The sequence below is a fragment of the Triturus cristatus genome, chromosome 6 (genome assembly GCF_964204655.1).
Source record: "Triturus cristatus chromosome 6, aTriCri1.1, whole genome shotgun sequence".
Classification (NCBI taxonomy): domain Eukaryota; kingdom Metazoa; phylum Chordata; class Amphibia; order Caudata; family Salamandridae; genus Triturus; species Triturus cristatus.
The window spans coordinates 1,646,216,431-1,646,288,519 of NC_140589.1; positions in this window are offsets into that span (position 1 = coordinate 1,646,216,431).

A 72,089-nucleotide genomic window follows, 5' to 3' on the forward strand; every position below is an offset into this window, starting at 1 on the left:
AGTCTGTTGCACAGTCTCGTTCAGGAAAATCATTTGATGTGGTATGAGGCATGCTCAAAATAGTGCCTCAGTTCCCTGAACCTGCTATTCTTTAGTCCCCCAGACTGATTTAATGTCAATAGTGTCTTTCCATTAGCCTAAACCCTGTTCAGACAGTTGTCAATAAAGGATGCAGAGTATATCTGTTTTATGTTAGTGAGCATGCTTTTCTTTGCAGATTTTGGTGCAAGCTTATAATAATATGAGCGTGTATCTGATTATTTTTGTTTGATCTGTTTTTTAAAGATTTTGTTGCTTGTGAACAGGAATATAAAATGATACAGCATCATATAAAACACCGTTCAGAGCCAATAGGTAGATATCAAGTCCAGATAATATATCGACAATATGAAGTCGTGGTTACATAGTGAGCGTCTATATACCCAATAATAACTTTTTTGTACATCCCAACAATTATGATATCCCCTCCCTCCGCCAAGAGTACTGTACAATCACATTATGGTGCCACATGACTTCTATTATGCAACATACAACAAATTATATAATTATGTTTCTTACTGCTTCATTACGTCATATAACATGAATCTGTTTTTGGAGTCAAACATTTTTATGAGAACACCAAACGTGGGAAAAGTATCGGGAAAGGAGGTGGGAAGGATAGCAAGAGCCACAAAGAGGGAGGAAGGGAAACACGGATTTCTAATGTCACACAACAGTATCCAGTCGACCACCCTAAAGGTGGACAGATAGACCACTAAAAGAGGTGACCACCCAGCAAAGGGGACAGGGGTCTCAGTCCACACAGTAATTCGCAACTCGGGACATGGGTCTACCCCAGTCAAACACATTAGTCAGCATGAATGGGAACATCCAGTGAATCATCCGGCACCAGCAATTCCTGTAACGCACACAGCATAGCATTCCATTCAGCAGAGATGGGGAATTTACGTAAACCCAAAGTATCCTCTCGAACCAGGGAAACTGCTTCAGCCTTCACCCAGTTCAGCAGGGAGAGAAGCCAAGCTTTCATCGGTGGGGGTTCCTCCGACTTCGTGGGTGGTGGGGGTTCCTTCAATCACTTGGCCACAACAAAGCCCAGGTCCAGAAAACAGGTGGATGCTTTGTGCTTTTTGTCCCTAGGAAACACGCCAATGATGCTCATCTCCCATGTCCGCGGTATCTCCCGATCCGTGCAGGTGGCTAATGCCTCTTGCACCTTCTCCCAATAAGTCTATAGAGCAGGGCAGGACCAGAGTATATGTAACATATATGCATTCGCCAGCTTGCAGCACGGGCAGCACACATCCTGCCTATGAAAATACCAATTGATAAGCCCTGTGGACAATATAAAATTGGATTAACCTAAAACTGGCATTTCTGGGGACTTGCTTGGGGTTCTCGAGTACCATGGACCATTCCTTCACTGAGTAGGGCCTCCCCGATCCGCCTCCCACTTAACTCGCCACGGCGTTACGTCTACTAGGGTATGTTCCCTAATCGATTCCGTGAGCCACTTCGCCCAGAACGTGCACAAATTGCACTAAGAGATGCGTCGGGGGTTCTTGTATTATGTCTCCCCACCAGCGTCTCACTGGGGTTGTCCAGGAGGCATGGTTCAGAAATTGGCCTGGGGGAACACCATCCTCGTTTGTGATATCGAGGAACGGCCGCAATGTTCCCTCTCCGTATAAGTCTCCTATGGTGGATATACCAGCATCCGCCCAGAAAGTAAGGTCCATACTCTGAACGTGTCCTCGCACGGTCGGCATACCTAAAATACGCACACCAGGCGCATAAGGTATGACATGGTTGGTGAGACGAAGGGCCCAATGTAAACATTTCCACGCTATCCATACCAGCAAAGGAAGAGGTTTATTCGATTAATTACCAGGATGGAATAGGTAAAGGATCTTGTCTAGAGAGTACGGTGGGTCAGGCTCTGCTGAGTCTGATAAGTGTAGTTCCTCTACCCATTTCGCAACCCATTGGATTTGGGACGCCAAGAAATAGTGCTCTAGGTTAAGCAGAGCCAGACCCCCCTTCGAGTGAGGGAGGTATAATTTCATCAGTGCCACCTGGCATCGCAAATTATTCCAGATGAAATCCCAAATGAACAATCTGCTCCAGAGAGCGGAAGAAGGACACGGCTAGGTAGAGCGGTAAATTAGCAAAATAATAAAGAAGGCATGGCATCATGACCATTTTGATTAACTCCACCCTACCTATAACCGAAAGGCTAAGCATCTTCCAAAATTCAATCAGAGACTTAAGTGCTGTAACCGCCTTCATGATGTTACCATCATAAGATCTTGAGTGTCATGGTAGATGCGGATCCACAGGTTTCTGAACGCCACCGGTTGCCATTGCACTACCATCCCGTCCACCCTCCAACCCAGATCATCCATACTAGGGTTAAAGGGGTAGAGACACAATTTTACCCAGTGCACCCCTAGCCAGGCAAGTCCGCAAAAAGATTTCAACAAGGTGGGGAGGATTTGTGGAATTGCCAGAACATTCTGCACGTACAACAAAATGTCATCTGCGTAAAGCGAAATAGCATGTATGCCATCCCCAGAGACGTATCCCCCAATCCGGCACTGAGGTGCATAGTGCCATCGCTAATGGATCAATCACCAGGGCGAAGATCAAGGGGGAGAGAGGACACCCCTTACGAGTCCCTCGTTGTATCAAGATAGGTTCAGAAAAATGATACCCCAACCGCAGCCGAACCGTGGGAGCCCTGTACAGCAGCCTTATAAGGCTTAGAATGTAGGGCCCAAAACCGTATCGATGAAGCACAAAACATGAAGAACCACTCAACCATGTTGAGGGTTTTCTCCAGGTCCAGCACAACACAACCGGCCGTCAGCCAGACCGATGAAGCACAGTGCATTACCCTGAACAGTCGCCATATATTAAGCGATATACTGCGAGCCGGCAGAAACCCATTCTGGTCTTGTGAACCAGTTGGAGATCAGCGGCGCCAGTCTATTTGCCAGGACGCCAGTCAAAATCTTATAGTCCCCGTTTAGGAGCACCAAAGGATGATACACCCCCATGGAAGTGGGGTCCCTACCTGGTTTGGGGCTGGAAGAGGTGTGGCTCAGCGGCCAGGGCAACTGACTCCGGAACCTGGGGCTCACAGTTCGATCCCTGGTGCCGGCGGCAGATCAGCCCAGCACCATGTGACTCTGGGCAATAGCTCATTTAATCTTCCCGACGGCCCCCAGCACCTTGACATCCTTGGGTAATTGTTCGTGCTTTACAAATACTGGACATTTACATTTACATTTACATCAACGCAGCCTCGGTCATCGAGGCAGGGAGGGCCAGAAATTCGAGTGCCTCTGTGTTTACCTTGAGCAACTGGGGGCTCAGAGGGTTTGCATATGCTTTATAAAATTTGTGAGGAAGGGCATCGGGCCGGGGACCTTTCCAGAAGTCAAAGCCCTCATAGAACCCGAACTTCATCAAACGTAAGCGGGGCATCTAATTCCATTCGTTCCTCTAGCGACAGGACTGTAAATAGGAGACCCTCTAAGAACTGCTGAATCGCCTCCTCCATCACCTGTTGACCAGCCTTATACAGCCATTTAAAATGTGCACACAGCTCATCATGTATTTCTAGCTGTGTGAACCAAAGCTCTCCACCCGAAGAAAGGAGAGGCGCAATTAGCCCACCCGACTGCTCTTGTTTAATCAACCAAGCAAGGAGAGGCCCCGAGCAATCTGCTTTAGCGTGCACTGACGCGGAGTGTGCTGCAATATTGAGGCAACTCTGTCGTTCAAGGAGCTCCATGTGTTTCTTTCGCACCTCCACCAGGTCAGCTAATCCCCCAGCATCCCCCACAGCCCTAGATTCCAGCAGCAGCAAGCAACTTTCCACCTCCAGCAGGTCCGAAGCTACCTGTTGTCACAACCCAAAGCCCAGCCCCAAACACTTCCCTCTCAGGGTGACTTTCATGGCCACCCACTCCACTTGCGCAGAGGAGGCAGTCCCCGTATTAAGTGCAGAGTATTCCCGTATTGTCTCACCAATCGTCTCCTGGAACATCGAGTCTTCCAGCATGATCAGTTGTAGCCGCCATGTAGGGACTCCTGGAATCCCGCCCTCCCGGGCCACCACAACACAGTGAGGGTTGTGGTCTGAGTGCGTGCGCAGCAATACTCCGATTTCGAAACAAACGGAAGGAGGCAGGCTCACCCAAAGAACCTATCAAGCCTGATATGAAGGTTGTGAGGTGCCGAAAAAAATGAATATACCTTCTCCCCCAGGTGATGATGTCTCCACATGTCAACCAGACCCCAGCCTTGTACCCAGCTATTCAGCACTGCCGAATGAGCCGTGACGACCGTGGTCTTGAGAGGAGGAAAGGATCTGTTAGCCCCCACAGCTAAGACGCCGTTAAAATCCCCACCCAATGACCAAGGAATCTCACACCACTTTCCCAAGGCAAGAGACAACTGATCGAGGAAATGGCCCAGGTCCGTATTCGGTGCATATACACTTGCCAGCAGTACAAGACGTCCATCCAATTTACCCTTCACCAACACTATTGGCCCTCCTTATCCATAAGAACCTTATCCAAAGCAAAGTGTGTCCCAGGGCATACGCAGATAAGGGTCCCGCAAGCAAACAGGGAATAATCCGTAGCATATATTTTACCTCGCCATCTACGCTGCAATCGGGTAGTCTCAAGTGCATTTAGGTGTTTCTCCTGCAGCAGTGCTATGTGCACATTGTGGTGCTTTAAATAGGAATACACTGCATATCTACAGGAAGGCGTGCGGAGACCATGAACATTCCAGGTAAATGTCACGTGCCCCATGACAGAGCTAAGGGAAGTGCACAGCAGTTAACAGTAGTTCCCTGTTCCGGAACCCAATGTGTAGCAGTCTGATATAGTCAGGAATAGTTTCGTTATCCCCCCTTCTGACTCCTGCAGCAAAAAGGAAATAGGAAATATCAACTAGGGAAGGACAAAACCATCTAAGAACAATCCCCAGAGCATCGGGGAGTCTTCCAAACACAACAGACAGCAACCTAGCCGCCTGTCCTACTGGCCCCGAAAGGTTGGGGTAATCAGGGGGTTGTGCAACCATGCAGGGTACACTCTCAAAGTCCCCGTAAAAACAGCTGACAATGCATTGCCATAGCGCAAATCCTGTATTCAAGCACAGTAACACCCCCAGTACATACCAGCCCAACCCCACCCTGATTTGTGATAACACACAGACCCCAGGAACATAAGAAATTCACCACAGTAAAGCAAACAACAGCACCCAGTGAGGTCATCTCAGTATAGTCAGATTCATACGATACCATCTGCCGCTTGGAGTGTAACGTCCGGCATTCTCATGGAGGAATCCCCCTCCCCAATGAATGATAGGAAGTTTCCACTTTATCTTCTGGCATTGCTGCTTCTGCCATCTTTTCGGTGATGCGGATCACATCCTGCCGCTCCTTACGGATCTGGTCCAGGCTGGGCACTGCTGCTGACTTTAGGAACCGCCATCTGGGCCTCCATTTCTGAATTTGTCTGCCACCAGCTTCCCCAATCCGTGTCGTAGTAGTGCCCGCGGGCCTTGGGCCAGAATACAGACCCAATGTCTCCAGCCAGTCCCAAACATCCCGCGGTGTGTCAAAGAAACTGGACTTCTCATGCAAAATGACACAGAGCCTGGCCGGGAACATCAACGAGTAGGAAAGATTGAACTGCCAGAGCTGGCGCTTCACTGGTAATAAAGACCCCGACTGATGCTGGATTTCATAGTATAGTCCGGAAAGAACAACACCTTGGCATTTTCATAGTAGATATCGTCCAATTTCCTGGACTCCCGGAGAATCGCGTCTCGATCCCTAGAGTGCAGGAGCTTGAAGAAGAGTGGATGCACTCTATCACAGGGGCCGGCTTCCTGCCTGGAATGTGATGTGCCCGTTCTATGGTGAAGAATGGGGAGAATACATCAATAGGCAGGATGGTTTTAAGCCAGGTTTTCAGGAAGGTGAACACATCCTTGCCCTCCGCATCTTCCGGCATCCCAATCAATCGGACATTGTTCCACCATGAGCGGCCCGCTCCATCTTCAATGCAGTCTTCAAGATACCGAAGTCAGACTTCGTGGGTGCTCCGTTGTTTATTTTGGAACTCTGTGGTTGGTTTCAGTTCAGCAATCTCCTGCTCTACGGCAACTACCCGGTCTTTCAAATTCCAATGGTCCGCATGTAGCAAGTTGAGGTTCAGAGCCACCTTGTCCAGTTTAGCTTCAATGGATGTGCCAGAGCGCTCTTTGGCCTGTAGTATAGCATCTAGGTGATCTATCCGCTCCCCCATCGATTGTGGTGGGTCTGCATTACAGGTCCCATCTGCTTGTGTGGAGGCCTTTGTCCCGGCTCCTCTAGTATGCCCCATTGTCTCATGCACACTCCGACAAGTTCGATGTATCACCAAAGTTTTTCACTGGGTCACTTCGCAGAGTCACCCAGCCCAACACCTGTCCGCACCTTCCAAATTCAGTGACAGTCACTCGCTGGTTCCTCACCGCTCGTCCCCTCAATCGGTGCCAGGGGGTTCTTCTGCAGTTGCTCTGCTATCACCAGGGCACCAGGGTCCAACACCGCTCTGCCGTGCAGCAGTATATCACCACTGTTCTTTTGCGCCAAGTATTCTTGACCAAATGTGACACACACATGCTCCCACTGGTATCACACTCCCTCGCAGTGCCACCGCTCCTGAACGTGGCTGTGTCGGCACGATTATCTGAAATAGACCTGCTTATGCCCCTCTACACGCACCTGCCATGCGGGTACAAGCCGCTGACTATACTAGGCAAATAGAATCGGGTCCCTCCGTCTCAAAAGATCAGTGTAGCCTACCTGACCTTCTCACCACTACCTCAACCTCTGGTCGGCCGGGGGCATCATCTCACCATCTCTATGGGGCTCTCACGGAGGATTTGCTTCACAAATGCATCATCCGACTACCTGCATTCATCCCCACATCTCTGTCTGTGATGATCAGGAAGAAGTGTGCCTCCCAGCTAGGCCGCAGCCTAAGTGCGCACTTCTATTTGATCACATCCAGAAGGGCTCCTCACTGCACTTCTTGTCCCGGAGACCAACTCCTTAATGCGTTGCCCCTGTTCCGCCCTACTGTGGGGGCACGGCATGGATAAGTTTCTCAATCCGGAGGGCAAGGCTCCAGTACAGCTGTCTTATCTGGCCGTGGCCCTTACGTCCCTTTCTAATGTTCCAATGAATACCACAGAGGCCTGGGGGTCTCTACGACCAGTCCTTAAAGGGGTACTGTGTGCCTTGGTGCAGTCTCTTCTCCTCACCCTCCCGCAGCTCCTTTCCGTGGGGGCACAGTACGTATTGCTGCCCAGATCCGGAAAAGGGAAGTCCAGTCAACGGCGCACTGTCCGGCCACTCATGGCTGCGATTCACCTGCTCGTACACCAGCGCCTCGCAGTGTCGCAGACAGCCCGACCTTCGGACCCCGCGTCATCTTCCACTGGCTCCTGGGAGTGTCACTAGGGTGGAACTCACTCTTCTGTTGCTCCAGATATCGGCAGTGCAGGAGAATTGTTGCAGATTAAGGGGACATATGACGGAGCGCATCTAAAAGCATCCGCCATGCTGCCCATACTGGCCACGCCCCCCATAAGCGTGGATCTGATGTATTAAATCCAGAAAATAAGCAAATTTTTGTGCAAACGTTTGTGAACTATCTTTCGGTAGTGTTGGGCAATGTTCCCATTGGTGGTATACAAAAACTGTACGTGATGCGCTCATTTTATGCAAATAGTGATGACAATAGTGTTGATAACTAAACATTGCATTAAAATCTGAAGAGTCATCAAACATTTTATTTGTTGAAAATGCTGAAGACAGTTCTAAATCAGACAACATATTAACCGTTTCAAAATCCCAATCGTCAGACTATGTACTGGAGGTAATTATATAATTTAGAGAAATTTTCAATATGTTTGGTGTTTTCAAAAGTTCAGTGGGACCAAATACATCATATGAAACTCTGTCCCAAACTATTCCATCAAGAACAGGAACTGATGTAATGTTCACATAGGACAGGTGTCTGTTCACAATGAGATGACATGTGAAGTTTCAGTACCAAGTTCACTTTTAATATTGCCGAGCGTTCTGAGAGGAGCGTCCATTCACAATCAAGGAAAAGACAGTCACTAAAGCTATCCAGAATAGTAGGAAAATTATTCCAGTTATTATCCAGAGTTGTAGCCATGGTGAGACTAGGTATGTCTTTTTCAGGAAAATTTAGAAATCATGAAGTTGTTTTTTACAGAAAACTGGAGCTGGCGGTGAATCAGGTTCACTTGGATTCAGAGAAAACGTGTCGAAAGTGATGAAGTAGCCAGGTATATTGATGTAGATATCGGTGTTAGGCCGAATTGATATGTGTGTTTCATTTGTGTTTTGATGTTCAATTTCCATAGGAACAAATTCCATTTCATTGTTGGAAACTCCATTACTTCGAATTGTAGACTCTTTGAATGTTATGAGTCTTTCTGTCTGAACTTCCTGTATGGTAGTGAGAGGAGAGCGGCGGCTACCCAGGTGCCCACATGGCCTGCTATTCAAGATCGGCCACATAGTGTGGTTTGTCAGCTCAATTGAGACAAATATCTTCTCTTTTTTCCCAGCAAGAGCCAAAAGAAGTACTGTTCTTGTTCCTTCGACAACCAGGACGGTACAGGATTTCTTGTCCACAATCTTTTCTCTGAGCAGATCCCTGACTTTTGGGATCCAGGCAGGTCTTGCCTTTACTGATTTCACTTCCCCAGTGGCAGTGCATTTACCTTGCATGTTTGTTTGTAGTGCCTGGAATTCATTAAGATCCTGTGAAATAGCCAAACGTTTATTGATGTCAAAAGGTTTTTCATCCGCCACTCTGCTTTCATAATCAAGATCAGGAACCCACATTCTCATCCCAAATAGGACTTTGTAAGGGGTGACACCTCCTAGGGAACTTCTTGGCAAATTATTTAGTGTCCTCTGGACCCCATGTGGGTTTTTGACCCAACTAAACTACCACCGGAACCTAATACACTTGCTTTTAAAGAATTTCCCTCAGGATGGTATGGAGAGGAGTATCACAATGCAACACCCAAACTTCCCATGGCTTCCTTGTAAGCCCTAGAGCTAAATGCGGGCCACAATCAGAATGTAATGTGCCAACTGCCTATGTCCCTATGAACACTCGCAAATGTTTTATAACAGTTTGAGCATCAACCGAGCACTGAGGCCAAACCCACAGGAATCTAAAACATGAATCCACTGCCACCAAGTTATACTTGTAAGCCCCATCAAATTGTAAGGTGTCGCAGTTGTCCAAATAGACACAAGCGAGAGGTCTGTCTGATATCAGCAATAGTGTTAGTGGTGGGCATTCTACGGTGGAACCCTTCTTCCGCTGACAGATGTCGCACTTAAGTACAAATGCTTTTGTCTGCTTCGTTAGACCTGGACATCAATAGCGTTGTTTCTGCAATGAAACAGTTGCAGTAATCCTGCGTGTGCAGAACCGAGACCCTCGTGTGCAGCTAGAATTAAACCTAACCTGCGATCCATGTTTGGTATTACTCTATCCCCCACTCCTGGAATTTGAGCATACAGAATATTTTTCGCATTTAACGTGTAGGAGTACTTGAGTGGAAAGCCTTTTGGCAAGGCTGTGCTGTTTTTGCGTGAAGCAATGACAGCTATTATTGTGCTTCCGTCTATTGTTGTGCTAGAATGAGCGATTGCGCTACGGCAGCAGTTCATACTGCCCCTTTTGCGGCTTCATCAGCCAATTAATTCCCTTCAACGTGAACGCCGTCACGTTGATGACTTAGTATGTGTATCACATGAGCTCTCTGCAAGTCTTTTTTTTACTTTGCCGATTGTTCCCAAAGCATTTTGTGCTTTATTGTGCAACCTTTTGAGTCTTTAAACCCATTCTGAACCCAGTAATGAAGATGTTCATTATAGGATTGGACACAATAAAACGAATTGCACACTATAAGAGTACAGAATTTCGGATCTGTTTGTATTAGTGCCAGTAATAGTGCTTTAAATTCTGCCAGCTGTGTCATGCAATCTCCTAAAGACTGCGTCTTTGTACTGCTAGGATGGAACATGCCATCCTGCATACGTCCTTTTACAATCTCACAAGCTGCACTGAATTGCTGTTTACTTGCTATGGCAGGCTGAGCAGAACCATCAGTGCAAATTATGTATTCATACTAATCTAGAGGCATAATTTTGTTTGGGAGAGGATATTATTTTTCGTACTGCAGGAATGCCTGTGTTTTTAGTGTAGAATCAAATTTGTAGTCAACACCTGGTGCAGTGAGAGAATTAGCCCACTGTATCCATCTTGGATGTAAAGCTTTAGCGTTTGGAACGCTGGCCTTTGGTATAGCCTCTAAGGCAGGAACCAGAGTCATGACAATTATTAATTTCCCCTGAGCCAGTGCTCTTTATCTCACTACAGCAGTCTGTACTGCTGTCAGAATTTTCTCTGTAGAAGCAAAACGCATTCCAGCGTTTGTGTACAAGTGTGATTTGTATGCTATTGACACTGTTTCTCCTTCATTGAAGGTTAGGTAAGTGTATCCCGATTGACCCACGATTACACAGATCACCAAATTTGTTGTATCTACGTGTGAGTAGGTGTTTTGAAGCTATCATGTCAGGTTGTAAGGAACGCAGGATTTCCATGTGTTTCTGTGTCCAATGTCTAATTGAAAAATCAGATCTGATTAAGTTGTAGAAAGGTTTTACTTTTTCTGCGTGATCCAAAATGAATGTTCTGCCACAATTTAGGAATCCCAACATGGATTGTGAGTTTTTCAGAGTTTTTGGAGTTTGGAGCAGTGCACACTTTTCTAAAAAGTTAGCTGCTAGGCTTTTTCCTTTACTCGATAACTCATATCCCAAAAATAGGACATTGAGGTGGACTATTTTTAATTTTTTTAAGTTGAATTTGTAGCTCTCAGAGGCAAACCCCAAGATTATGTAGCTAACCCTGGTCAAATGATCCTTTAAATTATCATCCATCAGATAAATATCATCTACATATGACAATGCCTCCACATTCAAATTTTGAAGTAACTCAGTTACCCTAGCTAAGAAATACCTTTGGGGAAGTCTACAGAATTGATGCCGAGAGCTGAGAATACTGTCAAATATCCGCTTTCCAGCACTATATTTTGGCAGAAAATTCCATTTGAGATATCTAGCGTGGTTTTGTATTTTTTCCGCACAACGTTATTCATCAATGCGGCACTGTGTGCATTCTGTACTGCAAATGTTTTTGTGGATGCTTTCAGATGTCTGTAGTCTAAAACCAGACAATATGAATGATCAGGTTTCATTACGGGAAACAAAGGATTATTCATTGAAGAGGTGCAAGTTTCTATTACACCTTGGTATTCAAGTTGATCAAAGATCTCCCTGACCTGTTTCTTCGATTCTTATTTAGTAGGGTATTGTCTCTGTGGAGTTGGAGTAGTTTTTACTAGGATTACATGTTTGTGATATAATGCTGGGGCAAGTGCTACCGCCAACTCCTGCACGTATGAATGTTTAAAATATATTGAAACGAGGTCGCAAAAAGCTGGTAAAATGACCATTTCTCCCTTTGGGCACTCCATAACAATCTTAGGCGGCCAATCTTTTTCAGCCAAAAGGATGTCAGAGCCATATGTCAGGTTCTCACAAAAGAGACCTTTAATCTTTCTGGGTTTGTCCCCCTCCATTTGAGTGTTACTTCATATAACAGGTGTGGGACACTTACCTTAGCATCAGGTGACTCCACTGTGATATGTTCTTTCAACGCCGCTGTCACCAGAAATTCCATCAGGTTCTGACGAGCTATTGTTACTTCTGCTACACTGTTTAGCATCATCAGAGTCCATTCCCAGTTCAGAAGCTGAATCCTCAGAATTTTGGGCATGTCTAACTTTAAGAACTGATACCTTCTTCTTAATTTTAAATTGAAGTTTCGATTTTTGTTTATCTTCTTTTTTTATATAGTCCTAAATACGCTGTGTTTCTCTGGACTTTGTCCGTTCTTCTTGTCTGTGTTCAGACCGTCCTTCCCTCTAAGAGTTTTTTAATGTACCCTCAAAGGAACGAGAGGAACGTGTATCAGTATCCTGATGCCTGTCAGGGTATTTAATGTTATCACGATTCCTAAGGTTGTACCTCCTTTCGGAGGTCTCCTGTTGAGAAGACCCACCCCTGGATTGTGACATATTCTCTCTATTCTTTTACTTTTTGTCTTTTTATTGTACCATTTCTTCTTGGAAGAATCAGATGCTTGCTTGGTGTTGTCTTTTTCAGGACCACCCTTGAGTTTAAGTTTTGTTGCTCTATCTCCCAAATTATCTCTACCTAATTCAGCATCTGTGTCTTTGATCATTTTAAGTAACTTACGCTCCTGTTGAAAAGGGATCCCTCAGGCATTGGCGTATTGCCACTGCTGCTGCCTCCCCTTTTTTGTTTGCTAATATAATATTTGATACCTGGGCAACATTTCCTAACAATTTCATCCCTAAGTTCAAAGCAGGCTTTGCTCCATACTCATTCTGTATTTGTCTTAATAGATTTGGCATCACATAGCAGCAAAAACTGTACCCCAAGAGGTACAACCTCTAAAAGAGGAAGGAGAAAGAGAGGCTGTAATTGGGTTTGCAACAAGTAGCCTTACACCCACTGAAGTATTGTATTCTGTAATAGAGTATGAGAGAGAGGGAGAGAGAGAGAGAGAGAGAGAGAGAGAGAGAGAGAGAGAGACTTGCTTATGTGTGGGGTATGGAGCATTTCCGGGCTTGTGTGTGGAGTACTGAGTTTGATGTTAGGACAGACCACAAGCTGTTGGTAACTCTGCGTACAACAGAAGGGTTTGTGAGGGCATCTACAAGAATTGCCAGGCTCTCTATGCAGTTACAAGATTAAAAGTATCCAATCAAATATGTGCCGGGTGTGCAGAACAAAGTCACTGATTGTTTAAGCCGTATGTGGTTGCCCATTAGAGAACTGCCAAAAAGTGAGTGGGATGATTGCCAGGTTGCTTCAGTGGATGAGAATGGCATGGACTGCATTGAGAAAGAGGAGTGGAAGGCTGCGTATAAGAAGGATGTTACTAGAGAGGGTGAAACCTCTTAGGAGGTTGGGGGCCAAGAAGAGTGAGCAAACAGGTTTGAAAGACTTTTGGGAGGTAAGGAATGAGTTTGTAGTGGAGCCAGGTTTTGTTGTGAGAGGAAGAAGAATTGTGCCGCTGCAAAATCTCAGAGAGATGGTGTTTTATTTATGTCACAAGGGACATTTCGGAATTGTAAGGATGAAAAGTAGGGTACAGTTCTCTTATTGGTGGCCAGGTGTGGATTTAGAGGTTGAGAGAAGAGTGATGATTGTGAGCAGTTTACATACCATGAGACCACTTCTTAGTGCCCAGAGATGGTGTGGGACATATTGGTGGTTGATTTTGTGGGTCCTGTGCAGGCTATGTTGGGTAAATGCATGTGTATTATTGTCTTCGTTGACTATTGTAGAAAATGGGTGGAGTTGGGCGTGGTGCAGAAGGAGGATGCGGACACAATGGTGACACTTTTGGAAGCAGTATTTTTAAGAGAAGGGTTGCCGAGGAGAATTTTTAGTGATAATGGTGCACAGTTTACAGCTTCTGAGGTTGAATATTTTTTTAAGAAACTAGGTGAAGCATGTCAATACTTTAGTATATCACCCAGAAGGGAATGGAGCAGTGGAGCGATGTTATTGCATAATCAAAGGTACCATCCAAATAGCTTGTGAAAATAGGAAGAGATGGAAGGTGGAGTTGAAGAAAATGTTGTGGATATACAGATTGACAAGTTCCCTTACTGGGTAAAACCCTTTCGTGCTGATGCAGAGTGGGGAGCCATTCAACAAAGGAAGTATGGTGTGGATGGACAGTGCTAGACGTGTTTAGTGGTCACTACAAGTGGTTAAGAGGAACATTGTGAAGTTGCAAGGTGCTTATAAAAAGTTTTATGATGTAAATAAAGCCACTCAAGAAGAAAAGTTGCAGGAAGGAGATTGGGTGAAGGTGAAAAAGATGGGGAGAGTGCCAAAAGGGCAGTGTTTTTCAGAACCATTAGGGTGATAGAATGTTTTAAAAACTCAGCAAGGTTGAGTGACAATTGTGTGTTACAGATGAGTCTCTCAGCCATGTGTAAAGCAGTTGAAAAAAGGAAAAGGAGGAGACCTTGCGGACAAAACCACACAGGATTATTGGTTATGGGGAGATGAGGGGAATATGGAGCAAGGAGATGTGAGAGGTGAATTTGAGACTTTGGATGAAGTGGCAGAGACTCGAGAGAGTGATGAGGTTGGTACAATAAGATTGGGCAGGTTGGGAAGGGTCATCCACACTCCTACCAGGCTCAATGATTATGTGTTAAGCTAATTGAAGTCTGTTTTGGACCATTTGCTGTAACCTGTTTATTGTAGTTCACCGTACTCATTGGGCTTGTGGAATGTAATTGTATATATGATTTGAGGGTAAAGTTATTTTATGTAAATTCAATTTCTGTGGTCAATTGTTTGTTGTATTATTCAGCATATGCACAGCGGGATGCATGGTGTTGCTGCACTCTGGTTTGGAATGTGCAGGGCATCATTGAGGTATGAAGGAATGGAGAGCTTAGGGTTATGGGGGTGTAGTTGAAGGGAAGACTTGGACTTGAAAGGTGCGGTCTCTGTGCTGTCCTACCATAATTCAGAGTTGAGAATAAAGGAAGTTATACACACAGAAGGTTGTGCATTGTTTCACTGCACAATCTTTATTAATAAAGTGTTTGAAAATGTTCATTATATAAAAGTCAAAACTTTTATTTAATTGTTTTTCCTCCCATGTTCTTTCTAATTCCACTTTTAGGTTACGCATGAAATCTATTGTATGAAATATATCTTAAAAGGAGCTTACATAATGTCTACTTGCTTTCCTTGCTTTTCATTGGTTCCTGTGCTGCCACTTACTTTTCCTTCATTTCGGTTGGCTGTAGCATAATGTTTCCTGTTGTTCCTGTGTTGCTCCCCGTGTGCTTTTCTTATCACTTTCCCTAGCCTAAGTACTATTTCCATCCGCTTTTGTTGAACAATTTTTGTAAGGTTTTACATACACAGAACTTGTTCTATTTTGCTTTCTGTTCAGGATTTATGTTTTAACTACAGTTCTCCAGATATGTGATTGCATGGCTTTATACCTGTGCTTCTCGTCTGCCTTCCAGCTGCAGTGTCGTGCCCCTCACTATTTACTTAAGTCTGCCTGCTTTACTCAGAAATGACTGGCAGTCCATCTCATCCCCCAAAACATTAACATCCCTTTAGAGTGCTGTTAATTCTTTATTGTGAATTTACTTAAGTTGTTCCTTTTCTATTCTTTAGCACCTTTTTAATGTGTGTATCACGTCTCGCAAATGCACGCCTTGCCGTGAGCCACTGACATTGCTGTTGCCAGGTTACACTTTATTCCCACAAATATCAACCGTGCCCAAAAATGAGTGCTGACGGTGAAGTGTTCCCAGTCCGAGCAGCATCTTGAGAAACCGAGCTGAGTGGTTCTGGTATGGGGTATCTTCTCAGCACACGTCTTGTCTAATTATTATCTGGGTGTTGTAAGCAGCAAAGACTTTTGGACATTGACTCTTTCTCCACAATACGTCCCAGAGTTCAGTGGCCTTGTTCTGTACGTTTTAAGGGCAACTCTCTGTAGTTGCATTTAGTTGGAATCCACGAACAGCATGTTAAGAATTGTGAGCATGATCTTTTTGATTTAAATTAACTGCGTTACAAACAGAATGTTACAACTTGTTTCTCTTTCTTAATGGTATTGGGCTGCATGCTTGGAGGGACACCAGTCTTTAAGGGTTTAGAATAAATCGCAAACCCATTGCTTTAGGATTACGTGCCTTTACCTAAAGAGAAGAGATTTTTCCAGCTCGGGTAAGAAATATATTGATAAAACACAAGCTCCCTATTCAATTATATCCTTCAACAAAGAGCTTGTTCCCATTTCTGTTTTATGGGTATTTAGACAACAGAAACTAAGCAGGAGTCTTGGTACACCTAATTAGAAGATGGACTTTCATGTTAAAGACCACAGGTTTGATCCTGCAGACCTCTATACTTTTTGACATGTATAATTTTGTCCTTTTTAGTTCTGGCTTTTTGACTATTTATTAGGTAGTATGCACTGGTTATTTTTCCAGCAGTATTTAGGCTATTTTGTTGTGTGTCTGAATAAATCATACTATTTTGCAGAAAGCCAATAGGAAATGAGAATCTGTGGAGCGGATGAATCAATCCAGTTCTGGCTTTCCATTAACTCTATCACAGCCGATTAATTTCTGGTGAAACTAATTAAGAATAATCCTTGTCAAGCTTGTATAAAGGAAGACTGCCAACATGCAGCTTTACTACTTCACATTAACAGACGACTAAGACTACGCTGCCATAGTGCCAATATAGGCAACTCACCCAACATGAAGAACATAGCATGCACATTAATAAATAAAAACACAAGGCAAGTTTGTTGGGAAACATTTTGCTGCAGGTTTAATTCATACAAGAAATATGCCAACGTGGTGGGTTAACTTACATGCGATCCAAGGGCAGGCAGCGGTGACTAACCTAAGATGCCCTGCCTGCCTGATGAGCCAATGCACCATGGCCAAACCGAATCGGTGCTCCCATTTAGTGGGGATTATCCCCCTTAAATACCGTGGACCACCAGTCCATCCCTTTACTCATGCCTTTTTAGATGCGGAGCGTGTCCAGGCAAGCCCCCAGTTACTCAGGGTTATAACCGCCCGAAGGACTAGCGGGGCACCGTTGTTTTCCTCCAGGGACCTGACGTAAAGACTCCTGGGGTTGTTTGGTATATGCACCCCTATTGTGCTCCTGAAGAGGTTACCCCTATGTACCATTCAGCCTCTGGATCACCCTGTAAATCCACCAAGCCCTGGATGTGGCCACTGTCATATCCGGGGGCCCCCACCATGGCAGGCTCCTTAACCTCCTACAACCTGCAGATACCAGTCCTTCCAGCTGGACCAAATCCTTATCAACCTCTGGCAAGTGTGCCCCGTCCCTATTGGGGTACCACATTGTGCTTACGCTAGAAAGGCCATTCCTAATTTACCAAGCCCTTCTTATTTTATTTGATTTTGAATTCGGGTTGAATCAAGCCCTCCTTACCCTTGTGTAGGAAAGTTCAATGGCTTCCCCGGAAGATGGGAACTCTATTCTCCTCTTTTACCACAGTTCCAGGATATGTCCCTCTGGTGCCTTCTGTGCTAGTGGGCCTACTCATTAAGGGTTGACTGAGCCCTGTATTTACCCCACACTGCCCAGGTCCAGACTTCAGGATTCGCTGGTAAGCGTAGAGGTGTGCGCCTTCAAGGCCACAGGTATATTTGCTTAAACAGTTCCAGGATATGTTCCTCTGGTGCCCTCTGTGCTAATAGGGCCTACTGATTAAGGGTTGGCTGAGTCCTGTATTTACCCCACACTGCCCAGATCCAGACTTCAGAATTCGCTGGTAAGTGTAGAAGTGTCCGCCTTCAAGGCCACAGGTATGTTTGTTTAAATAGGTTATTGTAGCCAACACAATACCCTCATCTTTATTTGCTGACCTCCATTGTATCGGAGTACTGCACCGGCCAGGAATAGGACCCCTTGGGTATATAAAACAGCTCTCTTTGTAATCACATTTCTGTGATCTAGACCATAACGCATTGTGTGCAAGTGTGTGCATTTTCTTTTGTGGGTTGACTAAGCCCTTGTTTGACCCGTTACTTGGAGGGTCCCCAATACGAGGGTTCAGAAGGATGACCAAGTACCACACCAGCAAGTGAACATGTAGACATACATCGGAGTTAAGCTGTGTCATGTCCTTTCTAGGACGTCTGGTGCTCCTCTCCCTTCAAAAACACGACAAGGTGGATGAAACACAGGGGCGTGTCAGACCTTACTTCAGGAAAGCAGAAGATCTGGAATCCACGTGAGCAAAGATGTGCCTCTACTCTCCCTTAAGGTAGAGCCAAACAGAATATTATTATTCACTCTAGCATGGACTACTGACCACTGGTACAGAAGACACCAAGGAATGGAACACCAGAGGACGACAATAAGCGGGACAGGTTTCGATGCAGTAAAGCTCCACAACACCTTTCCCCAAGCACTGCATAAACTTTAAATAACAAAGAAGAGGAGAAAGAATAACAGGCATTAATTTTAAATAGACCCAGAGACTCTTGTATAACAAGCTACCCCAAACTAACTCAACAAATACGGTTTTGAATGTGCACTACCACATACTCACAATTATACTAGAAACTTGTGTCTTTGAAGTCCAGGCAAAAGCAACAGAAAACGGTGTTTTAAATTCTCCCCCCAAAAAAAAGAAGTCTCTTCTTATAAAGGAGTTTACGGAAAAATATTGTGTCAGAGTCCTTCTTTAAAGTGAAGAGCATAAGGTCCTTTTGCTTCTGTAATTACAGAGGCATACGACTGCCTCTGTCATAAAAAATAACTTGAGTGCTCAAAGCAAACATCACAAACATGATTGCATCCATAAAACTTGAAACATTAGTTCTACTCTGGGGCTCCGAAAATCAATTATGGAGAAGCAGGTTGTCTCTGTGTTCAGCGCGCCCACGCTCTGAAAGGAAGGAACAGAGAAAGTAGATTCCGAGGGTTTTTTAACCATTCAAGAGAGGCAGGCAGCCTTTGTATTCAGTTCGCCTCTACTCTTCAAAAGGAAGGAACAGCGGAGGAAGTCTCTGGTTTGTTGTAGAAATCAAGCGAGACAAGCAGCCTCGAATTTCAACACGTCCACACGCTAAGGAGGAATTATTCAATTAAGCAGCTCAGAGTGTGTCACACACGATTGAACCGGGGAGAGGCAGGCAGCCTCACCCAGTAGCGCGATTCTACTATGTAAAAGGAAGGATGGTTTAACTGCTCCAGGCTGTCAGAATACACGAGCAGATGAAATACACGAAAAGCGAAAACACTCAACTTTGGCAATATTCAGTGAAATGCATGAGGTAAATCCCCAGAAGTAATCATGAAATAGTCTCAGACAAGACGCTGCTCCAACCATGTTATTCAGGAAGTCCAGGAGGCTATCCAGGTCAGGGGGCGTGGTCCAACACAAATTAATGAGTAAGCCAAGCACTGGAGGATGGGAGAAGCCCTCCTTTTATTTCAAGCCAGTCACATGACAATAAGTTTCAGGTGTAACTATGTGGCAGCACACAAGCAAGGTTACCGGAGTTCTGGAAAGAGTGCATTGTGGGGGTTGTAGTTGGGAGTGGTCTTACCCAAGTCAGTGCGCAAGAAGCTTGTTGTGTAACAGTTCTCCCTCCCAAGGATTTATTAATGGGTCAGGGTTTGAAGGGGTTCAAGGCATGAAACCTATGCACTAACAGAGGCGCATGAACCTGATCAGCTGGTTCCCAAGATCTGTCTTCGGAAGCATATACCACCCAGTCAACCAGGTATTGTAATTTACCTCTGTGTCATCTAGAATCCATGATATGACAAACTTCATATTGTAACTCTCCATCTATACTGACAGGAGGGGGTGGAGGTTCGGGGTTTGAAGGAGGTTTGTATGCTTTACGTACGGAGGTATGAAAAACAGGATGAACTTGTATCTCCAGTGGAAGCTCTAGTTTCAAGACTACAGGGTTGATGACTTTAAATACTTTTTATGGCCCTATATATCTAGGTTGTAGCTTTCTTGGCCCTCCTAATCTGAGATTTTTGGTAGCTAACCAAATCTGATCGCCTACTGCATAGTCAGGGGCAAGATGTCTATGTTTGTCTGCTTATATTTTCATATGGTCTTTAGCTAGCTATATTTCTTGTATGGCTTTGTTCCATGTTTTGGTAAGGTTGATGTGATGTTCTGTGACTGCGGGTATTTCTGATATTGTCAACAGAGGGTGAAGTGGTAAGAATTTGGGATGATACCCATGTGTAAAGAAAAAGGGGCAAATCATAGTTGCCGAATGAGTAGTGTTGTAATAGGCAAATTCTGCCAAAGGGAGGGCCTGCACACAGCTGCTAGTGATTGTGCTCAATAAACAACACAGATACTGTTCTAGTGTTTGGTTACTCCTTTCTGTTTGGCCACCTGTATGAGGATGATAGGTCGAGGAAAGCCGATGATCTATGAGTAAGGATTTGCACATGCCCCTTCAAAACTTGGAAATTAATTGCGTCTCACGATCTGAAATAATCACAGAAGGCAATCCACATAGTCTCACAATCTGTTTGATAAATACCTCTCTCAAATCTTTGGCTGTTGGAAGTTTTTTGAGAGGGATGAAAGGGGCCATTTTGAATAGAAGATCTACTACTACCAATATTGTAGTAAACCCACATGTAGCAGGTAAATCAGTAATGAAATCCATACTAATGAAAAACCAGGGATTATGGGGAATGGGTAGAGGAATAAATAACCCAGAAGGTGCGCAATGAAAGGGTTTTTGTCTTGCACAAGTGGGACATGCTTTAACAAACTCACTTATGTCTTTGACCATTCCTTTCCACCAAAACCACCTCTGACAAGTTTGCTCCGTCTTTTCTCCCCCAGGGTGTCCGGCTAATGCTAAGGTATGACACCATTGCATAATTAATTTACGGATATGTTCCGTAGGGATGAAAAGACGATTATCATGGTAGTAGAGGTCGTTCACTATTTTGTTAAGAGGGTCTGACAACCATTTGGTCTGGTCTAGTGTGGAATAGGTGAGGGACAGTTTTTCAAAGAAAGCTTCAGAATCCTCCTTACTTGTCTCTCCCAAATCAATTATCTTTCTTTCAGGTATAATTGGAAATTGGAGAATCCAAAGTGTTTTTATGGTTTTTCCCCAATCTACTCTAACAAAATAGGGTGTCCTTCCCATAGTCCCTTTAATATGCCCTACCAGAAATGGGGTGACCTCAAAAAAGGGAACAGACAAAATGGGTATGTGATTCCTATGTGTATAATGGTGACTCTCTCTAGTATAGAGTTACTGAGAGAATCAAAAAGAATAAATATATATTTATGCAAAGCCAACCCGCCACTGCGGGTGGGAAGAGAAAAAGAATCCCTTTTTCTTTTAATTGCCCTCACTCACTCGAATAGTGACATGCTTCATCATAGGGCCATCCCGACTCCTACAGGTCGGGTGGGCTCAACCATTTTTCAGGGAGCACTTAGAGATATTTTGTAAGGGGGAGTACCATTAAAGATAAAATTCCTCACCCACTCCTAAAGAAATCTTTAATAATGGAGTGGGAGGAAAGATTAAAATACAAATAAATAGGTATAAAGGATGTGATGGTCCTATGACCCTAAAATCAGCACCAACATGTTTCAGCCCTTCTTAACCGGCCTAAATAAGTCCTGGGCTTTCGTCAGGGTGGGACGTAATGAGGTTACTTCCCCCAAAGACGTGAGTGTGAATGTACCATTTGCCATGTGCACTATAAATTAAAATGGAACAAGCCTAATACTTGCCACCGGTCTGGAGGAGGAATTACCTTTGAAGAAAATGAGAGAAAACTAAATGTGTACTCATTATCATATTCAACGTGATTACCATTGGGTCACCATTTGCACACGGTACCCCCTGTATCCAAAAAGTTGTGATGGTGATTGGGTGCCACCCATGTTTCTATAGTTCATATCAACATCATAATAATGTGGTTACATCACACACATTTTTTGTAAATTCCCATCACACCATATATACTTCAGTGGCTATCACAAGTGCTATGGGTAGTGCATGCATGCATTATTTCATCCACAATATACTTCCATACTTCCCTGTAGTGTGTCTCACCACATTCATTCCCATCTTTACAATTGTTTTAAAAAACTCACCCCAACAACTTGGGGTTATTGATTCTCAAGGGAGCACAGGAGGGAGGCCTTGTAGTCACACATTGTGGGTGACAAAGTAATGGTGGTAATATTAGTTAGAAAGATATATATAGCCAAAGTGCATTGCAACCTCTCGGTCATTATCTCGCCGCTCTAGCAGATGCTCATTTAGATAAATTAACGGCATTTACTTCATCAAAGGTCCTTCCCTGCTGGAACCTATGTTTGCTCGTGCTCCCCGGCTTGTGCGATTTTTTCTCTGCGTAGCCACTCGTTGCGCAACAGGTCACGCCTTCTTAGCGCAGAACTTACTGCAGATTGACTGTTGTTACTGACTCTGCTCGTGTCGTAGCAACATGACTAGAACTCCTGCAGATAATCCTCACATGCGTGCATGGGAATTCTACGTTGTCCAACGTGCCACGTCTACTCTGTCTGATACTCTAGTCTGATTGGTGGTTGCTACAGACTCTTTGTTACCCTGGTTACTGCTCAGCAATCTGTGCCGAGTTGTCAGTTTTCAAGTTAATGTCTGCGCAACTCCGTAAACATGAGAGAGGTACTCACGTATATGCCCCGTAACCCATAGTTTTCCAGGTTATCATGCCTGTAGAATAATATACTTGCCATCGGGATAGCTCACCCAGTACCGTAATACCGATCTTGCTGTAGGTAAATTACTCTCATACAGTATAAGATCAAACAAACACAAACAAAAGGTGAAGGAGTAACAAACAGCCCATGGTTACAGTCTTACCCCAATCTAGACAGGGTGTCTGCCTTTCCCTGTTTTGCTTCAGGGCGATATGTGATAACAAAGTCGTATTCATTGAAAAAGGAGACCAACCTCATCTGTCTAGGGGTAGGAGCTCTAGCAGACTTAAAAAACTGAAGATTCCTGTGGTCTGAATAAATGGTTATGACATGTGGAGATCCCAGTAAATATTGTCTCCATTCTTGAAAAGCCAATTTAATGGCTAGTATCTCTCTTTCCCCGATTGTGTACTTTTTTTCTGCAGGTAAAGGTGTTTTTAAAAAATAAGCTACAGGATGTAAACTCCCTGTCTTAACGTCTCTTTGGGATAACACCCCACCCACTGCATATTGAGAGGCATCAGCCTACAAGTAGTATGGTTGTGTTCCATCAGCATGACGTATAATGGTTGCAGAGGTAAACCTGTACTTTAAAGTCCGGAAAGCAAGTTCCGCTTTATCAGTCCACTCAAATACAACTCTCTTTTTTAATAGTCTAGTGATAGGTGTAATAATATCTGAGAAATGATCGATGAATATTCTATAGAAGTTGGCAAACCCTAGAAAGTACTGGACTTTCTTTACTGTCCTGGGACTTGACCAATTGGTTATGGTAGAAACCTTGGAGGGGTCCATGTGGATCCCATCAGGGGAGATAACAAACCCCAAGTATTCCATGCGTTTAGCATGAAAGTTTCATTTATCAAGTTTGGCAAAAAGATGATTGTCTTGAAGGCGTTGTAGTATCTTCTTAACATGCCCTACATGCTCCTGGTCAGTCTGTGAATATATCAGTATATCATCAATGTAGACTATTACAAAAAGGTCTACATAGTCTCTCAATATTTAGTTCAGAAAGAATTGAAAGGCAGCAGGAGCATTGCATGAGCCTAAAGGCATTTCACAATACTCATAAAGCCCGAATTTGGTGCAGAACGCCGTCTTCCACTCATCTCCCTCTCTTACTCAGATTAAGTGGTAGGCCCCACAGAGATCAAGCTTGGTAAATATCTTAGCTCCTCGTACCTGATCCAGAAGTTTGGCGATGAGAAGAAGAGGGTACTTATTTTTTACCATCACCTTGGGTGATAGTCCTGACAAGCCCATAGACCTCCTTCTCATTTCGGAATGAAAAAATAGGAGAAGACATGGGTGACGTAGAATGTCTTATGAATCCTTTCTGTAACATGTCATGTATATAGTCATATAGATACTTAGTCTTGGGTTCAGTTAAGGCATAAATCCTACTAACTGGCAAGTCAGCTCCGGGGACTAGGTCTATCCTACAGTCAAAGGAACGGTGGGGAGGCAATGCCACCGCTTTTGGTTCATCAAAAACTTCTAGGTATTCAGCATCTTCAGCGGGTAATTCTGAAAGGACGGTAGCTTCAGCTACCGCACAACATACAGGGGACTGCCATTGTATTGCTTCCTGATAACAGTTGTAGTACACAATATTGAGATCTCAAAGTAACTTTTCTTGTGGCCCAATCTAAGTGAGGGTTGTGTCATTGTAACCAGGGAACCCCTTATATGGCTCCAAAGTTAGGTGTATCAATCAAATCAAATTAGATGTTTTCAGAATGTTCTATATCACATAACAAGGTCATATCAGTGGTTTGATAAGCCAGGAATCCAGATGACAGCTCCGTGCCATCGACTGCTCTCACCCTTTTGACTTGGGAATAAATTCTATCCCGAGGGATTTAGCTAAAGTGATGTCCAGAACGTTTAACTGCAACAAATGATGGATGGAATGCTGAATGATTAAAACATTCTCCCCAGTCAAAAGATCTGGGTTAAATCTATAGTTCTTTTGCCCACTATGCCACCCCAGTCTGGACCCAGCCATATACAAATCAGTCTTGACCTTGTGCCTCATGGGAACAGTCCTGACCGAACTGCCAAGCCAGGTTCTCCCTGGACCAGAAACAAGCATCCTGGGACTGGTTTCGGGGTATGTCACCCTTCATCAGCCAGGCTAGCTTGAATTCAGTGGCACAGTGAGCAAGAGACCCACGTCTGGACATACCCGTCCCACTTAGGGTGAAAAATGTACCTGCAACAAATGATGGACGGAATGCTGAATGATTCAAACATTCTCCCCCAGTTAAGAGATCTGGGTTAAATCCATCGTTCTTTTGCCCACTATGCCACTCCAGTTTGGACCCATCCATATAAAAATCAGTCTTGACCCTGTGCCTCATGGGAACATTCCAGACCGAACTGCCAAGCCAGGTCCTCCCTGGACTGGAAACAAGCATCCTGGGACGGTTTCGGGGTATGTCATATTTATCAGCCAGGTTACCTTGAATCCAGTGGCACAGTGAGCAAGGGACCCACATCTGGGCATACCCGTCCCACTTAGGGCGAAAAGTGTAACTGCAACAAATGATGGACAGAATGCTGAATGATTCAAACATCCTCCTCCAGTCAAGAGATCTGGGTTAAATGCATCGTTCTTTTGCCCACTACACCACCAAAGTTTGGACTCAGCCATATACAAATCAGTCTTGACCCTGTGCCTCATGGGAACAGTCCAGACCGAACTGCCAAGCTAGGTCCTCCCTGGACCGGAAACAAGCATCCTGGGACCAGTTTCGGGGTATGTCACCCTTCATCAGCCAGGCTAGCTTGAATCCAGTGGCACAGTGAGCAAGTGACCCACGTCTGGGCATACCTGTCCCACTTAGGGCGAAAAGTGTAACTGCAACAAATGATGGACGGAATGCTGAATGATTCAAACATTCTCCCCGCAGTCAAGAGATCTGGGTTAAATCCATCGTTCTTCTGCTCACTATGCCACCCCAGTTTGGACCCCGCCATATACAAATCAGTCTTGACCCTGTGCCTCCTGGGAACAGTCCAGACGTAACTGCCAAGCACGGTCCTCCCTGGACTGGAAACAAGCATCTTGAGACCGGTTTCGGGGGTATGTCAACCTTCATCAGCCAGGCTAGCTTGAATCCAGTGGCACAGTGAGCAAGGGACCCACGTCTTGGCATACCCGTCCCACTTAGGGCAAAATGTGTAACTGCAACAAATGATGGACGGAATGGTAAATGATTCAAACATTCTCCCCCAGTCTTAAGATCTGGGTTAAATCCATTGTTCTTTTGCTCACTATGCCACCCCAGTTTGGACCCAGCCATATACAAATCAGTTTTGACCCTGTTCCTCATGGTAACAGCCCAGACTGAACTGCCAAGCCAGGTCCTCCCTGGATCGGAAACAATCATCCTGGAACCAGTTTCTGGGTGTGTCACCCCTCATCAGCTAGGCTAGCATGAATACAGTGGCACAGTGAGCAAGGGACCCACGTCCGGGCATACAGGTCCCACTTAGGGCGAAAAGTGTAACTGCAACAAATGATGTACGGGAGGCTGAATGATTCAAACATTCTCCCCCAGCCAAGAGATCTGGGTTAAATCCATCATTCTTTTGCCCAATACGCCACCTCAGTTTGGACCCGGCGATATACAAATCAGTCTTGACCCTGTACCTCATGAGAACAGTCAAGACCGAACTGCCGAGCCAGGTCCTCCCTGGACCGGAAACAAGCATCCTGGGACTGGTTTGGGGGGTATGTCACCCTTCATCAACCACGCTCAGTGGTGGCCGCTCCATTAGGGCGCTGGTGCGCCGCCCCACTGCTTTCTCGCAGTCCGAGAAGCAGAAAATAAAATGGTATTTTAAATACCATTTTATTTACTGCTTCCCACGCTGCGAGAAAGCAGAAGGCAGGGGTATGCCTGGTTGGGGGCGGGTGGGAGGGTATTCCTGGTTGGGGGCAGGTGGGTGGGCGGGCCCGAAAGCAGTCATGCACACTCTACACTCTACATTTTCTCTATGTAGGCTGCATGCAGCCTACATAGAGAAAATGGTGTCCCTACTGGTGCCGGCTTGGCGATGTCCGGGACTCCCCACCAATCACGGACGTCCGGGACTCCCCACCAATCACAACGCCGCCATTGCAGCATTGTGATTGGCTTACAGGAGGGGAGGGAGAATGCCTGTTCCTGTTCAGGAGCAGCGCAGCAGAGGCGGCGCGGGACCGGGACCCGGATCAGGTACGTTTTCATTTTATATTTTAACGTCGGCCCCCCCACCCTGCAGTAATGACCTCCCCCTCCTCCCCAAGTATTGTAAGCTGCGACTGATAGCAGCTGAATAAGAACTGGGAAAGTTAATTTTGAAGGTTGAATGCCAGTCTAAACAAATAAACTAAGCAGAAAATTCCCCTCATATTTTCATCGTATCTGTTTAGTGCAATGGAAATATATTTTGGTAGGATTTACATTTTGTATTGTATGTCTTTATTCTTTGCACACCAGACCGACTGAAAACAGCTCATTAATCTCCGTGGCACATCAATTTTTAAAAAAATGAAACTCTCAGGGAAACGCAAATGTTTCCAAATCTGCTTGCAGTGTCGAACACAATTGGTTTTTAATTTAAAGCTCAAGAAACCCGAGTCCTCTCCAGTTTCACTCAAATTAGCTCTCCTGCGTTGGAGGATGGAGTTGTGCTTCTGAAGGGGTTTTTCTTTCCACTAATACATGTAATCGTATTTGAAACACGCATTTTTATCATTTAAAATGTGTTGAATCTTGTCTTGTGTCTAACACTAATACTGTAGACAAAACCGAAAGAGAGAGCCTACGGATTTGAATAGCAGGCGGAAAACTTGGGTCACATTGGGCCTGGTGGCTAAGAGAAACATTACCCGATAGTGGGGTTCTGGAGTGTCACCTACATTGACTACCTGGAAAGCGGACATGGATTGGTGCATGCTTAGGGAAAAGACAGTGTATGTTGCACAGGGATGCCCCAAAAAGTGGCCCACAATTTGGGACAAATGGAATGTGTACAGAGAGAATATTTGTGTCCCACCTACTGTCCCTCCCCTGGAAGAACCGTTCACACCTTGAGTTCCTAGTTTCCCTGTCCTATCAGTGTGGTTCATCATTGGAATGATGTCTATGTAAGTCTGAGATATTGTCTATCTATCTGTAACAAGAAATGCCGTTTTTCTCTGTTTAATAAAAAAAGTTATAAAAAGAAAACGAAAGAGAGTGCTTCTGAGGGCACGAGATTAGCTCTGAAGTGTCACCCGTGACTACCAATAACATTTTTCCGTCACAGCCGCTGGCTAAAATTTATGACAAGAAGACAGGGTTTGGTCACACGGAACATAATTATTTTTCGCCCTTGAACAACAGAAAGGCAGTCGTTTGTTTATGTCACCTCTGTCTCACTCACAGCATAATAAACATGCAGTGGCACACTCTCTTAGGGCCCGATTCACAGAACTAACTTAAGACAAAATCCTAAACTTACTACCATTTTGGTATTCACAGAATGCACTTACTGCTTTTGGTATTCACAGAATGCACTTACTACTTTTGGTATTCACAGAATAGACTTACGACTACTAACTTTACGTCCGCACTCGGGCCGGAAATTCCGGCCCGGAGGCGGAGCTTCTGGGCCGGAGGCAGAGCTTCCGGCCCAGAGGTGGAGATTTTGGCCATGGCTAAATCTCCGCCACTGGCCGGAATTGCCACCTCCGTGCCGGAAGCTCTGCCTCCGGCCCGGAAGCCCCGCCTCCGGGCCAGAAGCTCCACCTCCGAGGCCCTATCTCTTGTCAAGTACACGCTGTACAATTAATTGGGAGGAAAAAAAACACATGTGTATTGATTTTATATTTAGCTTTCCTGGTGGCATATTAAACCCATTGCATAATGTAGTAAGGCCTATGTTTCTACCACCAATTCAAAGGGGCGTATCTTTAGGGGTGTTTTGAGGTAGAACAACCACCTCCTTGCACCTTCAGGCATTGAGCAGTGGGGCTTTCGTGCTTCATGCCAGGGACTGTCAGCTCAGCACAGCCTTAATTTAGGGAAACAACCCCAGCTAACGAGAGGATAGGAGTCAGCACAGCATAATTAGTTGTACTTCATATTGCAGTATGAAGGTAAATCGCTATTCCTAGAGCCCAGTTGTGCCCCTATTTGTTCCAGCTTTGCTTTTTCTCAGTTTGCTTGTGTGTAAAGTCTCCTCGTTTAAAGTGGGATTATGTGCCATTTCAAATGTGATCTGTGGCATGTCTAAGAGTGAAGATTATGCCCCATTCCCTTTAAATGTCACTCGTGTCAATCCCTTCCGTGGATTTATAGTTCATCACCTCTGCATCACCCAACTAGCGGATAAGCTGCAGATGCTAGTGTAGGGTCCTCTGTGTGGGGAATATGTGCAGATGCGTTGCACTGTAAGCCCACCTGTAACAGTCTCAGGGTGTACCCCTAAACTGTACCTTTGTGAGTTGCATAGATCTCATGGTATAAACCTCTCACTATAGTTGTACAGTCGCTAAACCTCTCTGTAAATGTCAATGATTTATGATTCTCTGGGTTTAAACGTCTTATTGTGCATGCCCAGTACACAGAGATCTCAGGATACTAATATCTCATGGCTCCATACAGGACTTTACGGGTCTGTACTTACCCCTTAGGATTGCAAGTATTATGTTGTAAATGCTGTGTTGCCTCTGTTAGGGCAGCAGAGTGCCCTTGTTACTAAGAGCTTACTATTAGGGTTGAACATATCCAAGGTAGTAAAACTCCATTCTGAATCTCAGTGTGGTGGTAATCTCAGGGTATCACTAGCATACAGTGCCTGCTACTGCTATAGAGCCCTTAAAGTGTTACTAGTGGCACTGACAGAGTTGTAGGGCTTTCTAGTTGGAAACCTTGTGAAGCAAAGTAGTCAGAGGTATAGAGAGAGGGGCAGTGCCTGATATTGCTCAGACACAGAGGGACAGTGTGCTCCACTGCTCCAGGTACTGGCACGTCACAGAAGGGCTGTGCGCTGTGCTGCAAAGAGAGGTCGGTAGATTGTTCTCCTGTAAGAGTACCCAACGGACAGTGTGTCCTGATGCAGGAGGCACAAGGGCAGTGCTCCCTCCCGCCAAGAGAGGCCAGTAGACTATTCTCCTGCAAGAGACTGACGGACAATGTATCAAGCTGCAAACAGATGCCGGTAGACTGTTCTGCAGGAGTAATAGAGGTACAATGTGCCCTGTTTCAAGAGACACTGAGAGCAGTGTGCCCTGCTGCACAAGACACAGAGCACAGTGTCCTCTTCCGGGAGGCACAGAGGGACGTGTGCCCTGTTGCCTGAGACACAGAGACAGGGGGTTGTGTGCCCTGCGGCAGTAAACACATTTTATCATGAGTCTGTGATACAGGAGGCACAATAAGGGAGTGCGCACTGCCACAGCAGGCTTTGAGGAGCGAAACACAGCGTGTATATTGCTCAGAGGTGCATGGCACTGGCAGGGCCTAGCTTCAGAAATATTTCTATCTACATGTTGTTATATGACATCCCTTTATTAGTGTAATAACTGCACTTTCACAATTGCTCCATTAACCTTCTTGCTTCTCAAATTTACTTGAAAATGCACCATTTACCCACTCTTTTTTCCAAATTTTCTCTGGGGGAAGAACCTCTCCGAAAATGTTCGAGCTTGCTCACTGCGCTCACTCGCCACGGTGCACTACGACAGAAGGTTTATGCCCTACGACTTTCAAATTTCTCCAGCCACCACAGGTCAGGCTATCTTGAATCCAGTGACACAGTGAGCAAGGGACCCACATCCGTCCATACCCGTCCCACTTAGGGCGAAAAGTGTAACTGCAACAAAGTTTATGACGTTTGTCTCTCTCTTCAACAGATAAAGGGCCAAGAATACTACCTATTTGCATTGGTTCGCTAGTGTCCTTAACCTCTTTTTAATCTCCCCTAACCATTACAAAAGGAGAGTAGTCTCCCTTACACTTCTCTCCTTTTCTCTCGCTTAAACGGTGATCTAGTTTCACCACCAGGTCGATAAAAGAGGGACAATCCTCAGGACGGTCTAATATTTGTGACAGTATGTCCTTTAACTCGTCCTTCAACCCCCTATAAAACAAGGAAGATCTTTTGTCTTCAGGCCATTGGGTTTCTGTGACTAATTGATTAAAGGAGGTGATGTAGGTAAGCAAATCTTTGGACTCCTCCTTTAATCCTAGCAATTTGTTGTCACTGGCCTGCATATAGGTATGTTGAGCAAATAGACTCTTCATTCTTTCCTTAAACTGAGGAAAATCATATAAAACAGGATCGTCGTTTTCCACAAGAGGTACGGCCCAAAGAGCTGCATTCCCAATTAGATAAGAAATTACAAAAGAGACTTTGGCTGCATTATCTGGGAAAGAGGTGGATCTACAGAGAAATTTTAAATGATATTGATTCATGAAAATGCTATATTTGCTACTATCGCCATTAAATAGCTAAAGGTACAAGAGAAGGTGTTACAACTGTTACACTCAGTAGCAGAGATCCATTCCCCCGTGAGGCTGATGGATAAGAAGAAGGAACATGAAAATGGTCAGGTTGGATGTAGCTCTTTTTATGTCTAGGATGTGTATCTGTTGCTCTGGCTTCAACCTGTCTATGTGTTTTCACGTGTTCTAATTCTAATGCTAAACACTGATTTTCCATTCTAAGAGTTCTGCCTCTAGTGTAACTACTGCAGAGGCTAATTCATCCATAGTGGTTTCATGGGTCTCAGTAGGAAGGGAGCCATCCATCATTGGATCATATGAGGCACCCTTATCCATCTTCGCACGGGGGATTGAAAGAACGTTGGCTTGGCTTTCTGTCAGACCTTACTTCAGGCTTGCAGAAGACCCGAAATCCACAGGAGAGAAGATGTGCCTCTACTCTCCCTTAAGGTAGAGCCAAACAGAGTATTATTATTCACTCTAGTATGGACTACTGCCCCTGGGAGAGAAGAGACCAAGGAATGGACCACCAGAGGACGACAATAAGCGGGACAGGTTTCGATGCAGTAAAGCTCCACAACACCTTTCCCCAAGCACTGTATAATTATTAAATAACAAAGAAGAGGAGAAAGAATAACAGGCATTAATTTTAAATAGACCAAGAGACTCTTATATAACTAGCGACCACAAACTAAGTCAAAAAATAAGGTTTTGAATGTGCACTACCACATACTCACAATTATACTTGAAACTTGTGTTTTTGAAGTCCAGGCAAAAGCAACAGAAAACAGTGTTTTAAATTCAATCAATAAAAGGTCTTTTGATTGATTGATTGATTGTGTTTTAAATTCTCCATAAAAAATAAGTCTCTTCTTATAAAGGAGTTAATGGAAAAATATTGTGTCAGAGTCCTTCTTTAAAGTCAAGTGTATAAGGTTGTTTTGTTTCTGTAATTACAGAGGCATACGTCTGCCTCTGTCATAAAAATTAACTTGAGTGCTCAAAACAAACACCACAAACATAAAACTTGAAACATTGTTTCTCCCTTGGGGCTCCGAAAATCAATAAAGGAGAAGCCGGCCGTCTCTGTGTTCAGCGGGCCCACGCGCTGAAAGGAAGGAACAGAGAAAGACGAGGGTTTTTAACCATTCAAGAGAGGCAGGCAGCCTCTGTATTCAGTGCTCCTCTACTGTTCAAAAGGAAGGTACAGCGGAGGTAGTCTCTGGTTTGTTATAGAAATCAAGAGAGGCAAGCATCCTCGAATTTCAGCACATCCACACGCTAAGAAGGAATTTTTCAATTAAGCAACTCAGAGTGTCTCACGCCCGATTGACCCGGGGAGAGGCAGGCAACCTCACTCGGCAGCATGATTCTACTCTGTGAAAGGAAGGTGGTCAACTTTGGCAATCTTCCAGTGAAATGCACAAGGTACATCCTCAGAAGAAATCATGAAATAGACCCAGACAAGACGCTGCTCCAACCTTGTTCTTAGTTATTCAGGAAGTACACAGGAGGGTATCCAGGTCTGGGGCGTGGTCCAACACAAACTAATTAATAAGCTAAGCACTGGAGGAGGGGAGAACCCCTCCTTTTATCGCAAGCTAGTCACATGACACTAAGTTTCAGGTGTGACTATGTGGCAGCACACAAACAAGATTACTGGGGTTCTGGAAAGAGTGCATTGTGGGGGTTGTAGTTGGAAGTGGTTTTACCAAGTCAGTGCGCAAGAAGCTCGTCGTGTAATAGGGTGAGGCCTGAGGTCCCTCAAGTGTACTCCCGATTTACTGCTACATATCACGTCCTTATTGCCTGCAAAACCCATCAGCCTGGCTGCGATCTGCAGCTGCTGTGTCTCCATGCTGGTGTCCCCACCCTAGCGTATGTGGCCCATAGCCAGACTTTTGCTAAAGGTATACCAGGGTGCAGAAAAGATGCCAAACTGTTTGGCTAGTTAAGGGTAAAACATATGAACAAAGACTGCCTTCACCTTCTTAGCTAAGATTGCAAGATGTGTTCTGGTGATAATCAGCATATCTGCTCCCAACCCAATTTCCCAACACTATTGAAGCCACGGCACACTTGTTGGAATGCACCTGGCCACCTGACTAAAGGGCTGCAGGGTATATTGCATTATTGCCGGAATGCTTTACCCACACTCCTCTTTATAATATTCTGCTTCATGTCATCATTGTCTGCAAGCCCATCACCATCTGACTACAATCCTTAGCTGTTGAGTCACCCTGCTGATGTCCCCACCCTAGCTTGAGTAGCCCATGCCACACTTCTGCTAACGTATACCAGAATGCCGACAAGTGGATGGTGAGAACGGGAGAATCCAATCCCAGTCTTACTGCAGATTCAAAATGGATTATGTGTTAACTTGCTGGGCACCCACCCTGGCATGGATTGCCCAGCACCCGGATTACAGGTATTGCCAGGATGCAGGCGAGGAAATGTGGATAGCTTTAATTCACTTTCTCAGCCAGGGTCCTCCAACAAGTTTCCCCCACACCTTGAGGACCCTGCCCCCTATTGCAGGGCAACCACTCCTACACCAACTGTCTGGACCAGCCATGGGGCTAAGTCTCTTCAATAAGTGAAGCGGTTTGTGGTACCCACTGTTTTTTTCTGGGGCACATTCCCGATAACTTGCCACTAAGTTAATACCTCACCTGATAATTAATACAGCTCTAGTGAACCAATGTTGTGTCATAATTCAGTACCAGTGGGAAATTGCAGTTTGAGCCTCACCAAAACAGTCAGTCCCTTGCTTCGTTTGACCAAATTACAATCTTGCGGTATCTACATACTTTCTAGGATGAAAGGTTGATAAAACTCAACAGGTTTTGATCCTATGACCATGAGGTCGAAACCACCACAGGACCCAGTAGATAAATCGGTCTGGGTTTTCTTTGCCATGACCCCTCCTATGCCCTTTGAACTCACCATTTAACTTGCAAGTGGCCATGTAGCAGTCACCTGGCGGGGCCTGGCCATCTTATTTAACTTTCATATCCTTACAGCATAGCAACAGTTACTGCTGCAGATGCCTTGGTGCGTGAGCAATCAATACTCGCACTAGGTAATTCAGTAATTATTTAACTTAATTCAAACAGTGTATATAAATAAAACTATGAACACGCAATTTGGAATTTCATATGTACTGCAATGTGACACATTTTGGCTTGTCCGTCAAATTAAAATGGTTGATTTATATCAATTTGAGTGATCGTGCCTGACCAGGGAGGTGTGACGAAGCGGAGCAGGCAATCAGAGCGTAACGGCGCCAGATGCCGTGCACCGCAAAGTGGTCCGAAGCGGTCCCTGTGCTGAGCGGAGACGAGCTGGAATTGATCCGAAATTATACCGAGACTGCCTGAGGTAGTAACATCTGGTTGGCTTCGGAGTTGGCAGCCTGGCTGTGCATTTTCTCAGCTCAACAAGAGCAGCCGGAAAGACGTGCTGCATGGTGCGACGCGGTGCAAGGCAAGGCGGTAAGAGCTGCAGAGTCCGCTGGCTGCCACACGGAAAATACAGTTGATTAGCTGCCGGAGAGATGTGTGTACGGCATGGCACAAGGCATGGTAAGGCAGGCAGCAAGGTGGAAGGATTTGTGGGGCCTGCTTGCATGCTTGCCGTGCCACGCCAAAAACATTGAACATTGGGCAATTGGGCATGAGATACCCTCCTACCACCCCGACATACCACAAGTTCACCACAAGTTCACTGGCCGCATTGTGTACACTGCAGGGGGGGGTGCAGCAGCTGTGCAACAAGTGAATACAAGGGAGGGCAGCCACCATTGGCAGGTGGCTTCAGAGGCTTCGGAGGCGGTCCATCTAGGCGTGGGTGCAGCCTGAAGTGACATCAGGACGCCCACTCATGAAGGTGGGTAGGTAGTGAGTGACAAGGGGCAAAAGGAACCCATCAAATCCATTGAGTCCAGCGGGGGCGTTTCTGCAGTAATAAGGACAATAATCTTTCAGCTCCCATTCAAAGGAATAAATGTGTAACTAAAATCAACACACATAATATAATACAATTCGAATTTTGGGGATCACTGCGAATCTCTAGTCCTCAGCAGAAGTCACCAGTGGCTAAGGCTCTGACAAACCTTGATAACCCTGGGGCATACGGATACAAGGGCACATGGTCATAAGGTCCTAAGGTGACAAGGTCATAAGGAATACTAAGGATACACCAAGATATCAAGTTACCAAATTCTAATACCAAATTCCAATCTACAAAAGGGATACAAAAGATCCATAAAGGCACTAAAGGACAGTTACATCACAGTAAATCACGAGGTCAGGACGTGTGCGCGGAGGGCCTACACTTACAAACAACGTAAGTAAGCGTAAAAGAAAATGTTACACATCTCATGGTTCAGTGGGCGAACCGCAGGCAAAGACTAGACCTGACTTACAGCAAGTTGGCACTATCATCGAAATAACTCCTGATACAAATAAGACAAACAATATAACTCCAAAACTGGAAGAAAGTAAAACCCAAAATACTGCCTCTTTCAGCCTAAAATAGACACAAACTTTTGTTTCTTAAAAAATGCGAGTGATACTCTTCTTTCATGCGCTGCAGCTTTACCGGGCCTTCGTTCGTCCCTCCGGCCTATTTGCCAAGCGGATAGTGACAACAAAGAACGAAACGAAAGTCAAAGTAGTTGGGTGGAGAACTCTAGGCCAGCCTGTTCAACAACAATTCTACAGTGCCAAACTATCTCTGTTCCCCAGAGTCCTCAGACCCAGGGAAAATTTAATGTATGAGATACAGGGATAGTTCAAGAGACAAATAAAGAGTATAGGACCAAGGAAGTGCGGGAAGCCTCTAAAGAAGGAGTAGGGGACTGCAACTCTGATGCACTAGACAAATCAAATGCTCCAATGCCCGGATTTATACCCCATATTAAAAACAATGGGGGTAACTACATTACAACAGAGGCATTAGCCATATGTGAGCTAGACAGCACAAAGAAATCCCGCAGTCGGAAATCAAAACAGATGTACCTGCGAAGGAGAGGGAAGGAACAAAAACCATATTGGTATCATCTGCAATCTTAAGGGACAATCTGGGCTTAAAGCATCAAACACCGCTTGCTCTATCACTAATACAAACTAAGTTAGTGATGTCCGATATCTGCAAGACGGAAGATCCCGAAGATCTAGAACAATTCTCATATCTTGACAAGAAGGAGTGGGAGGGTCTCCTGGAAACCTGATGTCTTTAGGACCAGATCAAAAATAGAAACAAAAAGAAAAAATGCAGTATGTGGCGGCATAGTGGTCTTCACTTATCTAGTGATGTACACCAATAACTGTGGGTCAAGTGCAAATACAAGTTCAAATCCACACCACTGACCACCAATGTTAGATCCGGGGGTCTCTAGTTGGCAGAGGTAAGTACCTCTGTCCAAATAGGGACCCTTGCTTCTAGTCAGGGTAAGGGGGATACACACTGTTGATAACCCCTGCTCAACCCCTTGGTAGCTTGGCACGAGCAGACAGGCTTATCCCCAAGGCAATGTGTAAAGTATTTGTACCAAAACTCACAGTAATATAATGAGACACCACAAAAGGACACTACACAAGTTATTTATAAAAATATAAATCACTTTATATAGATTAGGCATATCAAAACGTCATAACAAAATCAGATACAAAATCAATCTTGTCTTAGAAATGTTTCACTGGAAAAAAATTCACTTTAGCAATGTTCTTTTGTCTCAAAATGTGCTAGTAAGCACCAAAAACGCTTGTGGGCCCAATATGGCTGTGAGCCCTGGTTGCTAGCATGTGGAAGTTATTTGAAAAATGCAAATCAGATGCTCCTCGTCAATGACGCTCCTGGCGTAGGGAGTATCACTTTAAAAATGGTGCCCTTAACAACAAAGTGGCCCCTCTGTAGCACGGAATGTGCTACCCTCGTCTGTTCACTTTCCCTTTTCAAAAGCGCAAGCGCGCACTAGTTACAACCAAGGACATGGTCTTTGAATATTGCTCCTGCTATACTTGAAATCAAAAGGGCGCCGCTCTCTTAAATGCCCCCGCCGTACTTGAAATCGCCTCCTTCATCAATGCGCGGCCGGCAACAGCGCGTCAGTACACACAATTCCCCCAGCGCCGGCTTCGGTCCCAGATCGGAGCCGGTTACCTTGTTGATGCGCCAGAAGGGCTTGGCAGTTCGTTCGGATCCCCGGCTTCAATCACAGCGTCTTTGTCGAGGAGGGAGGAGACGCCTCGCGCTTCCTCCAATCTCAGTGCGGCTGCGGCCTTACGAGCCCCTCTGTTGCTAGGCGATACACTGCGCTGTGTCCAATCTCAACACCGCGCTGTGTCCAACCTCAGCGCGGCTTTCCCCTGACGTCGGCACTGACTGGGAACGGTGCTGGCACAGCTCTCGGGCTGGCGGCGGTGATGTTTCTTGACACGGCGCTTCTCTCCTCCTTCCTCCGACCGGGCCTGCGGTGGTGATTTCGGCCCCTTTGATTACGTCCTCGGGCAGTGCACGGGCACGCACTCTCGAGCACCGAGGCAGCCCTTCAGGGGAATTCGCGGTGGAGGCATGGCAGACTCCACGCAGAGCCCTGCTGTGTGCCGACAAGCCACACCACCCTGTAGGCAGGGCAAGGGTCACGAGGCCACCGTCAATGTGCAGCCACACACACTCAGCGATAGAAAGATGGTTTCCTCTGCAAACTTATGTGTCCCTAGTTTGGTAACAGGAGGCCAGCTCTATCCAGGCCCTTGGAGTTAGGTGGACTTCAGAGGGGGCAAATCACACAGCATTGCTCCTCTTCAAGCAAGGGGGACAGAGCACACAGCAGACAGTCCCTTAGTCCTTCTCCTCAGTAGTAACAGCAACTGTAGGTCAGCTTCCAGAAACTCCACAATGGCAGCACTTTTCCTCAGTCTTCCAGGCTGTTCTTCTTTGGCAGGGATTCCGTCTTGATCACAAAGTTTCCTAATCTAATTTTACAGGGGTCTCAGCTCTACTTTTATACCCCAAAAGTATTTGTTCTTCCTGTGTGAGGGGTCCTGGACCCAGTTCAAACCAGTTCTGGGTGCCCTCTGCCAGGGCACATCTTCCTTTGTGAGTGTGGGCCAGGGCCATCAGACACACCGCAGGAGGTGGAGCCAGCATTGTGGCAGGCAGGCACAGCCCTATTCAGACCCTGGTGTTACTCCTCCCCACCACTCTACATGCAGATGGGTCTATTCAGCCTAGTGCTGATTCACCCAGCCTCCTGGAGCCACCCCCAGCCCCTGTCACTCACAAACCAGACAGTCAATCCACAAACAGGCAGAGGCAAACAGAAAGGCTAAAAGATGTGTTATTAAATTCTGAGTTCAGGGATACCAGATTCCACATGTCTACCTTGCTGTTATGGGAAGATATGCAGGTAAACATGTTACACAGCATTCCCCATGTTATCCTATTGGCAAGATAGCCTTTCAATAGTGAAAAACGAAATTGGCAGTATTTCACTATCAGGACATGTTACCCACACTAGTACATGCCCTACCTTTCACATACACTGCACCCTGCCCAGGGGGATACCTTGGGCCTACCATAGGGGTATCCAATGTGTAAGAAAAGGGAAGGGTCAGGCCTGGCAAGTGTGTACACTGGCCAGGACAACATGGCAGTTCACAGACTGTGCACAGGCAATGCAGTGGCAGGCCTGAGACACCATTTTAGGGCTACTCATGTGGGTGGCACAATCAGTGCTGCAGGCCCACTAGTAGCATTTGAATCCCCGCCCTGGCACACTCAGTGCACTTTACTAGGGACCTACTGGTAAAACAGATATGCCAATCATGGATAATATATCACAGCAATAATTTAACCAGGGAGCACTTGCACTTTGGCCCTGATCAGCAGCGGCAAAGTGCCCAAAGCATCTAAACCAGCAAAACGAAATCCATCACAGTGTAAAAAATGTAGGAGGTAGATGCAAAAAGTCGGGGGAAACCACACCAAGGATGCCAGGTCTAACACCTACTCTCAGGATAAGTGCAGGAAGGACCCTCCTGCAAACTCACTAATAGAGGGACACAGGAAAACAAGAAACATCAGGAAGCTGGGGAGACACAAGGGGCGCGAAACTCATCTAAAGACATAAGTGGTGCAACAGGATACAAACAAGGAGACATGCAGCAAAGAGATCATGGTAAAGCCTTGGTAAGTCTGCTAAAAAAAGTGCAACTCTTGGTAGTAGCCCTGCAATATCAATTTGATAAAATGGATACACAACTAATCTTATTGAGCACTCTGGCAGTCTTTGTGGTTGCAATCGATGCCAAGCTAGGCACGGTAACACCTTTTTGCAAAATATACAGGATCACGCCCAAGCTAACAACCATAACTGTTGATGTAGACCGATTGTTGATAAATTAGCTTCCCTTCTGCTAATGCTGAGTGACTTATGCTCACAAATTAAATAGGCCTCAAAACGTGTATATACACAGACTACAGATGATCAACCCTTAAATAGTAACCAAGAAGTTAGGCAACTCAATTGACTTCAACCGCAAAGGAAGAGTACCCCTCCATTAAGATAAAACCAAAACAAAACAACATAAAAAATGAGAGTAGTAAAAAACACAATAACACCAAGCCAAGTGACTGATCTTCTAGTAGAAGATAAAGGGGAAAACAAAATGATTGCAAGATAAAGACGCGCACAAAAACGGAAAGGTGGGAATCAAAAATTAAGTACCAATAAGAATGGATTCCTGCGCCTCTTTGGGACAACACCAGTGCAAAAAGAAATAAATCAACAAAATATATCATACTAGAAGTAACAAACACTATGAGCATATAAACAATGTTAGGATTAAGTCAAACTTCCCCAAGCGGAATTCAAGAAGCAAATATGAATGAGTTAGCTGGGGAGGTAGCGGACAAAGAGTCAACACAGCCCCATTTAAAAGGAAACACTACTACTAATCGAAAGAATAAAAATTATGCTGCAGCAGAAACAACAACGAGAATCCAATTGCCTGATCTAAATCAGGATATTACGCTTTTTAGAAATCCTTTATTATCGCCTACAAACTATCACGTCTCCAAAGGAAACCAGGAAAATATGGGGAATATGGAAAATAAAAAAATTGAATGTATAGATAATGGGGTATCAGAAAATACAAGGATTAGCCAAATTCGCCATAAGAGCATGATTTATACACAAACAATGTCCTCAATAAATATAAAGGATCACCGGGGTCCGGAAATTCAGGCATCCCCAAAACAAAACCAAATTAGCCTGGGATCAAACCGGCAAGGAAGTATAGGGTCAGTACAAAATGCACAGCTGAAAAGTGTAGAAGGGAACCTGCCAGTAACAGGCCTATTGTGCAATGAGGCTGTCTTTCCGCCCCCAAGAAATCGAAAGGCTGGCCCTCAAGGGATAAGTTAGAGGGAAACAAGTGTCCTATGGTTTATAGCAGAATATAGATCCTAAGGAAGGCACAACATCATGAATCGAGGTAGTCTCTTCTAACATTTCAGTGGAAGTATGGGTAAACCATCTTAAGTCCCATTTCCACCAAGATACTGAGCTCAGGGTTTGGGGTCAAGAAACTCAAAACGTATCAGAAGGCGAAATAACCACCAATGCCTGGGCTGCAAGTAATCATACAGTACTTGGGAAACTAGAAGGAGATTTTCCAACAGAAAACCCTTTGAGGAGTCAAATTAGTACCATCAAACAGCAAATAGGGAAGTGAAGGAGAGAAGGGGCTCCTGGCCCAAATGGAATACCACAAGCACTTTATAAAAACTTCGCCTATGCTTTATAGATTATAAGGCAGCCTTCGACCATATAAATCGCAACGACCTATGGTCCAAAATGCACAGCTGGGGGTTACCACAGGCCCTATTAAACTTGTTGATAAATCTGCACACTGATACATGGATTCGGATAAAGCTGGGCGATGGGTCACTCCTGTCAAGACGGATACCAATGGAAAAGGGGCTTAAACAAGGATGTGTTTTAGCACCCATACTACTTAACTTATTTCTAGCTGACCTCGTTCCGCTCCTAAATATTTGTACCTCACACGCCCCAAAACTGTAAGGCATGTTACTGCCATGTCTCCTATATGCAGACGACATAGTCCTGATCAGCCAAACGCAAGTAGGCTTACAACTAGGGGTGGGCGGAATTTGCGGAATTAACCTTCGCAAATTATCGCGAGAATGTTTAAAATTATCGCAAACAAGCAGAAATATCGCAAAGATGCGGAAGTTTTTTTCCGGCATGTTCGCGAGATTTTCTGCATGGTTGCGGGTCGCCAACTTACCCATGTGGTTGCTTGCGGGCGCGGCCATCTTGTTTTGAGTTGTTCTCGCGGTGCATGATCGCGAGAAGAAAGACGTGATCGCGCGACGCATGACGTCACTGCGGGCGCGAACTGTCGCGAGACAGCGCAAATGGCTAAAAACAATACAACATCTCATGGAGAACGCGACCGGATCAAGAAAACTTGTCGGCGAACGCAGGGATTCAGGTAAGGCGATCGCGCGCGCGCGAGAATGTATCATTTTACAGCGCGAGCAAGAAACAAATTATCGCCAAGCTGCGGAAACCGGAATTTTTGACATTTTCGCGCTCTCCGCGGAACGCAAAAATGTCAAATTATCGCAATTTCCGCGAACGGAACGAAATTTTTGCCCAGGCCTACTTACAACATCTTTTAATTGTTACACAGGACTTTTCTGAAGTAAATGCTTTAACGATAAAACTCAAATTGAGGACGCTTTGGAATACAATATCTTGGCGTGAAGATAGACAAATGTGGCCGATTTTTGGCACAGAAAAACAGCATCAGGCATAAAGACCTTGCCCTGGCAATTTCTGTATAAGCATTAAACATCAAATTAAACGGACCATCGATTCTGCTCTTGGTACAGGTGGCTTGTGCTAAGATACTGCCAACAATTACCTATGGCAGTGAGGCGCAGAGAGGAAGAGATGCTAAAATACTTGATACTACAGTAACAGCTTCATACAGGGTCATTTTTGGGCTGCCCAATATATACCTCGCCCGCACAATTCAGGATAGAGTTTGGTATACAGAAACAATCTCTTACAAGACAAGGGGCATACATTATCACCTGGGACAAAGTGCGGAAATCCACTCATGGAACTCTAAATGAACATCTATTGTATTGTATTGTATTGTAATTGCATTTATATAGCACTTACTACCCCTTACTACCCCTGACGAGGCGTCAAAGTGCTTTTTCGGCGAGTAGCACGCTTCTCCGGGACCCACAGACGATTAGTGTTGAATTAGTATAGTGAAACATGCAAGTAAATTTTAAGTGGTGGATAGGTTAGTCAGTTACTTGGATTCAGAAGGATAGCAGAAGGATGGAAGAGGAAAAAAAAAAAGGTTTGTATCTATATAGCGCTTGTTACCCCTGATGGGGTGTTGAAGCAAGCTACTCCAGAAACCCATAAAGGATTAGTGCTGAATTAGTATGGTGAAATATGAAAGTAATTTGAGTGGTGAATATTAGTCAGTTATTTGGAGTGAGAAGGGTAGCGGAGGGATAAAAGGGAAGAAAAGTTTGCATTCATGTAGCACCTGTTACTCCTGATGGGTGTTGAAGCGCTTTTCTCGCGAGTAGGACGCTACTCTGAAACCCATTAAGGATTAGTGTTCAAAATTAGTATGATGAAGTATGAAGTCATTTGAGTGGTGGATATGTTATTCAGTTATTTGGATAGAGAAGAGTAGGTTGCGGGATAGGAGAGGGGAAGAGGTTTGTATTTATATAGCGCTTGCTACCCCTTGATGGGGTTTTGAAGCGCTTTATTGGCGAGGAGCACGCTACTCTGGAACCCATAAGGATTACTGTTGAATTAGTATGGCAAAACATGAAAGTAATTTGAGTTGTGGACATGTTAGTCAGTTATTTGGATTGAGAAGGGTTGGGGAGGGGTAGAAAAGGGAAAAAGGTTTGCGTTTATATAGCGCTGGTAACCCTGATGGGGTGTTGAAACACTTCATTGGCGAGTAGCATGCTACTCTGTAACCCGTAAAGGATTAGTGGTGAACTAGTATAGTGGAATATGGAAATTGAGAAGTGAACATGTTGGTCTGTTATTTTGATTGAAAAGGATAGTGGAAGGACAGAAGAGTGAGATTTTCTTTTTTTTTTGTAGGTCATTGCAGTAGGAGGAGGCTTTTGGATGAGTAAAAAGGGGTTTTTGAGGGGAAGAGTCAGAGGGGAGAGTTTATAAATGTTTGCTTTGGGGGATCGGTATAGTAAAATAGGTGTCAGATGATGCAAGGAGGGGTAGAGTAGGAGAGAGTCTAGAAAGGGTTATTTTGGGATCATAGTAGTGGTAGGGGGTTGGGGATAAATGAGAGAGTGGATGTAGAAGATATTAAGGGTGGGCGGCAAATTCCTTTCCGCTCACAGAACTTGCGAAATTTTGGTATTTCCGCGTTCTACGCGGGATGCGGGAATGTTGAAACTTCCGCGATCAGTGGCGGAACGGAATTCGGGGGCATGAGGTAATAATGAAACCTCAACAGGAAGCACTTAGAGATATAAATAAAGCAGGAGCCCGAGTAGAAGCTCAAATTCTGTAACGCATTAATCAGCCCAAAACTGAACTTGGCCGAATGAATAGGAATCGTGCCGGTCCAAGAAGCTGCCACTGTATTCTAAACCTGAGGCGCACCCCCCCAGCCAGTTGCTGTAGCAATGAATAAAGGAGCAGCAAGGGAAATCAAATCAGCCCCGCCTCTCCAGCGAGGGAGGCACTGAAACTGAGGAGGAAGGAAACAGAAGAGCTCCGTCCCGTGGTGGGCAGGGCCTGAGTCCGCCTGCCAAGTGAAGACATCGCTCTGTGCCTTCTGAATCCTGACTCAGCAGGGTCTGACTGGAGTCCTCTCGAGGCCTGTCAGCAACTCCGCCCTCTCAGAGGTGAGCCAGGGAGCAAGAACGGCACCGTGAGTGGGCGGGCCACTTTCACTGTGAATCTACAGGAAGGAGACCCATGGGGTGTCTTCCCGCCTACGTGAGCAGCGCGGGGGCCTCCCCTACTTGTTGCCCCAATGTGGGCACCTTCACGGTAATTTGGGTACCATGGAGGAAGCCTGCAAGAAGGCCCCCTGTGTCTCATGTTGGGAAGGCAGGAACATTGCATTGGGGACAGCGGCGGATCCGCATAATCGCGTCCGGCTGCCATATGATGATCAGCACTTACTGATTAGCCAGTAGAAAGTACTCCAGCTGAGTAGAGGAATTGCACAAAACGGTGGCATCTTCTTGGATAAATATGCAGTGCAGGATTCATTCTGGCACAATGCTCGTCTGCCCCTGAAGCCCTGCATAGATTACAACAGGCGCAACAAGAAATCTCCGCAAGCACGCAAAATGCGTAGGACAACTCCGCAAATTCCGTCCACCCCTAGAAGATATCTTAGTAGATGTATGGGGTGAGAGATAGGGTAGTGCATTGGAAAGAGTAGTAGAAAGAAGTTTGAGATTAGTCAGAAGGTTGGGCCAGAGGATATATTGAGAAATGTATAGGCTTAGAAATAGGGTAGTGCATTTGAAATGCTAAATTAGAAGAAAGTGATAAATATATAGATCCATAAGTACATTGAAAGTATATAGATGCAGAAAGGAGGTAAGTACATATAGATTAAAGATATTGATAGAGGTACAGGATGAGAAATAGGGTAGTGCATTGGATATGCTTTTTCAAGAGAAAGGTAACAGACACACAGATCCAAGTACACGGAAGGTACATAGATGCACAATGGAAGTAAGTACATGTAGACCAAAGATGATTTTTATTTTTAATTAATTTATTTATTTACAACAACATAATTATTCTACATGTTTATACAAAGCAATACACAAAGATAGGTACATATCTATAGTGAAAATAAATGCTTATATACAGAGGAATATGCTGTAATTTTCTGTTTGCGTATGGTGCTTATGTGAGGAAGAGCCAATTCTTGAGTAATTTTCTGAAGATAAGGTGGTTGTCGGTGGATCTGATGTTGGGGGGTAAAGAGTTCCATAGTTTGGGTGCTTGAACAGAGAAGGATGAGCCACCCATGGTTTTTTTTCTTGTATCTTGGGATTTTGAGGCGAGATGCCCCTTTAGAGCGTAGGTTCCTTTGTTGAATGTGTTTGGTGATTTTATTCCTGATGAAGAGCAGTCCCATCCCATGCATTGCTTGTGGGTGATACAAAGTAGCTTGAACGTGGATCTTCTGGCAACCGGTAACCAATGCAGGGCTTTCAAGGCAGGTGAGATGTGGTCTCGCGGTTTGATATGCAAGAGTAGTCTGGCAGCCGAGTTCTGAATCCGTTGTAGTCTTTTCATGGTTGTTAAAGGTGATCCGTGGTAGAGGATATTGGCATAATCAAGTTTGGACAGAACAAGAGAGATGGTAGCTTCAATGGAAGGAGCTACAACAACATACCGCTTTACATGCTGCGAAATATCTTAAAAGCAGCTTACATAATATGGTCCTGAATCAGCTTTGGGAAACACCTACAACTACCACCACGTTTAAAAAAACGGTTTGGAAGACGGTCAAACATCTCTCATGGGTGGAGGACAAGACATCGCTCTTGAAAAAGGCTCATGGATGGATGACTTTGAATACATATATGGAGCCAGCCGCTCAAAATTACTTTAACCTGGGTTATGCTAAAACTACAAAAATCAGGTTCTTGAAGTACAGACTTGGTCTAATACCCTGCATATAGCATCTTCCACCCTGGTAAAAGGAGAAAGCGGGCTCTACTGGCCGCTTATGCGGCTCAGCGCCACAAGATCTGCTGCATTTACTATGTTCATGTAAAGAACTTTACAAGAACGGAAACAACTGTTAAGATGTTAAGACACAAATTTAATCAGCACGGGATACGCTCCAGGAAACAAGCGGTGTTGGCATGTTTTGCACATAATGACCCACAATTGAACTGCTGTTTAGTAAAGTTCCTGAGGTTATGCAAAAAGAAAATGCCAGCACTGTAGTTATTAATCAATCTAGTCGTCTGGAACAAATGCAAGTCCTACAAGGAAGCTTGAAGAGAACTCTTTCATATACTTTTTTCTGAAACTAATACACTTTATCAAGTCTAAAGCAATTCTAACTGAACATGGGCATAACTAGTGAAGGGAAGTAAGGACTGGAATTAAGGATCCTTGCTCCAAATGAACTACAACTGAACTGTTGTCTAGTAAAGTTTCTGAGGTTATGCGAAGAGAAAATGCCAGCACAATAGCCATTAATGACTTCAGTTGTCTATAAACAGATGCAAGTCTAACACCGAGGCTTGAAGAGGATGCTCCCTTTTTGGCACTAATACACTTTACTTAAACCTAAAGCACTTCTTTGTACTTTTTAAAGAGTTCTATCACAGTCAGTGAAAAGAAATGATATGTGCAAAATCAAAAATAATTTGGCTAGGAAACTTGTCTCCCCACTTGGTTGATTACAACACAGACTTAAAAAGAATTATAAATACAAGATATATGAAGTATGGAATTTTATATGTATATCTGGTTTTAAATGAAGCCATTTTGTATTGCAACAGTTTTAATTAACTATGCAAATAAATTAAACTTGAAACTTGAGTGATCAGTGCAAGTGCATTGAGCAGATCCAAGCATGGACGATAAGTGACCCCAATTGAACTGAGCCAGAAGCTTAGTGTGGGTGAGTTATCCAAATGTTGCCTGGATGTGGTGGAAATACCCCCACCCACCCACGTGCAGCAGATTGCTGTATAGCTCTGTTCACTCTCCCCAGGCTATGTAAATATTAACAATGTGAGTGGTCCAATGACATCAATGTCGGAATCTAAGATTCCCAGTTTATGATCTAAAGCAGCTCCCCTTATTGAGGGTCCTGCAAGGACCCCTCTGCCTCACTGACGGAAGCCTTGCTATTTCCCACTTAACTCGTTTGCATGTCACTCAAGAAAGACACTGAGCAAACTTGGCGCGCTGCTGCTAGGAGAGGATACAATCGGTTGCACCCGGCTCTATGGAGCCATCTGCTAGCATTTGGATGGCCAGGACCTTTTATATAGCTTTTCTGCAATTGCCTCTAACCTGGGAGGGGCATCTAGTAATGACGTTGTCCTGCAGCTATGTGAAATACAAAAACTATTGGCTTTGCCCGGCCATGTTCCTATTGTCAAGTCAGAATCGAGCACAATGCCACCAGATGAGCACGCATTGCCTGCTGGGACTTTAGAGGCCATACATACAAAGCCACAACTAAAACTGCTTACAAATTGTGTGCTTGGGCCTCTTGAAAGTACAATTTGATTCCAGTCTGATATTGGTGCCCCCCCTGGAGTGACTGCACTCCCCATGAGTCTCCCAATGGGATGCTGAACCAGTATTGTACGATAAGTTGCCAGGAGACCTGGAGTGGGTAGGTGAAGAACTTCTATGCCAACCCCTGCATAGCTGATGGCAACTACTGATGAGGACCTGGCCCCCAAAGTAGCCGGGATTGCTCCAGTTGTGCGGGCCTTGCACCCAAAGGACTTATGCACCCTGAAACAGGAGGCCATATGACTCTCGACTCTAGAACTTTCAAGTCAACTTTACCTATGCAGGTGCTTAACGGTGTGTCAATGATGAGTGCATTGCTCCAATAGCCCTGACTGGAACTCTAAAAACAGGATAGATTTAGCATATACAAAACACATTTTCAGCCCTCAGCTGATCAGATTTGAGAAACTCAAAGAACTGAAAATAAGAGGGGACTGCCGAGCATTGCGGAGGCTGAAGAACAGGAACGTACAATCTGCAGGTGCTTAAAGACGTGTCAGTGATGAGTACATTGACTCAAATAGCCCTGACTGGACCTCTAAAAAGATTAGATTTACACATACGAGATACCTTCACAGCCCACAGCTGATAAGATTGAAAGAAAGAAAAATTAGACCACAACAACACCCACCTCTTAGTGCATGCGAGCAGACACCCAAGCAGTTGCGCCACCTGCATGGATTGGGCCACCACCCTGACTAGAGCCCACTTCACTCGTCACACCGAAGGGCTGCAACTAGACAGACCCCCCAAGGCAGTAGCACTGCCTGTACTCCACCGCCTATGGACAGGGCCAGGTGCTCTGCCACTTCCAGTCAACGCTCTCAAGCCCTGAGACCTGGTTGGGCGCAAGGTGCGCCACAGCACTGCTGGGAAGCGAGGCATACACGCTGCCCCCTCAGCGCAAACCCAGAGGCCCACTGACCTGAAGAGGAGAGGTAAGCCCACCACCCCCCTGCCACAGTCTACCGGTGGTTCCGTGAGGGAGACGCGTACTGCACTTGGTATTCCCAAGCAGTCTCCCGTTCAAGCCAGGCCAGGCCTAACCCTACCTGGTGCCACGTGGATCCATCTTGCAGCCCCCTCACCTCGGCCGTCTTTCCTTTTATTGGGTATACTCAGTATGCCACCCCAGCATTGCTGATTTGCTGGGGTGGTGCGCTGCCACACTCCATGGCCAAATAGGAGGGCTAGGACACTCTTGAGGCCCCCCGCGTATGCCGTGCGCGCGGGTGCAGCCCCAGCATTGCAAATTCGCTGGGGAGATGCACTGCCAAAGCCAAGCCTTTTTAGGACATACTGGCGGTCATGTGACAAACGGCTGCCCGGTACACCCCAACACTACTGGCCGACGGGGTGACCAGAAGGCACAAAAGGGAAGCCAGATGGGTGGGGAAGGTATAAGAACCTTGCCCCCACCCTCCGATGCGCCGTAAGTGACACGTGGCCCGCGGCTTACTTGGGGGACTCCTGAGGGTTCCATCACTAGACATGCTGTTGTGCCTAATGTGGCACTAGGGCGGCCGCCCTCTTGAGTGGGCACACTGCGTGTGCCGCAGGCAACCTTAGTTTATGGACAGTAGGTAAGATAGCAGAAGGACACTTTTGTTTTGTTTTATTAAGACCGTAGGACTCTTTAGCTGAGGATATTTTCTCGTTTGTTTTAATTTTCTCTTAACCTGCATTACACATATTTGCAGAGCAACAATGCACTATTTCTCTTTTGATAGCCATAACATACACTAGCTACATATGATCCCAGTCCATATCTAATGCTACTTCTCAGTGTAGTACTTTGTCTATCTCTAAGGAGGCAGCATAATATTGTCACTTCAGCTCTAGTTCTGAGCTATAACATGACGTTATGGGAGTTGTAGTTTACTAAGAGCTGGTTTGACTATTTGGCTGCTTGTGAGAAGCTGGCCTGGTATATGCTTTTCACTAGTTAAAGTGGCCACCTTGCACCAGTACAATTCGACTCTTATGGTAGATAGGTTTAAGACAGCCTTTTAAAGAAAGCTATCCTAGTGGTAGCTGTGGACAGCAGCCTTCAGGGTAAGTTTTTAGAGGAATGTAAAGCAGCTTGTTTTACCTTATAATCTCTTGAATTACTAAATGAAAGGACACCACACAGGTATATATATAAAATATATATGTATTTATTACTAACAACTGTCTGCTAATCTCTTTATGAGATTAGAAGTCAGGAAAATATGCACAAATCAACATTTCACAACAAGTTAAGCACAAATATGGCTGAGGCCCTAGGGGCGTACCAGACCATATACTAAAAAAGAGACTTAGAGATAACGTCTTGAGAAGGGACAAGGCCTAGGATCTTCAGAAGTGCTGGGGCCTCACTAATCCACCGAAGGCAGGTAAGTAAAGGACCCACGGGAGACGCATGCAGTGTGAGAAGACAGCCGTGGATCCCAAGTGACTTCAATGGAGCAAGTCGCGATTGGAAATTTAGAGTTTTAGGATACTTCGGGAGTGTCTACAAGCAAGTCACTTACAGGGTAAGTAGTTCTAGAGCCAACACCCACAGGAGCACTGTAGTGCTGGAGTTACCTCACCCAGGGAAGCCGGGTGCATAGGTGTCTTTTGGTGTCGGGTCGCTGCATTGTTTTCAATGGGAGCCAAAGAAGACTTGCTGCTTGTGAAGACAGGAGAAGTGTCCGGTGGAATCCAAGCCTGGATTCAGAAGAAAGAAGACCTGAAAGCAGAGGGAACAGTGTTCAAAGTCACTTGGCAGTGACCCGGGGCAAGGAAGATGGATGCCCACAGTCGTCGGGTGATTTCAGGTGACCACGAGGGCCATGAGGCGTTGACGATGACCAGGAGCTGGATTCGGCGTGTCCCACAAAGTCTGCAGCTTACTACGGTGTCGGCTACCAGATTGGAGCCAACAAGCCTCGGCAACAGCAAGTCTCGTGGAAAGTGTAAAAAGTCAGTGGTGCAGACCAGCAAGGTCTGAGGGACTCACCCAGCGAGGGTAAGTCAGGGCAGGCACGTAATTGGTTTCCGGTGTTCGGCACCTGGCACTTAATTGTCAACACTGCATTTATGATAGTCTGCCAAATGTTGGCGCTGCTCATCTAATTTACAGATGAGCAGAACAATGGTTGTTCATGAATACAATATTCATTAAAATTACTATTACCTGCCTCCCCAATCATTTATTTAGCTTTCGGGACCTGGAATAACCTGAACTGTTGCACTTGCAGGTGAGAGAGATGGTTAGTAGTGGTTTTGATACCCATTGACAGGCAGGGCCGGCGCTAGGCATGGGCAGTGTGGGCAGCTGCCCAGGGCCTCGCACTCAGCTTAAAAACAGGGGCCCGCTTCACTGTGAAATGCCACACTTTCACAGTAGGCCAACCTGCTCCTCCAGGCCCCCCTGTCCCACACAATCACACTACACATGCAAGATGTCATGACCATGTGTGTCAGGGCATGGTGGCATTCCTGGGGGTGCAGGGGTGAGGGGAAGAGACAAACAGATTGGGAAAGGCACAGCAGCCGGGCCAGCAATTATCTTGGCTCACAGTGTCAGAGGCGAGGCAACACCTCTGTTAAGTACCGGACATTCCCTTTCTGCATTTTGTTTCTAGGCGACAGAAGGCCCCTTTGTTTTCAGGACCGGCCAGACACAGGTAAGGAGAGGTGGGTGAGGGGAGGAGGGAGCAGCCAGATCAGCTGGCTTTTGTTAACTTTTGCATCACCTGTTTTTCAATGGGAATGTGCATTCAAAATGTATGTAGAACTGCTGTGGTAGGGCTGTGTTTTACAAAATGCCTCATTACTGCTTCAAGGCCCAGGGTAGGCGGCCCCTTTTCCCTGGGCCTCTGAGCACTAGAGCAAGCTACAAGGTCCAGGTGTGGGGGCCCCCCTTCCCTGGGCCATATAGCCATTATTCCTTCTTTCCTTTATTTTTTCCCCAAAAAAGAAAAACACTTTTGCTGGAAAGGTCGTCTTCTAGAACATTTTTCACTTCGAAAGTGCACCCTCGGGACGGAGAAAAATAAAAGGCTAAAACTGTGAAAAGTACCTAAACCAGACAGAGTGGGTCGAAAGGGGGCCAGAATGATTTTATTCACACCCAAAACACATTAGCACCACTTTACAGAGTTTGCCAGTGAAGCGCTATTTTTGTTTTCTTGACTTTGTTTTCCCTGGGCTTGCAACTAGTGCAACAATCCTGGAGGTACTACAATGTGTGGATTGGAAAACAAAATGTGTACTGCGGCTCTGCGTCCAGGGATGTGGTCTTTTTACCATGCTGCTTACGTTTTGTAAGGATATAAGCAATGAACATTGAAATGGGCCCATTCAGGGCCCTTTAGTCATGTCCTTAACTTTTCAGGCAAAAGCACTCATTGATTTCTGAATAGTGAGTGTAAAAGCGTTAAGGTAAGCATGTTGTTCCTGCTTACATTTCACATGGTTTGCTTAGTTTTGCATTCCCTTTGAGTGTTTGATTTTTCCATGATGTTGTTACTGTTTTTTTGTACGCTGCATATTGCTCTTGTGTAGTACGTAATTTAAATTGAGCCGCATCCAGGTGTTTATAACCTGCAACAATTGGGTTGTAGTTCAAGGCAGTGTGAGTTTTCCTCAGTAGGGCAGTATGGTGTTTAGTGGGGGAGAGGATGTGGCACTATGGCCAGAGCTGTTGAATTTGGAACTGGGGAACTAGGTTTAACCTTAATAACCAGTCCACCAGACCACTCTCCTGAGAGAGCACAATCCCATGCTAGACCTTAGAAGGCTTCGCAAGAGCTTAGAAGCCCTGGTGTCTTAGCACCAGCAGGTGGACCCTAGCATGACAAGTGTAGATTAACCTTCAAGGCTTGTCCACCACAATCCATACTGAAGTTCACCTCCAGTCTTGCGTGCAGGCCTATGCAGCAGCACACTCTAGAGCAACAGTGACTCTGTCACTGAGGTCACAGGACCCTTGAGAAGGGCGAGCTCTAGGGCGGTGCAACCGGTGTGACCGCACCGGGTGCTCACTTTGGGTGGAGGCATTATGTTTGCTAGAATATTATGTTTTTTAAAGCACTTGGAAAGGTAGCTCAGAGGGTTAATGTGCCTGCTGCAAAGAACATGTACCATGCAGATCACAAAGTACACATAATGTAAATAGGTCAGTGGGCTACTGCTTTTGTCAGAGAGATCCTTCTGTTACTTGCAGTTTATACGTTGAAATCCTAACATAGAACAGTGAGCTATTAACTGTCAGCTAAGAGATGTATACAAACTGCAAGGTATAAATTAGAGCATTATGTTTTCCCCCCAGTCTTTGATTATCCTAATGTTGCAAAAAGTGTTCTTTTGGACAGAAATCAATTCTGATTATTAAAGAGAACCCCCCCAACCATGGTATTACATTTTAAATTCTGAGTTTGTGTTTCTCCAGACCAATCACTATTAAACTATACGGCCTACTAGTATGGTTGTCATGTGACTCCCACACATTGTAGTCCTTAGAATTATGTAACATTTTCTATACAGTGATTTGCACACATATTGATTGTCTCTGTGTAATGTGTGTCATGCAAAGTGCTCTGACACCCTACAATGGTATGAGTGGTGCTGTAAATCAAATTAAATGCATCTGAGAGTGTGGTTATGGAGACTTGAGGGGCACTGTTAAAGGGTGGTTGTGAGGGAATCCATGGCAGATGTGGTCATTGGGGGGCAATAACAAACATTAATGCACAGGGCACCACCAGTCCTAAGGCTGGTCCTGCCCTTGAGGCCAGTCTGCCTCACCCATAGGTACCTCCATTGGCATTATTTCAGCAGTAGTAGCTGCCACTCACCAGGGATTGGCAATGCAGGATTTGCACGCACACCAAACTAAGTTTGCAAACTTCACAGTCTCTCTGCTTCATTCACAAGCACTTTTAACATGTGCTGCTTGCTGTGGGGCCACTGGAATCAATTATGCAGCAAAGGAGGACAAAATTATGCCGTAGTGTTGACTAAATTATGCATTTGAAACAAGGCTGCAGCGTAATGCAGTATATTTTCTTATATTTTCTTATTTTTACATTTGTACACATGCTAACAGTCCCTGGAAAGATTTTGCCTTATTTGTAGCAGTGTAACATACACATGCAGCAGTGAGAAAGGTGATCAGTCAACCTTTGCAAGGTGCCCTCCACTTTGCGGCAATACAAGTTACTTTTTTTATTAACTTTTGATACGTTTGAGCTACAAACAATTTATTTGTTTAAATGGTCAGATCATGCAGCAGAACTTGCATTATGAGGAAAGTATGGCACAGAGCCATAATTATATAGAGAACATTTGTAAACTAGGATATTTTGCCATACATGTTTGAACTGCTGTTGTGGAAAAAGGGAGAAGTGCTGAAGGCAGAAGCGCCATGGCTCGGAGACAAATGGCTTGTGCTTCCACATTTTACATTATTTGGGACATTCGGTGATTAGAAGCATATCCCACTTTGTGAATGTATTTTAATGTCAATAACTCATTATAACCTTAAATAATCATGTGTATCCATTGGTTGATATAACTGGGCAGTGAAATTCCAAACAAATACTAAAAATTGGGTTGGCCCAGTGATCCAATCCTTGGGTTTTCTCGCCCTCTGATTCTCCGCCCACAGTTCCCCTACTTTTTTTCCCCCACTTCGACCACTGGAAGTGCACCATTCCTGGATGTACTGCAATACCTGCTTGATGGGTGGATTGGAAAACAAAATGCATACCGCGGCTCTGTATTCACGAATGTGGTCTTGTCGTTTTTAAACCATACTGCTTATATTTTTTAAGGATATAAGCAATGGACACTTAAACGGGTCCCTTACGGCCCAGTAGTAATGTCCTTAACTTTTCATGTAAAAGCGTTCATTGATTACTGAATAATAAATGCAGAAGTGTTAAGGTAATCAATGTATTCCTTCTTACATTTCACATGCTTTACTTAATCTTGCATTCCCTATGAGTGTTTGCTTTTTCCAGGATGTTGTGACTTTTTTTTGTAGGCAGCATATTACTGTAGTCTAGTGCGTAATTTGAATTAAGTCGCTTCCAGGTCTTTATAATGGACGCAATTGGGTTGTAGTTGAAGGTAGTGCGAGTTTCTCTCAGTGGGGTAGTATGGTGTTCAGTGGGAGGAGGATGTGGCACTATGACTAGAGCTGCCGATTTGGGAACTGGGGAACCAGGTTCAGCCTTCATGACTAGTCCACCAGACCACTCTCCTGAGGCCACACATTCCTGTGCTAGACCTTAGAAGGCCCTGCTAGACCTTAGAAGCCCTGAATGTCTTAGCACCAGCAGGTGGACCCTAGCGGTGGCAAGTGTGGGTTAACCTAGAAGGCCTGTCCACCAAAACCCCTATTAAAGGTCATCTAAAGTCTTTTGGGCAGGCCTATGAAGCAGAACACCCTAGAGCAACAGTGACTCTGTCACTGAGGTTGCAGGACCCTTGAGCAAGGAGGCTCGAGTGGGGTGCGACCAGTGAGATCGTACTGCACGCTGACTTTGTGTGGGGACGTCATGTTTGCAAGTATATCATGTTTTTCAAAGCGCTTGCTGCCTGGCTTCCAGCAATTTTCGGCAACAATAAAAATGTCATGACAACTCCGGTGATTAATGTTATTCCTAGAGAGAGATGGAGTTTTGTCAAGTGGACGTTTTGACTCATGGAAAGGTAGCGCAGAGGGTTAATGTGCCTGCTACAAAGAACATGTACCATGCAGATCACAAAGTGCACATTAAGTAAATAGGTCATTGAGAAACGCTAGGTGGCGCACCGGTGAATGGCGGCTGCCGAGTAGGGCTCCCGCTGGACGGCGCTTCTTATCCGCCTATTTATCCTTGTCAGCCTCACCCGGGGGCTGCAACTCAGCGAGGGGCAGCAGCGAGGTGTCCAGTGCATGCTGGCCAAGTCTGGCGGTAAACGGGCAGCAGGCGCCGGAGAACCACGCGCCGTTCGCAGAGGCGCGCGGACGGCGTGACAGAGCTGGGACACCCTGCCGGATCGCGCTGGTAGGCAACGTCGCGGCTGCATTAACGGCTGCAGGCCGTGGAAGCTGTGACCGGGCCTGGCCAACTGAGGGACGCGGAAACGAAGCAAAGGCAGCGGAGCAAAGTAGACTTCTCATCTGAAGTCGTCGCTGGGGGTGCACTCCCCCCCCCCCCCCCCTCTGAAGGTTAGACGAGCGCTGATATCGGTGTCCCCGGCTGGGGATTGGAGGCGAAGCGCTGCGAGGGAGCCAAGTGACATCGGGGCTCCACCGGGGTGAGAGGTGGTGGCCCCCCTGCCCCCCCCCCCCTCATGCCCCCCTCTGCCTGTGGAATATCGACTGATTTGGAGCGGAGGCACCCCCCCACCGGACACCGCGTATAACCGGACCGGCTTGCGAGTGCAGGAGTGAGGAGGCACTGGGCTGGAACACGGGACCTGGGAGACCCGGATGAACCGTGAGTACAGCCGTGAACCCAGAAGGAGCTGCGAGGTGCGGACTGCTTCGCCGGGGACTGAAGAGGAGATCGGGGGAGTAGCGCTGGACGGAGGCCCAGTCCCCCACGTGGCGGGCGGCTCCGGTATGATGCCGGATGGTCGTGACGATTAATAGGAGTAAGAGGACGGTGTAGCGGGTGTCTGCTGGACTGTCATAAGGCGCTTGAATATAAGGTCAGCCTGGAATTGCGGAGCGCAGGGAGCCAGCAGCTTCTGGGGAGTGCGCAGAGAGTGTGGACGCTGCTGCTGGCCCTAGGGGGTTGTCTGCTGCTACGGCCAGGTAGGACGGTCCGGAGGCCAGCATGGGCAGGACAGATGCGAAACAGCCCAAACTCTCGTTTGAGGCTAGCAAGAAGCCGCCCAAGGCAGTGGAGGAGACACGTGAACCGCCGGCGACAGCAGGAGGGTCAGCAGATGCGACGCCCAATCTCCACGATGTCTTGCGCGAAATGCGTCAAGGGTTTGCGACGATTGCTGACAAAGTTGACAGAATGTCGTCCCGAATGGATGCGATGGTACAAAAATTGGACGCCCAAGAAGAACGGATCACGGGGACGGAACAGCGTATATCGGACACTGAAGATACTGTGACACGGCACACCTCGCAGCTATCCAGGATGGACAATCTGCTGCGCCTCATTGCTGCTAAGAATGAGGATTTGGAAGCGAGGAGTAGGCGTAACAACGTACGCATTGTAGGTATTCCTGAATCGACGAATGTGGGCAGAATGGAGGAATACGTGGAGAAGATGCTGGTGGCGGCGATCGGTTCGGAGATTTTTTCCCCTCAGTTTATTGTGGAGAGGGCACACCGGGCCCTGGGCCCCAGACCTAAGCCGGGAACGGCGCCCAGGCCGATCATCGCCAGGCTACTCAATTATCGCGACCGTGACGCCGCCTTGAGAGCCGCACGCGGCACACGTACATTATCCTACGAGGGCAACTCCTTCACGCTGTACCCGGACTTCACACCAATGGTGCAAGAGGAACGGCGAAAATTTGTGGCAGTCAAAGCGAAACTACGAGACTTACAACTGGACTATGCACTGCTTTACCCGGCGCGCCTGCGGATCACGTATCAGGGGAGGCAGAAGTTTTTCACAAATCCTCAGATGGTGGAGGATTTCATCAAACAGTACAAGCGTTCCCGCAGGTCGGAGGATGGAGCTGAGAACGATGAGAACCCTGTGCGCGAGGAGCTGGTGGACGGCGAACCGTGAGTGGGGTGCCTATAGATGGCATATTGGACTACATGTGCGGATGGGGGAGTACCCTGTGAACTGATGTTGGGGTGGCTGGCTCTGAGACAATATGATAGGGGATGGTTGGGCCATGTAGATGCAAGCACGGAGGGATGTTGGTGGGGGTGTGGGGAGCTCACAATGCAGAAGATTCCGCCACAGATTACACAAGTTGGGACACAGTACTGGCTACTTTTAAAGGAGGCAGGGATCAGTTTGTTGTGAGACCCGGGTGACATAAGTACTAGCGCCGGACACCCCCTCGTCTCGTTGCGCTGGACTGCACGTTGTGTGGTCGGGCTGGCGTTTCTGGGGGGGGGACTGGTGGAGCCACCTGGACTTGTTTCCTAACGGGAAATACCCTAGTATATGTTGGGAGTTTGGGGAATGTACTTGCCTTGCTGTTTGGGGCAATTGTGGGTGGGCAGGGGGGGGTACAGGACTGGCAGGTTGGGGTTTGCTTCAGTGGGAGGGGGGTGGGCAGGAGGGGTGTTGCGATGGTTTGTATGTTGGTAGTTCCAAAACGGGTGAGAGCGCGTAGGATCAGGAGAGAGTGGGTGGTTTATAGGGGAGTGAATAGGCTAGTTTCCAATACACTGTGGAACGGGTCACTTTTAAATATTCGACCTGCGGGGGTGGAGAGGGCGCTGATATTGGGTGGCACATACCCGGGGTGCGATTGGTGGAAGGATCCTGAGGATTGCCTTGGTGTTTGGGAAATTGACGATGCATGGCGGGTAGGATGAGTAAGTCGCGTGTCACTGTTGCCTCCTGGAATGTTCGGGGGTTAAACGACGCCAGGAAATGTAGAAGGGTGGTGGCTTATTTGGAACAACATAAGGTGCAAATTGCATTACTACAGGAGACGCATCTTAGTCCCCGGGCCACTTACACTTTTGCAGGTAAATGGGCGGCGTTCCGGAGTTTCTCCTCGTATTCAGGATATGCCAGGGGTACGGCGATACTGATCAAGAAGGCGGTGCCGTTTGTGCTGCTGGGCGATCTTACGGATAAGGAGGGGAGGTTTGTTTTGTTGTGGGGCAGACTTGGTACGGATACAGTCACAATTGCGAACTGCTACGGGCCAAATGTGGATTCGCCTGCCTTCTTTACCATGCTCTGGGGTAAAATACTGAACATTGGTTCCATGCATGTCATATGGGGGGGGGATTTCAATCTCACCATGTCCTCAGGGCTCGACAGATCGGATGGCAGCCCGCAATACCATAAGGGTGCGAGGGACGTCATGGAAGGTATAGTTGTAGAAGGAGGACTTGTGGACAGCTGGAGGTTTGTGCATCCTGGGGTCCGGGAAGGAACACATTTCACGACATACGCTAACTCTTGGGCCAGGCTGGATTACTGCTTTCTGTCCACAGGCTTGGCGGTTGATTTAGGTCGAGTGGCTCACTTACCACGGACGTACTCAGATCACTGTCCGGTAATTGTGGAGGTGGCGCTCCCGGGGCTCAGTGGGTCAGCACCTAGGTGGCGTATGCAACCCACAGCATTATTGGATCCGGTGTTCCAGGCGGAATTAGGAGACGAGATAGCGGAGTTTTTTCCCCGCAATAAGGGATCAGTGGACAGTGTCGAGACCATTTGGGAGTCGTTTAAGGTGACGGTCCGGGGGTACTACATCTCTAAAAGCTTCGGTGTCCTGAAAGCAATACGCGGTTCGCTCTCCAAGTTAGAGGCTGAACTAGCGGAGCTGGAAGCCAGGATGGCCCAGGAACCAATGGGTCCGGTCCATAAGGAATTCCGAGAACGGCTTACTCAGTACGAGCAGGAAGCGGATAGGGAGTCCAAATTTAGGGGCAAATATTGGCAGGCCCGTCGTTACTGTGAAGGAGAAAGACCAGGGCGTGCCTTAGCGGAAATTACTAGACATGCCCGGGGACCCACGCACGTTTTAGAGATCAGAGGGCAGGGTGGGACCCTACAGCAAGATGCGAAGGGCATACTAGCTCAATTTACTGCGCATTATGAGGAATTATATGAAGCCCGCAGCGGAGGGGAGGTTGTATTTGGGGACTTTCTGGATGATGTGGCGTTATGTTGGTTAAGTGATGACCATCGGGAATTCCTTGGGGCCCCATTTGAACTTGATGAAATACGGGAAGCGATTATGTCCCTGAGTAATGGTAAGGCGGCGGGGATTGACGGCCTACCGGCGGAATTCTATAAAAGTTATATAGATGTCATGGCGCCGGTGCTGCGGGAGGTGTACGAGGAGTCACTGGAGGTAGGTGTGCTGCCTGGGACAATGCGGGAGGTACTGATCACCTCGCTGTTAAAACCCGGCAAAGACCCGGTAGATTGTGACTCATATAGGCCGCTATCCCTAATTAATTGTGATGCGAAGATACTGGCAAAGGTATTGGCCACTAGACTTTCCCTGCTTATGACCAAAATTGCACTCCCAGATCAATCTGGGTTTGTCCCGGGCCGCTCAACTGCTTGTAACTTGCGTACGCTCTTCTCCTTGATAAACACGATAGCGCCGGAACTGCCGGTGGCGGCGGTGTTTCTGGATGCCACCAAGGCATTTGACTCGGTTGAGTGGAATTACTTGTTTGCCATCTTGTACAGGATGGGCTTTCCCAAAATATTCGTCGCCTGGATCAAATTGCTATATACGGCTCCGACAGCGAGAGTGATCATCAATGGTGAGGTGTCCGAGTCGTTTCTGCTCACTAGAGGTACCAGGCAGGGGTGCCCGCTCTCCCCATTGCTCTTCGCTATCGCGATTGAGCCTCTGGCATGCCGTATCCGGCAATTGCATAAACAAAGTGCTTTCAAATGTTACCAACGGCAGATAGATGTCTCTCTCTATGCTGATGACTTAACGTTGTACGTGGTAGATCCACAGGTTAACCTTAATCCATTACTCCGAGAATTTTTAGTGTTTGGGCGTCTGTCGGGCATTCAAATAAACTGGAAGAAGTCGCAATTTTTTCCCCTGACGCCTGCAGTGGGTCGCTTTCCTCTGGACTACCCGCTGGAATGGTGTGAATCGGATCTTAGATATTTGGGGGTCCAGATCTCCAAGGATCGAGAGGAGACGTTGAGGTTGAATTATGGTACGGCCATGACTCGGCTGACAGAGGATGTGACTCGTTGGGTGTCTCTCCCACTCTCCATGGCGGGCAGGGCTTCGCTTATCAAGATGGTGGTATTACCCCGTTTTTTATATTTTTTCCAGAATATCCCGTATTATCCGGGGGCGTACTTCTTTCGCGCATTGCGTACAGAATTACTGCGGCTGTTCTGGGCTGGTAAGCAGCCAAGATTGGCGTGGTCGGTTATCACTCGGCCATACGAATCTGGAGGGTTTGATGTTCCCGATTTTCTCACGTATTATCTGAGCGCGCAGGCTCAATTTGCATACCATTGGTTTGCACCTGCGCCATTCCTACCACAGCTGGCGGTGGAGGACTGGCTATCACGGCCTCTGCCACTGACGGGGGTCCTTCAGGGCTCCAGTCGCGCCTTTGATACACTATACACTACGGTGCCGTGCACGGTGGATGCGTGGCAGCGTATACTACGTCGCATGGCGCTCAGCTTCATGTATGCTCCGACGCTGCCACTGGTTTATCACCCGGACTTGTCGTTACTGCAGGAAGGAGGGTTTCAGGGGATGTGTGCCAGAATAAAAATACGGCACTGGGGTGATCTCTTCGCTAATGGACAGCTCAAAACGAAAGAACAATTATTTGAGGGCTATCAGCCTACCCCGTTGGATGTTTTTTACTATATCCGGCTGCGGCGGGGGCTGCGGAAGATACTACCAGGCTTCCCGGGGGAACCAGAAGTAGTGCGGCCTTTACAAATGCTGCTTACGTCTTCGGATGGTAGGCACTTAGTCTCCCAATTATACGGCAGTATTCGGGCACACAGTGGCAACATGGAATGTAGGGCACTCCAGCAATGGAGACTTGAGCTAGGCAGAGATATCACAGATAAGCAGTGGACGTATTGTTGCGAGCTCACCTCCCAGATCTCCTCCAGTAGCAGACTGCGTATTATCCATTACAAGTTTTTACAACGTATGTATTATACGCCAGCTAAGAAGTTTAAATTTCGTCTATCAGACAGTGACAGATGTGAGAGGTGTCAGGCGGAAGGGGCTGACTTCATGCACTTGGCATGGCTGTGTCCGAGAGTGGCGGATTTCTGGCTACAGGTACATTCGGCACTGAGGGTCATGTTGGGAGATGTAGTGGAACTAGATCCGCTGGTGATGCTGTTGGGCTACACGGTATCAATACCTAAGTTGACGCGCAAACTGGGGAACATTGCTCTATTATTAGCGAAGCGGAGAATTGCGTGTCGCTGGGGTAGGGGAAGAGCACCGAAGTTCAAGGAATGGATAGGGGATCTTTTACACTGTCAGGAGCAGAGTGCTATCTACGCTGAGACGCAACCATTAACTAGCAGAGCCAGTGACATTTGGGACCCGTTCAAGGAGTATTTGGCGGCGTATACCGCCTCCACGGAGGGAGAGAACCAGGAATCGGTTGAGGGTGGCCCTGGAGCTGGTGAGTTTACCTAGTTGGGGGCTGCAGGATTGTCATTACTGAATGTCTTGCTGATGGAGTGTGTTGGGGGGTTGTGCTCCGGGATGTCTGCACCTAGGAATTCCAGATAGCGCACCTAGGAGATACGCCAGAAGGTTGAGTTGCTCCGCAGCTTGCCCAGGGTCCATGGTACAGTGTATAGCACTACTGATATATTGGAATGACAGGGATTTGCCGCCGGACCTCCGGGTTGTCGGCCTCAAGGCTGTGTACAGGGTGATGAACCGTAATGAGAAATGTCATCTGGAGCCGGCCCGTGAGGTTGTAGGCGCGTAATGTATGACTGTGTCAAATGCTAATAAAGGTTTTGGAACTTTAAAAAAAAAAAAAAAAAAAAAAAAGTAAATAGGTCATTGGGTTTCTGCTTTTGTCTAGGCCTGGGCAGTAAACTTTGCTCTGTTCGCGGAGTTTTCTGCACTCCGCGGAGCTCGCAGAGTGCAGAAAACTCCGCTTTGCAATGTGCAGCAGCAGAGTTTTTTCCCCGCTGCCGCTCGGGTAGAATTTCTACTCGAGCAGCAGAAATACCAGCACAAACTGCAGTTTGCACTGCACTCCACTCCAGTGGCAAAGTGAGCAAGGGACCAACGTCTGGGCATGCCCTACCAACTTGTGTTTGCTTTATTTGCCCTAAGTTGGAAGGATATGCCCAGACGTGGGTCCCTTGCTCACTCTGCGACTGGATTCAAGCTATCATGGCTGATGAGGGGTGTTACCCCAAAACTGGTCCCAGGATGCTTGTTTCCGGTCCAGGGAAGAATAACAATTTTAGAAGTAACCTGTGAAACTAATTTAACCTCAGGCCACTGAGATAATTGGTCGATCAAGACTATAGCATACACAGGATTATGACCTAAACTCATTGGTCCAGCAATATTTATTGACACACATTCCCACACTTGTGTAGGTCTTGAAACAGGTGCATGATCGTAAACCAAAGTTTTTTGTGATTTATCACTAATATTGCATTCAATGCAATATCTAATTTTTCTCTCAATGCATCTATCAACAGCAGGCCACCAGAATTCGCTTCTAATTCTTCTCTTCATACTCGTCATGCTAGGATGTCCTTCATGAGCCATATCTAGAACAATATCTCTGAAATCACGAGGCACCACTAACTGCAAGCCCCTCATTAAAATGTCATTCTGAATGGACAATTCTTGTGCCACCTGAAAAAAAGGTAAGAGACTTTGAGACAACTCAGATTTCTTGGGCCAGTTAGATTTAACAGAGAACATAACTTTGTTAATATCCTCATCGTTATTGCACGACAGCCTCCATTGATCCTCCTTTATGCACCCATTAGATACTTCACATATAGAAATCACTTTTTCACCCTCACCATCATCAATAATAACATTGTCATCCTCAACAGGTAATCTTGACAAACAGTCAGCAAGTACTTTTATACTCCCGGAATATATTCTACTTTGAAGTGAAATTCTTGTAATTTATATTGCCATCTGGCAATTCTAGCAGTTGCTTTGCCACAACCTTTAGTGGTAAATAAATCCACCAGAGGATGATGATCAGAAAAGTCGTACCGTACATATATTTACGAAAATATTCAATTTCCCACCAACAAGCAAGAGTTTCTTTTTCAAGTGTGGAGTATTTATCCTCAGCAACTGTTAGTGGCCTTGATGCAAATGCAATGGTAACGAGATGTCCTTTTTGGTTTTGCATAAGTACTGCACCTATACCAACATTACTTGCATCGGAAATGATAACAGATTCACATGAGGTATCAAATGGGGATAAGGCAGGTGCCAAGGAAATACATTTTTTTAGAAAAGAAAATTCTGCAGAACAACTCAAATCCCATAACAACATTTGATGTTTTTTCATTAAATTTCTCATATGCACAGTTTTGTCTGCAAAAGAAGGAATAAATTTAGCGTAGTACTCAGCCAAACCTAGAAAAGACCTCAATTGATCTTTACTTTGGGGTTCGGGAGCATCCTCAATAGCCTTCACCAGATTCCGTTTTGGAGAAATACCCTTCTTACTGATGGAATGACCTAAATAATCAACAGAATTTAGACCAAATTTACATTTCTCCTTAGTTAAGGTTTGACCATTGTCTTGTAGAATAGACAAAACTGTGTGTAGAATCTCTGTGTGTTCGTGTGCATCCTTCCAAAGACTAAAATATCGTCCTGAAAATACAAGACATTATTCATATCTTTGAACAGTTTATGTTTAACCCTCTGAAATATGCAGGAAGCAGAAATTAGCCCAAAAGGCATTCTTTTATACCTAAAAGCACCTTCTGATGTAATAAAGGAGGTAAACTGTTTGCTATCTTCATGCAAAGCAATCTGATGGTATGCATTTGATAAGTCTAAAGTAGAAAATATTGTGATAAGTCCACACATAACCTAACTTTTCCATTGGACTTGTGCACGACAACCACCGGAGAAAGCCATTCGGAAGATTCTATTTCTTCAATAACATCTAGTTGACAAAATCTCTCTAATTCTTTCTTAACGGCATCTCTCAATAAAAACTGAATATTTCTGACTTTATGAACTTTGGGAATGGCATTTTTTTAAGATAATTTTGTGTACAAATTTCTTTAATAATCCCAACTGAGGGGAAAATACCTTAGGAAACATTTTCTCCCATTCGGTATTAGAACTATTACTAACTTGAGCAATCAAATCAGAATAACCCAATACTTGATCCGGATGATTTGGATCTAAAGTTATCATCAAATCTCGTTGCTGTGGCCAACCTAAAAGAGAAGATCCCCGTTTGGCTACGTACTCTTTAGAAGCTGTAGTTTTACCTTTAAAGCTAAGGTCAGAATTAAAATAACCCAAAACCTCAATTGGTTTCTTACCATATCCTACTAATTTGATGTCTGGAGGAAATAAAGAAATATTTGGAAACTCTTTTAACCACTCTTCACCAATCAAAGTGTGTCTTGCACCAGAATCAGCCATAACTTTTACTTCCTTTTTGCCTATTTGTAGCATACAAAATGGTGCATCTTTGCCCGTATCATTAATTTCATACACTGCTAGCAAATATTCCGATTCGTCAATGTCATTGTCAATTTCTTTAACATATTCCAATTTAGAATTCCTGACTTCTGAATTCTTAATTTTAAATTTGTTCCTATTTCTACACATCCTGGCAAAATGTCCTTTAGACTTGCAATATCTACATACTTGACTTATTGCTGGACAACGTCTATCTGTAGCTAAATGTCCTAAAAATCCACATTTGAAGCAAACATACTCTTTTTTTTCAAAAGTATGGCTAGGAGTAGCTGAGGTAGATGGTTTGTTGGTATTATCCTCTACAGTTTTTTTTTTTACACTATTTACTTCAGATGTACTGTTTTTATTGTCTGACAGTACTTTCATGCCTAACTTCATATCCTCGAATCGATGAGCAATATCAAGGGCTTTGGGAAGAGTAAGATCATCTTCAGAAAGTAACTTTTCTTGTAACTTACTATCCGCAACATTGTGTACCATCTGATCCCGTACCATCTGACCATGAAATGTATCGTAGTTACATTTGGCAATTCTTAAATCTTTCACAAAAGTATCAATAGGTTCATTAGATAATTGTTGTCTACTAAGAAACTTGTGACGAGCCACCACTTTGTTCATTTTTTTTTACATACTGTTTGTCGAGCTGTTTAATAGCATTTTCATACACGTCAATGTCGTCATCACTGGAATTATCTGTAGGCATGTAAAATGACTTAATACTTGTCTTCCTTCAGCCCCTAAACAATGTTTTTAAATAGTCAATTTGCGTTTGTCTGTATAGTCGTCGCCTCCAATCGCTTCAATATATGCTTCAAAGCCTTCTTTCCATTGTTTCCACTCCAATGAAGGTTCTCCAGGGAAAGCTAAGAATGGAGGCGGAGCGTTAAAACCTTCCATGTTCGTAATATAATGACAGAGCTCCCAAAAAAAAAAAATGTATTTATAGATATATATATATTATCTACTGGCGGTCGCCAGTAGATAGTTATAGTTAGGACTGTGTTTCCATAGGAAATCCGCAACATTCAATTTGGAATAACTTTGGCGCCGGTTGACGAATCCTCGCAAATTTTTCAAAACTAATGGGGCGCTACGCTACGCTCCTACCCTGAAAGTCTCGGGGGGATTCGTCAAGCGGGGGCTGAGAAAAAAGGGGGGTCCCAAAACGCGTTTTCCCCATGCATTTTCCCATAGGACCTTTAGTCCGAGCTACAGCCCGAACGGCTGAACAGAATTACTTGAAATTGGGCAGAGAGGTAGTCCTCAGGTCAGGGATGTGCCTTTTGCAGGTCTGGTGTAAATCTGTTCAGTAGGTCCTGAGAAAATAGCATTTAAATCAATATATATATCTGTAAGCGCGCTCCGTGCGCTTACGGTAAGCTTACCGTACGCGTACGGTGCCGTGCGCGAGCTCGATTCTGATTGGTGGTTACATGACTGTAAACATTCGAATCGGTCGAAATCAGAAAGTATCGGCCGCCATTTTCTGTCTCTAGCACTGAAAAACAAAGGTTGATAACATGAAAAGGGGGCAACGAAGAGAGTTGCAGACCCCCTAGCGTTCGTCAGGGGGTTCATGAAGGACCAAAAAGTATGAAAAATAAATTTAATAATTTTTTTTAAAAATCGCGGAGTGCGCGTACGGTAAGCTTACCGTACGCGTACGGTAAAAAAAAATTAAAAAAAAAAAAAGAAATAACAATCACATTTAATATATAAATCTAAGGACCCCCAAGGGAGAAAAAAACAATTGATATTTTGTAAAAAATGGCGAGGCGTGCACGGTACGAAATGCGCAATGTGGGTGCTCGGTGCGCAAAGCGCACCGAGTGCCCACAGCGCGCGCACGGTGCGTGAAGCGCACAGTGCGCGCAAAAATTAAAAATAAATACATAACTTAGCATTTAAAAAAACGTACAAATTCACTGAAAAAAACATAGGTTTCACACACGTTATAGTTAGGAATTAGCATTTAAAAAACCTTGCAAATTCACTTAAAAAACTATAGGTTTCACACAAGTTATAGTTAGCTGTACATTTCACTCGTAAAAAACCAATGAAATTCCACGTTATAGTTAGATCAGGTAACTATAACTTGCGCGACCGCAATGCACAATGTGTCATTTCAGATGTCATCATTGATGTCATGAGTGATGTCACTGACCATGTCATAAGTGATGTAATATGTGACGTCATCAGCAGTGCATTGCGGGGGCGCAAGTTATAGTTACCTGATCTAACTATAACGTGGAATTTCATTGTTTTTTTACGAGTGAAATGTACAGCTAACTATAACTTGTGTGAAACCTATGGTTTTTTAAGTGAATATATATATATATATATATATTTTTTATATTGGTTAACCATTAATTGATATAATAATAATAATAATAATTTTCTTTATTCGGCTTTACACATTGGAAAACCATAAAAGCAACATTTGATAATACAATTTCATATTAAAAGAGAGATCATCTTACAAAATGGAGTTCATACAGACACAAAATCGTATATATTAAGAACAAAAAATCAAGTGATTTCATTACGTCGTCTGGGACTAGATCCAGCGTAATTTTTACAGATTTTTCCTGTGCTTCATAGTACATTTTAGAAAGTTAAGGACGTGATAACAAACCGGTTCAGATTCTAACAGTTGGAGACGTAGCATTGCAGGGCGACATTGTCTAAGTCCCCATTGCCTTAATAGAGGTAGTAGCCAAATTTTCCGATGTGGATGATGGAATTTACAAAACAATATTGTATGTAAGTTAGACTGTACTGATTCCTCATCACAGGGACAAGTAGTGAGGATTGGATCCCACCTGTTTCTCTCGGGAAAAGCTACTAGTCTATGAAGGAAGTCTAATCTGAATCTTGTCAGTAACATTCTATCGTACGTACTAATCTGTAGTGTTAAATAAGGCTGGATAAAATAAGTGGACTGGATCATGTTGGCATGAAGTACCGAGGGTTTTGTCGACTCAGAGGTCAGCCTCAGGGGCTCTAGGTGACTCAGAGCCAGTTGTTTCAACGCTCTCTTTGGTATATCAATGATATCTTTGGGTGCAAGGTAATATTTCTCCAAACCAAGATCTTTGAGGAAGTTTCTGACATACCGAAGCCATTTTATTTTTAGGGATTGATCAAGAGTCATTGAGTCCACCACGATTGCCTGTGTCAGCGCATTTTTGTCAGAGGTCCAAATGCGCCGCCAGTGCAATAATGGTTGGATCCTTAACAAATCCTCTAAGTAAGGGATTCCGAGTTCCATATGGGATGCGTAAATTGATGTACGTCTCGGTGTTGATAAAAGGAATCTGAGGAAGGTGTTTTCTGCCACCTGAAGGGCGCTAACATCTACGTGTCCCCAGACTCCCGCCCCATACAACACAATCGCCTGACACTTGGTGCTATATATTTTTAGTAGCTCCACTGGGGCCCTTCTCCCCAGTCTCTGGGAGAAGCTCATCAGGGACATTATGGCTCTTTTAAAAAGATGGCACCTAGCCTCTACTGCTGGCCTCCAGTTTAACCTTTCGTCAATCATGATACCCAAGTACGGATACTGGGCAGTTACCTCAAGTTTTTGGTCTTTGAGATAGATATCCTTTGCTCGATTTTTCCCACTGCCTGCTACCATGACAAACGTTTTATTGACATTCACATGTAAGTCCAGCCCACCCATAAAATCAACATACCCATTCAGGGACTTCTGTAATTCACGCGGAGTGCGCGCCAAAATGACAGCATCATCTGCATAGAGCAGAGCGGGAATCAGGCGCTGTTTTACCCGCGGGAGATCCTGGGCCCCCCTCAACATCTCTTCCTCCAGGCCATTTGTATACAATGAGAAGAGAAAGGGGGCCAGGACACACCCCTGCCTGACTCCATGCTCTACTCCAAAAGACGCTGTCAACTCCCCCTTCATGCCAAAGCGCACCCTCGCAGAGGCTTTAGAATAGAGCTCTCTCAAAAAGTATAGAAGAGGGGGATCCACTCCCATTTGTCTCAAAACCATCCAGAGTTTTGCGTGTGACACGCAATCAAAAGCAGCGGACAGGTCTACATACACCATGTAGACCGTGTCCTTCTTTGCTTGGATATGTTTGCCCACTATCAAACTGAGGTTGAGGGCCTGCTCCACCGTTCCAAACCCCTCCCGAAATCCAAATTGGAGATCGGAAATAATGCCTCCCTCCTCAGCCCACTGCCGGAGTCTCTCAAGCACGACCCTGCCAACGACCTTGCCCAGAGAATCCAGCAGTGAGATGGGGCGGTAGCATTTGACGTCCTGACGATCTCCCTTTTTGAAAATTGGGACCATGATAGATTTGGTCCAAGATTTTATCAGACCCACATTTGCAGCTGCAGTGCACACTCTAGTAAGAATGGGGGCCCAGAGATCCAGATTGAATTTAAAAAGATCCACTGGGACCCCATCTGGGCCTGGGGCCTTCCCGTTTTTACTTGTTTCCAGTGCCACTAAAACCTTGGAGATGTCAAAATGCAGGGATATTGGGTATTCAACTATTGGATGTGCGATTTCTGTCCCTACTGATGTTACTGTATTTTTAAAGATTTTAGAAAAGTGGGACACCCAAATATCTTCCTCTATGGCCACTTCTATCTTGGGACTGTTATGATCTACTAGGTAGGGGGATTTAACGGTTCGCCAGAAAGCCTCACTGTTTTTAGAGACGGCACTAATGTGCAAATCGTCCCATAGTTTCTGTTTTAGTTCTAGTATTCTTTGTTTATGTGCCCTTCCATATTGCTGTCTAAGGAATTGAATCTGCTCCGGGTCTCTGACTGTTTTATTCAGGGCCAGCTTTAGCTTAGATAGGGCCACGGTACAGCTATGATTAAACCACCCTTTAGTAGTTGGGTTCGAGCTCTTTGGTTTTACTGTAAGAAGTCTGTTAATTTTCTCTAATATCTGGATGAAATTATTTAGGACTTCTTCATCCGTTTCTAGTAAATCCAGGCATTTAGTTATGCTTGAATGTGCCTCTTTTACCAATTTTTCAGTGATTTCTGCTGGGTTTATCTTCCCCCACTTTAATGTATAACCATTTTGCTTACCTAACTCCAATTTGTTCTGGGCAAGATTTTTAGCTATAACTACAGTTAGGGGTTGAAAATTAATTAAGTAAAGATCCATCCTCAAGGCAGAATGATTGCTTAGTGTGTTAGTCAGGACCTCAAAGGACCTAGCTCTGGGCAACAATCCAGATGACAGGAGGATGTAATCGACTGTCGTTTTGTATCCCCTACCCACATATGTTGGTTGCAGGAAGTTTAAGCCTGGACTTGGCTCATTAGCTATTGAGAGTTCCAAGTCCGATAAGACATTATTCATAGCAATCCCCACCTTGGTATGGACAAAGTGCATGAGGGGACCATCATGTTCATCCACTATCCCACAACGATTTTTTCCTGCATGTGGGCATGGATGCAGATTAAAATCTCCTCCCCATAGAAGATGAACCACCCCTTTTCCTGCCTTTAAGAAATGGGTTAGTTTCTCCTGGATGTTAAAGAGAAAGGTCAAGAATTGATCCTCCTCTAAATTATTATAGAGGTTAAGCAAGAGGATAGACTCTTTATTTTTAAAAGCAAGGGAAAATAATTGAAAATTTGGATCAGAAGCAACTACAGATACTTTTAGGTCGTTCACAGTATTTGCGATATACGTGATGAGCCCTCCCTTAGGTCTGCCTACACCACAGCCCAGAGCTGGAGTAAAGTATGTTTTATAACCCGGGAGGGATATTTCAAATTAGTTCGGTAATGTAATATTATGCTGTGTGTGTCAGCGATGAATTGTATTCCAAAAATGGTAAAACGATGACACACAATTGATTCAATGTTTTTGTTGTGCTTGACTATTTATTAACACACTTCGTTTTGAGTCATAAAGCTGTGTGTGTCAGCGAAGACTGGAGCTGCAGCAGACTGAAAGCAGGGTGCTAAGCAATCCTAATTGTGATGAAATTGCTAGGCAATATGTAAATCTATTGCCGTCAGGAGTGGCGTCATAAAGCTGATCGCTTCGCATCAGCACGTGAAGACTTGCCAGAAAGGTTCCAACACGCGAACCAGCATGCGAGTGAAGAATAATTGAATTAGAAGACACAGCATGCGCTGGTGATTCCCTTCTAATGCGCAAGACGTTATGTACGCGAGGCATAGTCCACAACACAATTTTAACAAAAATTGTTTAAACTCTCACCATACGTAGTACGACACTGGGAGTTTCAGCACTATATTTGTGCCAACGAGGCCATCTAGCGGTCGAGTTTTGAATGAAATTTACAGGTTACCGATGTTAACCGCCTCACGATCTGCAAACAATGCAGGGCTTCAGGCTTGAAGATTCAGCTATCGTTTCCCTTGTCGTTGCCAGTGAAGAATCCTCCTCAATAAATACGATTAGCGGATGTAGGTTCTTTGAATCTATTGAAATAAGGAGATCCAAATAAAGTCGTCACATGAAGCCTGAGCCAACAGACCTTCTATGGAATCTGGACCACGCATGTAGTGTTCCAGATTCCACACCAGGAATGTAGGATACCACACTCTCCCCTTTATGAGACAGAACTGGAATTGTTATCATGTTCTTATCTGGAAACTCTCAGTTAACATGGATTAAAAAACATCCATCTTTTTGAGACCTGCAATTAGCTTTTCCATCCAATGTGACAAATGTAATACGCTTAATACAGTTTTCAAATATATGGACTTGTTTATTTTGTATATTTATCTTTTTGTCCTTGTTACTTATATCCACATTACCTCTCTTAAGTAATGCCAAATACGATCAATAGTCCTCCGATTTCACTTAATGTGATGTAACTTCTTGTGATGTTACATGCAAATTAGAGGGGCCTCACATCTTCCCTTTCGCCCGGGGCCCCAGGAGTTCTAGGACCGGCCCTGTTGACAGCGATGTCAGGGGCAATGGGTCCTGGCACTTAGTTTACAAACTTAGCACTGCAGCATAACGCTGCTTGGAGAAGGGATCCGTTGCCTCGGTCTATTCCTGACAGGTAGACGCTTATTTTACGAAATCAGTCGAAGAAATACACAACTCCAGGGAGATAGCAAAATATTGCAAATGCACAAAAAACCCTAGTCAATTCTTAAACTGGATGTGTCTAAAAAATGGGCTTGGCTGTGCCACACGCCAAGGACATGCGGACGACTAACGTTTGCGAGGCGGGGCGTGGCTGGGAATGTGTGTTCTGAGACCCAGCCACGGGCCAAGGACGACTGCCGTTTGCGAGGGGCGTGGCTACGAATGTAGCTCCTGAGAGCCATGGCTGACGTGTGCGTCTTTGTAACGCTGGCATTGAGGTGTTTATGGAAACG